General features: G+C 61.4%; 4 protein-coding genes across 4 annotated transcripts; 1 reads left to right on the top strand and 3 right to left on the bottom strand.

Moving 5' to 3' along the window:
* Nucleotides 1-229: 229 nt before the first annotated feature.
* FCHSD1 (FCH and double SH3 domains 1) lies at nt 230-5,541 on the bottom strand. The gene is made up of 18 exons (XM_059825595.1): nt 5,521-5,541; nt 5,104-5,201; nt 4,802-4,847; nt 3,866-3,939; nt 3,472-3,616; nt 3,259-3,395; nt 3,121-3,184; nt 2,884-3,012; nt 2,565-2,687; nt 2,388-2,483; nt 2,201-2,308; nt 1,993-2,097; nt 1,553-1,783; nt 1,375-1,458; nt 1,101-1,257; nt 811-1,016; nt 443-688; nt 230-301 (listed from the first exon to the last, which is right to left on the bottom strand). The coding sequence occupies exons 1-18, from the start codon at nt 5,539-5,541 to the stop codon at nt 230-232; spliced, it is 2,142 nt and encodes a 713-aa protein (XP_059681578.1).
* Nucleotides 5,542-7,526: 1,985 nt separating this feature from the next.
* On the top strand, nt 7,527-9,720 carry LOC104253623 (proteinase-activated receptor 3). Its single transcript, XM_009807138.2, has 2 exons — nt 7,527-7,623; nt 8,687-9,720. The coding sequence occupies exons 1-2, from the start codon at nt 7,527-7,529 to the stop codon at nt 9,718-9,720; spliced, it is 1,131 nt and encodes a 376-aa protein (XP_009805440.2).
* Nucleotides 9,721-10,008: 288 nt separating this feature from the next.
* ARAP3 (ArfGAP with RhoGAP domain, ankyrin repeat and PH domain 3) lies at nt 10,009-29,743 on the bottom strand. Its single transcript, XM_059825152.1, has 34 exons — nt 29,583-29,743; nt 28,318-29,433; nt 27,643-27,701; nt 27,235-27,308; nt 26,934-27,004; nt 22,206-22,475; nt 21,880-21,949; nt 20,894-21,014; nt 20,487-20,674; nt 19,487-19,593; nt 19,181-19,380; nt 18,942-19,027; nt 18,586-18,768; nt 18,181-18,343; nt 17,725-17,856; nt 17,498-17,651; nt 17,236-17,338; nt 16,800-16,998; nt 16,648-16,711; nt 16,171-16,334; nt 15,802-16,014; nt 15,534-15,639; nt 14,862-15,009; nt 14,600-14,668; nt 14,249-14,323; nt 14,013-14,127; nt 13,723-13,851; nt 13,419-13,552; nt 13,185-13,267; nt 12,932-12,967; nt 12,514-12,577; nt 12,269-12,406; nt 11,898-11,936; nt 10,009-11,190 (listed from the first exon to the last, which is right to left on the bottom strand). The coding sequence occupies exons 2-34, from the start codon at nt 29,391-29,393 to the stop codon at nt 10,624-10,626; spliced, it is 5,400 nt and encodes a 1,799-aa protein (XP_059681135.1). The 5' UTR covers nt 29,394-29,433; nt 29,583-29,743; the 3' UTR covers nt 10,009-10,623.
* A 7,833-nt stretch (nt 29,744-37,576) lies between these two features.
* On the bottom strand, nt 37,577-42,654 carry LOC104254769 (START domain-containing protein 10). Its single transcript, XM_059825423.1, has 6 exons — nt 42,317-42,654; nt 38,841-38,988; nt 38,619-38,722; nt 38,385-38,502; nt 38,079-38,131; nt 37,577-37,789 (listed from the first exon to the last, which is right to left on the bottom strand). Exons 1-6 carry the CDS (start codon nt 42,479-42,481, stop codon nt 37,577-37,579), a joined length of 801 nt encoding a protein of 266 aa, XP_059681406.1. The 5' UTR covers nt 42,482-42,654.
* Nucleotides 42,655-60,948: the final 18,294 nt, after the last annotated feature.

Below are 60,948 nucleotides of genomic sequence, written 5' to 3'. Positions count from 1 at the left end.
GAGACCTGGCCGTGGCACTGAGCACCCCGATCAAGGGGCTGCCAGGACGCCCTGTGCTGTATAGGGATGCAGGACCACTCCGCAAGCAGTGCTGGGCAGGATGCGGCCCCTGGAGAGACCAGCTCTGGGCACAGGGCAATGCCAGACCCTGCCACTGGGACAGAAGCCTGCGGTGGCTTGCTCAGGCGAAGCTTTTTGGGGAGCAGGGAGGGATGGGGGTCCTGCAGGGTCAGCTGAAGTGCAGCTGGGGGTCGGGGTCAGGCTCGGGGGCTCTGCCAGGAGGCGGGGGGGGTGCACGGAGCTGCGGAGAGAGGAGAGGAGAAGCAGTGCCAAAATGCCCAGGCTGCTTACCCTCCTTCAGACCCCCCCAAAGCACACAGGTGGCACCGTCCCCCGTTATGGGAGGGCTAGGGGCAGGTTTGGGGGGCACAGCATTGCTTACCGGCCGGAGGCGGGTGGCTGCCAGGTCTGGAGAGCTCTGCCCGCTGCCCGTGCCATCCTGCCTGCAAGCTGGAAGGGCCCGGCAGCTCAGCCCAGCTCTCCACATGCCCCCCCAGCCCCTTTCCCAGTCCCCCCCTCCCTGGCACTCACCTCCCAGCAGTGTTTCAGGAGAGGGGCTGGGGGCCAAGCTGGCCCCGGACACCAGGCCAGGAGGGGAGAAGGGTGGTGGGGACGGCGACGGCAGCTCCTGGGAAGACACAGCCAAGAGGGATGGGAAGAGCAGGAAGGGGGTCTTCCCCCCAGCAACCATGGCACAAGATGGGGGGCTGCCCCATGCCGAGGGGATGCAGCAACCCTCCCACCACCGACCTGCCCGGCTGCCCCCCGGGCCCCAGTGAGCTCCTCCACCACCAGGGAGGGGAAGACACCGACACGGCCATCGAAGTCGCCCGTCCAGAAGCCGTCGTCCACCTCGCCAGGGGCACGGGGCAGCACTCGGATGATGGCCCCCTCAGGGAAGCTCAGCTCCTCAGGGCTCTGCCCCTCGTAGTCATACAGGGCTCGTACCAGCCAGGCTGCGGGGAGGATGGGGCAGGGGCTCAGCACCCTCTAGAGACCTGTCCCCCTCTCCGGGGTGGGGGTGATATCCCAGCACCCACCTCCGGGCTCCAGCACCAGCTCTGCCGCCATGATGCTGGAGAGCTGGCGGTGCAACGCAGAGGGTCCTGGGGGGCCAACCCCGGCCCCTGGCTCGCCACCCAGCGACAGCAGGTACTTTTCGGGGACGTAGCCAACCTGGCCCGCCTTGTTCCGAGCCTGGAGGGGCAGAAACCGCGTGATCATCCCAGCTCCTAGGGCAGGGACAGCCCTGGGGAGCTCTGAAATGTGTCCCCCCCTCCAGCTTGGGGCAGGGGCGTCTCAGCCCGCTCGCACCTTCACCCACTCCTCCGCATCACCGTCCTCGATGACCTCCAGCTCCTCGCCCTGGGTGATGGACAGCTCGTCTGCCTGGCAGCCCTGCAGGGGACAGGACGAAGTGACAGAGTGGCAGGGAGGCTGGGAGTGCCGGCCCTGGGCAGGCAGGGTGAGGAGCAGGCAGCCATAGCCATACCTGGTACCCAAAGATCACCCGGCAGGTGTAGGGGTAGGTGCGGGCTGCAGGGCTGGGCTCGTCATTCTCGTCTGGCTCGTCACTGTCCTCGTAGTCGTCGAATTCGGCTGGATCCAGCCCCGTGGGCACCTCCTCGCCCGTCCCCACCATGGCCCCCGCCAGCCAAGTGTCCACGTCCAGCCCTGCTGCCCGCAGCAGCACCAGCCGTGCCTCTGCCTTCACCCGGCTGACCTGGGGAAGCCGGGCGGGGATATTGTCAAGGCCTAAGGGGACACCTATGGGGTGGGGGACAGCCCAGAAAGCCCCCTCGCTCTTGGTCCCCAGCATGGTTGCCATGGCGGCAGAGCATCCCCAGCACAGCATCCCCCCATCCCTGAGTCCCCCGCCCCAGGGGTGACAGACCTCGATGCCACCCCGAGCCTCCTGCCTGGGGAACGCACCTCCGCCTTCCGGATATTTTCCCTCGCTTCTTCCATCTGCCGCTCCACGGCGGCCGCCTCTGCCTCGGGGACCTGCTGCCGCCTGGCCTCCAGCCGCTGCAGCACCTGGTGGGCACCCGCCGGTCAGTGGGGCGGTGGGAGCTGGGGGCAGGCAGGGGAAGCCCCTCCTTGAGCCCCTCCGTGCTCCGTGGGGAAGGACAGCACCCACCTCCTCGCTGTGCGCCTTGTTTTTGCAGTCCCGAGCCACCCGCGTGGCCCAGCGCCGTGTCTCTTTCTCCAGGCTGGCCCCATCGTCCCCCGGCGGCAGCAGGCACACCTGGGCGAGGACAGGGTGGCTGAGAAGGGGCTGGCTGTGCGTACCGTACCCCCTGCCATAATGTCTCCCCCCCACCTACCTCCTCCACCCCGGTGAGCTGGAAGTGCTGCTCTAGGGCCAGGGCGAAGGCAGGGTGGTCCTGCAGGAAGAGGAGGAGGTCCTGCTCCCGGCACACCTGTGGCAGGGGAGCAGCGTGGGGCCAGGGGGCTCGCCTGTCCCCTCCTGCCCCCCCTGCTCCTGGGACGGGTGCCGTTACCCGCGCGGATGCCTCCGCAATGCCCTGGAACCATTCCCGTGTGGCCCGGCAGGTCTCCACCTCTGTCCGGCTGGCCGCTGACAAGTGCTCCCGCAGCCGCTCGTAGAGGTCACCATCCAGCGCCTGGGGGAAAGCGGGTGGGAACCCCCCCCAGCACTGCCTGCATCCCCCCAGGGAGCATCCCTGAACCCCCAGGGCAGCCAGCCCTCACCCTACACCAGCGGGACCCTCCCTCCTGCACCCTCTCGCAGCAGCACAGGGGAGATGCTTCTTGTGGGACCCTGGGGAGGGGACACGGGGGGGTCCAGGCAGCTCCTACCTGCATGGCAGCAGGCAGCTCTACCCGCCGGTAATGCTCCAGGTGGGCGGTGGCAGACACCAGAGCAAAGCCGTACTCGTTCTGCACCCCCGCGAGCTGCCTCGAGTGCTCGGCCAGCCGTGCTGAGAACTGCGAGGATGGGGAGAGCGGGGCTCAGTGACAGGGCGGGGGCCACCACCCGATGTCCCCTCCACATCGCTGTGTTTGGGGACCCCACCAGCTCCCCACGCTGCTGACCTTGGCGCTGAGTTTTTGCAGGCTGGCCTTGGTGTGAAATATCCTCCGGTCGCTCTTCCGGAGCCTGGGGAGGTTGGGGGTGACGTGAGACCACCCTGTGGCCACGGCAGCCCCTCTGCTACTGTCCCCTCCGCTCACCGAGCCTCAACGTCAGCTGCCTTGTCCTTGGCCACCTCGCTGCTCCGCTGGAGGTGGGTGAACTGCTTCTTCGCTTTGTCCAGCTCCTTCACCGTCTCCAGCAGCTCCGCCTGCGCCTTCTGCAGCCGCTCAATGCCCTGCAAGGAGCGTCAGCCGGGGGGGGACAGCTGTCCCCACTGCCCGGGCATGGGGGACATGTCCTCGCCCCGGTACCTTCTTGAGCATCCGCTCCTTGGAGAGGCGGGAGGTCCGGGCGGCCTCCGCGGCGAGGGCACGGTAGCTCTCTGAGGCAGTGAGACGGACCTGCCCGGCATGCGCGGTCCCCTCGATGACGCCTTTCCAGACAGCGACTGCGCTCCTGCAGGCGCAGGGGTTAAGACAGGGCAAGGTAGTCTCCTGTCTCCCTGCCAGCTTTCAGGAAAGCCAGCAGGACAGTCAGCAACCCCAGCCCCTGAAGTCCCCTCCGAGTTCCGTACCACGTCCTTGGGGACATCCCACCCATGGCTGCATCCTTGGAACCCCCAAATCCTGGTTGGCATTAGGCATCTCCCAGCTGGGAGGGCCACGGACGGGTGCAGCGAGCCCCAGCCCCTTGTCCCCAACCCACCTCGAGTCGCCGGCCTCACCGCGGCCCCGCTGCCAGTCTCTCTTCACAAACTGGCTCGCCAGCCTCTGCAGTGCCTGCAGACAGACCCACCATCACCAGCACTCCCCAACCCTGCTGGGCACCACAGCACCCCGCCATCCCACTCCGGGGCTGAAACTGGGCTCCGTGACAGTGGCTGCTCACCCCATTGGTGTCCCCAGAGCAGGGAGGGGACACACCCCACAATGGCTCAGTGTCAGCAGGGACCCCATCGCCCTCCCCACCTTTTTGGGGAGCAGCCACCACCACGAGAGGACCCCCCCACTGTGGCTTTTGGGACAGAGGACCAGCAAGGGGACACCAGCGAGGGACACCGACTGCAGAGGCAGAGTAGAGGAGCCCCCAGCAGAGCCAAGCACAGGATGACCTCAACCCTGAGGGGACGGTCCCCCCCCAGCCTGGGGAGGGGAAAAAGGGAGCAGGGTGGCATGGTGCCTGGCTGCAGGAAGGGGGGACACATCTCTGCTGCAGGGTGTCCCCAAGGGATGCCGCGGGGATGTCTCACGGAGCAAAACCAGGCTCTGACATTTAAGAGCAGAGCCCTGCCATGACCCAGCAGACAGCAGAGCCGGGCGGTTTCCTCTCCCCTCAAGGTTTTCCCTCTGGGTCCCCAAAACACCAGAGGTTTGGGCTATGCTGTGCCCAGCAAAGCACCCCAGCGGGTGCCCTAACGTGGTCAGTCCCCCGCCGGGCCCGGAAAATCCTGAGCCCATCCACCACCAGCCTCTGTGGCCGGCACGGAGCAGCCAAGCCCTGCTTTTCTCGGCTAATTTCCAATGCTGCCCATCGCCTGCGTGGGGCCGTGCCCTACTGCGGAATACCCTGCGTGGGAAGGACGGGGCTTGGTGCTCGTGCCCCCCTGGGCCGTCAGTCTAGAAACCGGCGGCACCTCCTTACCTGCCCGTACTCCCTGTCGATGGTGGCCCTCTGCTTGCTGTAGGACCTGTGGGGAGAAAGCACGCGGGGCAGGCGAGCACCCACGCAGGGGGGTAGGGACGGGCCACCCCTGCCATCGCCCCCCTGCCATCGCCCTGCACCGGCATGTCCCCATCTGGCAACGCCGGCGGGTGATGGAGCCCACGACCTCGACGCGGCAGGCTCAAGGTGAGCCGTGCCTGGCAGGCTGGCTCCCGCCCCACGCGTGAGATGAGCTGGCCAGTCTCAGCTCGTGGCGGGGGGGACACGCGTGGGTACCATACCTGATGTCCTCCAGCAGCTCAGCGTCTCGCTGTTGCTTGCCCTGGAGGCCCGAGAGCTGCTCGAGGAGATGGACCCGCACCTCCTGGGTGAGCTTCACCTGCGGAACAGCACCGCTCAGCGCCCGGGGACCGCTGCGGCTCCGGCCGGGCTGGGATGCGGGGGGCGTGCGCTGCCCCCCCCCGGCCCCGGTCCCGGTCCCCACTGCCCCCCCTCCCCGGGTGCCACTGCAGGTGCCACCGCCCAGCCGCGACCCCGCTTCCCCAGTCCAGGTCCGCCGGGCGCAACTCCCGATCCCCGCTGCAGGACCCGGCCCCGGTCCGCCGGTACCGATGGAGGACCCGGTGCCATTTCCCCGCTCCCGATCGCTCGTCCCGCTGCCGGGACCCGCCCCGGTGCCCCCCGGGCCCCAAGCTCACCTTGCGCGGCGGCGGCTGCATCGCTGCGCTCCCCCCGGCACCGCTCCCGGTCCCCGGTCCCCGCCACCGCCCCGCGTGTGCGACGCCCGGAACTGCCGGTCCCGGCCCCGCCCCACCCTCCGCACGGCCCCGCCCCACCCTCCGCACGGCCCCGCCCCACCCTCCGCACGGCCCCGCCCTCTCCCTGTTGACCCGCCTCCGGCAAGCACCGCCCCCCCGGCAAGCACCGCCCCCTCGACCCGCCCCTTTCCCCAGGCAAGCCACGCCCCGCGTCGGACAAACTCCGCCCACCGCGCGAGGCAAGCCACGCCGCCTAGTGGTCAGTGCTACACGTCCTGCTGGAGCGCTGGGACACGGGCACGGGGGGACGGAGGCGTAGGGACACAGGGACATGGGGACACGGGCAGATGGGGAGATGGGGACACGGCGAGACAGGGACACAGGGATGGGGACATGGGGAGACAGGGAGATGGGGACATGGGGAGATGGGGACATGGGGACATAGGGACACAGGGAGATGATGGGGACATGGGGAGATGGGGACATGGGGAAATGGGGACATGGGCAGATGGGGAGGTGGGGACACAGGGAGACAGGGACACAGGAAGACAGTGAGACAGGGGGACAGGGACATGGGGAGACGGGAACACGGGGAGAGGAGGAGACAGGGACATGGGCACATGGGGACATGAGGAGATGGGGACATGGGGAGCACATGGGACATGGGGAGTGTTGCGGCATGGGGACACCAGAAATGCTGGGGACCAAGTCCTTGTGCGTGAGGACGCACAGGGCACTGGCCCCAGGACATGGTGACACATGGAGCGCCAGACCACTGGTTCTGGGGCACAGGGAGATGTGGGGTGCTGGGGCACTGGTCCTGGGGTGGGGGGGCATGTGGGGTGGTGGGGCCTCAGCCCCCAGGCATGGGGACATATGGGGTCCCACGTCACATGGAGGATGCAGAGCCCCTGGTTTGGCAGGACCCTGCCATGGGTGCTGAGCAGTGGCATTCCGTGGGGGGCAGCTGGAACCACAAGAGCTCCCCAGCCAGCCCTCGCCGTGTCTGTCCCCTGGTCCTCTGTCCCTCTGTCCCCCCGTCCCTCTGTCCCCCTCCCTTCCCCATCCCCTCCCATCCCTTTCAGCTCTCACTTCTCTTCCTGTCCCGCTTTTTCTCTGTCTGTGGTTCCTGCAGAGCTCACGGCTCTCCCCGCTGTCCCTTTTGTCCCCTTCTTGCTCTCTCCTTGACATTTTTGGGGTCAGTTGCACATGTCCTGGTCCCCCTGAAGCGTGTCGATGTGTAAGGCTGGGCTGGGGCTATGTCACCAGGCCTGTTATTCCCCTCCACGGTCCCTCTGCTGCAGGAGGGAGGCGGGAAAATGGACTGGGGACCACCCAGCACCCACTTGGGTGGCAGGAAGGGGATGACGGAGTGGGATTATGCGGGACGGTCCCATCTACAGGGTGACATCAGCTTGTCAGCTCCACCGAAGTGATCAATCCCTGGGGATGTCTGGTCCCTGCAGGGCTGGGCAGGTGAAGTGCCCCATGACTCAGGATGCTGCAATGGGGCAGAGGCACAGGTCGCTGGGTTGGGAGCCGGCTGCCTCCTTCCTGCCCCGTGCCTGGGGCACGTACAGCTCCACCTGCCCACCGCGGTTCACAACTGTCTTTCGACGGCTGTGTTATGTCTGCTTCCTCCTCCCCACAGCCTTGCCATTGCGTGCCGGTAGTTGGAAATCACCCTGGCCTCGGTGACGTCCCCGTGCGGGGAGACATGCTCGGCGGCAGTGACAGCTGGCGGTCATCTTGTGCTCCCCACCTCCTGTCTGGCTGCTTGGATCACGGGGACGCAGGCAAGACGCAGGCACAACGTTGAAGAGAAAGAGGAAGGGTGCCAGCAGGGAGGGGGCTGGTGCCTGTCCCACTGCGGTGACGCGCGGCAGAGCCAGCTCTGCCTGAGGCATTTGTGCGGACCCAGCTTGCGCAGAGGCCACCCTGCAGAGATGTCCCGGCCGGTGCCTTCACTTGGCTCTGCTGCTGCCTGCGTCACCCTCCTCCTCGGCTGCACCGGGCTCGGCTCAGCCACCCAATTGTCCCCAAGTAAGTGCCTTGGTGGGTCTGGGGGGTGATGGGGCAGGGCGGGGAGGCCTTGCTGGGACACCCTGATATTGCGACCCATGACACTTGGAGGGTATAGCTGGGTGTCATGGTGAAAGCTTGCGGCACTGCTCTGCTGCCTTCCCTGGGTGTTCGTGTTGAAAACCCAAGTGAAGACCTGAAACCCTGCCACCCCTTTCCCTTCTGGCAGCAAAGATCAGGTTAGTTACTGCTCTCTTAACCTGAATTTCCCCTGTCCCTCAGATGCAGAGAGGTGACGGAGGCTGCAGGAAACCTGTTGGATGTAAGCGGGGCCCCCCTGGGCCAGGTGTCCTGGGGACGACCTGGATGGAGCTTTTTGAGCTAGGAGTGATGTGCAGGGGAGCAGAACCCAGCCGCATTTTTTGAGCGAGCCAGAAAAGGGGTTTGATCAGGAGTTGTTTGGTGTCCTGGGACCTTCCTGTTCTTCAGTTTTGTTCTATACATGCAGTGAAAAGCCTCCGACCACAGGAAGACAGGCAGGCGTGCGCAGCCCCAGCTGCAGTGGGGGGCTGAGCAGGGAGGGGCTGGTGGGGAGGAGGAGGAGGCAGGAGCCCCGGTGGGAGAATGTAACCCATCCTGGCATGGGTGGCTACATCCTGACCCCATCCTGGCATGGGTTTCCTGCCGGCCCTTTTGAGCTTGTTGGGTTGCGGGGAACCCGTTGTGCTGGGCTCAGTAGGAAAAGGGACGTCGGCAGAGCCACCTGACCCCGCAGCGGTGCGTGGGAGCAGAGCCCATCTAGGCTGTGGGCAGGGCGCCCAGCTGGACCGGCACCGCTGCCGTGGCACCACTGGGAGAACAGCATGGATGGCACAGGATGTGGCACAGCTCCGCGTGGCATGGGAGGCAGGATGTTAAGGTCTCCCATGTACCGAGCTGCCCCTGCCATGGGGCAGGGAGACGCCAGCTCCTGCATTTGCTGGTGGCTCTGCAGGGAGGGGTGACAGCTCCTGCATGGTCCTGAGTGGGAAGGGGCAGTGGGAGGGGGTTCTTGGCCGTGCCTGATGCCTTGTGTCCTCTGCAGTGCGTGGCAAAGGGCGAGTCTTGATCCCCCTCACTCCCCAAGAAGAAGCCACGTGCCCCAGTGCCTCTGTGGAAGTTTTTCTCAACGGCACCCTCACCACTCGCGTCCTCCCTGCCCTCTACTCCGTGGTCCTGCTCGTGGGGCTCCCGGCCAACGCTCTGGCCTGCTGGGTCCTGGTGGCCAACTTCAGGAGATGTTCCAGCAGCCTCTTCCTGCTCAACCTGGCCAGTGCAGACCTGCTCTTTGTCCTCCTGCTGCCCTTCAAGATCTCCTATCACCTCTTGGGCAATCACTGGCTCTTTGGGGACTACCTGTGCCGCACCATGGTGGCCTTGTTTTATGGGAACATGTACAGCTCCATCCTCTTCCTCACCTGCATCGGCCTGGACCGATACATCTCTGTGGTGCACCCGTTCCTGTGGAAGCGCTCCAGTTGCATGTGGGCCAAGGCAGGCGTCTGTATTGGCATCTGGCTGGTGGTGGGGCTGGGTATGAGCCCTCTGCTTTTGCACCCGCAGACAAGGCACATCTCGAGCCTGAAGATCACAACGTGCCACGATGTCCTAGGGAAGGATGAGCATATGTTCCTCGTCTACTATTTCCTCTGCCTGGTGGGGCTGGGCTTTGGCTTGCCCTTCGTGCTCATGACCATCTCCTACAGCTGCATCCTGGTGCGGCTGCTGGCCAAGGGGAGACGCTATGGGCAGGTGGTGCGTGTCCTGGCCCTGGTCCTTGTAGTCTTCATCCTCTGCTTCACCCCCAGCAATGTGCTGCTCTTCATCCACTACATGCTGGAGGCTACAGGGTGCCACAATGTCACCTACATCTGGTACGCCCTGGCCCTGGCACTTGGTGCTTTCAACAACTGCTTCGATCCCTTCATCTACTTCTACATCTCCCAGGATTTTCGGGGCTGGGTCCGCAATGCAGGCAGCTGCTACTTGATGGGGCTCAAGACCTCGTCGGGGAGGGCCTCAGAGAAGGCAGCCCTGCCCCTGAGGTCCAGTGAGCAAAGCAGCTGTAGGCAGGGCTAGGGGGTGCCGGGCTGTGTCCCCCTGCCCGAAGGAGGAGGGATCCTGCAGCTTTATGCCCAGCACAAAGGGCCACGCTGTCCCAGGCTGGAAGCAGGTTTGGGCAGAAAATCCCGCCCTGGATCTGAGGTTCACTAGGACTTTGCCCCAGTTTTGCAGTTCCTCTGATGCCGCTGGCACCGTCCCCATCCCGTGGGTCCCCCGGCTGGGTGCCTGGCCCTGGCACCCCCATCTCCCTGCTTGCCAGACCCCAGCATCCCTCACCGTTCCTCCTGCAGTGACCAAACCCTCCAGAGTACAAATAAATCTTTATTTCTCCCTGCTGGTGGAAGGAACAGGTATAAATACCCCAGCTGAGCAGGAGCCGTCCTCCATCGCCAGGACTACATGCCAGGCACACATGGCCAGCCCTGCTCCTGTTGACCCCCCCTCTCCCCTGGCCAAATATGCTATAGTAGATGCAAGAAGGGGAGTGGGGGGTGGCTTGGGTGTCCTGACCTTGCCCCACGGGCCCAGCGCTGGAGAGGGAACATCATGCTATGTTCCCCCATGCTGGCAGGCACCACATGCCCCCCTGCCTGACACTGTGCCATGCTGCCGAAACATGCAGGCACCATGTTTCTGCTTTTATTTTCCCTTTTACTTGCTTCCCTCAGCGCTGGGCCCAATGACAGACATGCCACCCAGAAGCGAGAGCACATGTGGCAGCCTGCCCAGCCCTCCCACGAGGGGGTACCGCGGCTCAGCATCCTGGTCCCCACTAGTCCCCTGGTCCCCACCAGTCCCGGGGTCAGGCGGAGGAGGAGGGTGCGGGGTCTGTGGTGTGGGAGCGTGGGGTACCCGTCGTCGCTGCTGCTGGGCACGACTTGACCCCCAGGTTGGTGGCTGCCCCTTTGGCACGGTGGGTCACGTCACTGGCTGGCCCGGCCCCGGCGGCTGGCCCTCGTTCTTCCTGAGGATGACGCTGCTGAGCTCCTGGATGAGTTTGTTGTTGATGGGCGAGGGAAGCTGCATGTTCCTCTTCCTGGGGATCTCCAGGGAGGTCTCCGCACTGGGACTGCTCACTGGTGTGGCCCCCTGGTCCCAGTCCCCTGCCAGTGCCAGGGAAGGCTCCACGTTCCTCTCCAGAGAGGCTGTTTTGGTGGGTCTGAGCCCCTGGGCTGGAGCTTTGTCACTCTCCAGGTTCAAGCCCCTTTCGAGGGACAGGGCTTTGGTGATGGAGGGACCTGCCACCCTCCCGGCCGGGCTGGCGGGCAGCGAGGAACGCAGCGCCGTGACTGGGGGCTGCTCGGGGAATGGGGCCGGTTTCTTGGACCTGTCCACTGGGGGCACGGCTGACAGGTCTGCCAGCAGCCCCTGCCCCAGCTCCAGTGCAGCTAGCTCAGGGAAGTTGCCCACCTCCTCGTAGACAGGATCAGCGTCTGCCTCCTTCTCCTGCTGCTCCTCCAGGGAGTCCTGGTGCATCTTCATGGGCTGCGGGAGGGTGGGGTGTTGGGGTGAGTGGCACGGTCCACACCACTCAGCGCTACCCCTCTGTCCCCCCTCACCTTGCCCTCCCTGCACTCGGGCGCTGCCTGGGGAGTCTTGCCCCCTCACCATGGGGCTGATGCCCACAGGGGACCCCACCTCGATCAGGTCTCTTTACTTGGGCACTGTTGCCCTTTCTTTCCCCATCACTGATGGAGGGTGAGTGTTTTGGTCCCTGCCAAGGCATGGTCCATGCCAACACGCTGTGGCACCAGCCCAGCATCCCTTGGCAGAGGTGGTCTGGGATGGGTAGTGCAGATGGGCACCCATGCAAAACCCAAAGCCAGGTGAAGTGAGGTCCAGCCAGGTGGCCCCTGTGGAAATAACCTGATGGCAAGGAGGACCCAAACCTATTTCCTCACATCTCTTCTGTTCATCCGTTCTGGGCAATGCCTGCAAATGGGAGATGTGCTGGGAGCTGGGCTGGACTGTTGTCTTGCTTGCACACACTGGGACTATTCAGGGACCCCCATCTCTGGGCACAGGACACACAGAGCAATGGGCACCCCCTCCCCTGCTATATGGTGTGGGCAGGATGGCCCAGGCATGTCTCCAAGTGCAGGCGGGATGCTGCAGTCAAGCCCTTGCCACCGTAGCCAGGAGGCACGGTGCAAAGCCAGCAACGGACGCGCTCCGTGTGTGCGGGTACTTACAAAGAACATGGACAAAGTCCTTCGTGTGTGCAGGCGGCGCTAGAAACAGAGGAGACGGGCAGAGGTAAGCACACGATAGCACAGAGCAGGGTCACGAATGCCTCGGCAGGCAGAGGAGAGGCAGCGGGGTGCAGCACCCCATGTGCCCACACAGGGCCCTGCACACATGGACAGCTGCCACGGACACGAGCACAGCATGCAGCACACACACACCGCCGAGCACAGGGACGCACACCCAAAGCATCCATCGGTACCAGACAGAGTGCACCCGCCTCCAGGGCCCCAGGGTGGGCGCATGGTCTCAGGATGGGTGCATGGACCAGGGTGGGTGCAGGAGCACCCATGAGTAGGGGTAGCTGTGGGGGCTTTACCAAAGTCTGGTTGGCGGAGAGCATGGTGGCATCAGTGCTGTCCCCATGCAGGGGCACCAGCGGCATGGTGCCAAACTTCTGCTTGGCGAGGTCAGAAGAGGAGCGCCGGCGCATGATCACAGGGCGCAGGTCATCGTGCTGTGTGCAAGGACAGGGCAGGGAGGGGGGGTCATGCCAGGCTGCCCTGTCAGCCCCCTCCCATCCCATCCCAGCGTGGCTGAGTGGCATGGCCAGCCTGCACTCACCTGAGCCTTGAGGATGCTGGTGGTCCAATCCCACAGCTCAGCCTGCCCTGAGCACACGAGGTACCTGCAGAGGATTCAGCTGAGAAGCTTCCAGAGAGCAGGGACAGCAGCACCCAGGTCCCCTTGTCGCCTTGCCTGTGAGGCCAGTGCTGCCACATACAACTATACCCCATGTGTGGCAGCATTCTCAGCCCTCCCACAAGCGCTACCGTGGCTCAGCCCCTGGCGCCTGGCTCCCAACTTGTGCCAGGGAGCATGTGCCCCCACCACTCTGTCCCTCGAGTGTCCCAGCCAGGCACCAGCTCTGCCCTGACCCCCAAGGCCCTGTAGCACTGCCCCTGGATGTCCCAGCCCCGCTAAAACTGGGGACAGGTCTCAACGTCCCCCTGGCCCTAGGACGGCAGGGGCAGATACTCACAGCTGTTGTTTGTCCAAGTTCAGCGTGAAACCCCACCTGGGGAAAGGAAGAGACAGGCTGTGGGGCAGCACCGCCAAGCTCAGACACAGCCCAGGGTCCATGGGCAGTGGGGTGGGGCACTGAGCTTGCCCCTCGGGCCAAGGCTTTTCACGGCTTTGGGTCCCGGTGAGGTTTGGCATGATCCCAGCGGCTGGGTTCATGTGCCGGGTGCAAGGACCGAGGGATGCATGCCCCAGGGGAAGGTCCCACTTACTGCGCTGGTGGCTTCAGCTTCTTCCTAATGCCCATGTAAACCTTGGCTGCGTCCAGGGGCCACTCGCGCTCTGGCTTGGCACTCTGAGGAAGGAGATGCGTTGGGTCAGACCAACTTGGTGCCAGCTGCCAGGACGACAGCCACCACCATGCCACCGCTGTCCCTAGGCTCCCCCTCCCCACCTCTCCTCCCGCCTTTGGGCACAGGTCCATCCTCACTACATCCCCTTGGTACCCTCTTCTCCTTGAGCAGCAGCAACCTCCGGTCCCGGATGACGAAGTAACGTTCCTGAAATTTGTTCCCGAGCAGCTTTGGGGGCTCCTCACGGCATTTCAGCAGCCCACACTTGGGGGTCTCGCGCTTGGCACCTGACCAGTGGGGGAGAGGGTGGTCAGGGGGGCTGGGAGCATGTGAGGGTGGCTGGGGTATTGCAGGGGGATCCCACTATGGGTCTCAGGGACGTGCCCCTGAGGCTGCAGGGCAGCAAGGGGAAGCTGGGGACACCCCTAGAGGCTGGGACCCTCTGTGATTGCCTTACCTGTGAAGAGACAGCTGCCCTCACCGATGGGGACCTTCCTCACCAGCAGGTACGCGGCACTGGGCTCTGGGAGCTTGCACCACTGCAAAGCTTGCTCCAGCACCTTCTCCTTGGGGTGCAGGGGCCGCTCTGGGGAGGCAGGGACACTCTTACTTCTATGTCCCCTTCCCCGTGCCAGTCCCCATCCCCTCTGCCACTGGCAGCAAGCCGCCCCCCTGTACCCCACACCTCCTCCTCACCAGCCCGGCCATGCCGAGAGCATCCCCGCATGCCATTCCCACCACGCTCACCCAGCTCCCCATTCTCCAGGGCCTCAAAGGTCAGCCAGATGTCCAGGCTGGCCGCCACGTTGCGCATCTCCAGCACCTGGTTGGTGAGCTCCTCCGCCGTCATTGTGGGGGACACCTGTGGCCGGACACATGGGGAGCTGTGGTGGGTGATGGCAGGATGGGTCCCAGGGACAGGCTGCGCCAGGAGCCTGTGTCCCTCCTCCCTTCCTCCATTATGGCCCTTGTTTGGGACTCACCTTCAGGGTGACACAGCAGTCGGGCAGCTTCTGCTCCAGGTAAACCTCGATGATGAGGTCCCCTGCCTGTGAGAGCTGGGGGAAGAGCAGGTGGCATTGGTGCCATGCTGGCATGGGTGCTGTGCACATTCCCTCTCCCCAGGGGCTGGTGATGGTGTCCCAGGGAGCTGGGGCTGCTTCTCAGAGTGATAGGCGAAGGGAAGGCAAGTGGGGGAAGGTCCTTCCCCAAATATCTGGTGTGGGACAGTGGGGGCTCAGGATGGGCAGCTGGGAGTGCCTCCACCCTCCAGGCAGTCCCACCAGCCCGGGGGTCCCTGACATGGTGAGGGGCAGAAAGCACATCCCTAGTACCTGGGTGTCCTTCCAGGTGGTGATCAGACTGTTCTCCAGATCCATCTGGGATACCTGGTCCTCATCAATCTGCCGGAGGAAGGGTGCACAGGGTGAGAGGGGAGACACATGGAGTCAATGTGGAGTGGGATATAGCTTGAGGACAGACGGCCAGGATGGAGGGATGCAGGGGGAGGCAGAGGTGGGCAGTACGGGGGGATACAAAGGGAGACAGACAGGGCCAGCATGGAGGGGGCTGGCAATGACCCTGCGGGGAGCTTACGTTGAAGATGCTGACATAGTTGTCAATGAGGTCTTCCATCACCTTGACCTCATGCTCCCCTTTGCCATCAGTCTGGAAGAGGCTGGGTGCAAAGAGCAGTGACAAGTTCTTGGTGCTCATCTGGTTGAGGTCTGCACATTTCTGCACCCTGGGGCAAGGAAGACAAGGTTTCAGCCCCAGGCACCCTTCTCTGCCTTACACAAACTCTTCCTGAAAAACAGCCCATTTTCCCCCTGCTCCCCTGCTCCCCAGCAGGAGGAACTTCAAGCTGGGCAGTTTCTGTTTCCAGGACTTCTAGTGCCCATCAAACCAGACCACAGCAGCACCTCATGCTCTGAGTCAGGGATGGCAATTTGCTTTTTTCCCTATTTTTGGGGCACTCATGAAGTTTTCATCCTATGGGGGGGGCGTCACCTACTCCAAAACATCCTCCCCGTCTCTCCTGCTGCAGGACGACTTTGGAAACATTTGAGATGTCCCAGAGCAGCATGCTCTAGCACACCCCAGCACCGGCCTGGGGGGCTGGTGGGGCAGGGCATGGGCACTGGGCTCTTCCTGGCTTACAGTGATGGGACCCAGTGTTCCCTGGGTGGTGAGGGGACCCCACACTGTTGGCTGGCCTTGAGGACCCTGTCTGGACCAGGGGACCCTGCAGAGAGGTGGACCACTGACCGGTAGAGGTGCCCGATGAGCGCAGCCAGGGTCTTGTGATTGAGGCGAGGCAGGCGATGGATGAGCTCCTTGTACCGCTCCAGGCGCTGGGGCTTCAAGGAGATTTCTGGAGGGAGGAAAATGAGTTGTGGACCATTGCTGAGTCTGGTGGACACAGAGCTGACATGGCACCAGGGCTGGTACCAGAACCCTGTCCTGAGGGACACCAGCCCCAGGGGTCCCTAGCAGGCAGCCCAGTGTAGGAGCAGGGGTTGGGTGAAGGAGGTACCTGCAGCCTCCTTCCACTGTGGGTGCAGCTCCAGTGTGAAGACGGGGTCCTCAAGCTCACGGAAGAACCTCTTCAGCACGTCGGTGACATCCTCGATGAAGTTGTCATTGATGCGCAGCTTGACATTGCGGGCATCCCGCCGAAACTCCTCCATCAGTACCTTGATCCGGGACTTGGCTCCGTTCTTGCGGTAAATCCCCTCATGCCGCAGCCCTGGGGCAGGGACACGGGGTCATGGGGGCCCAATCCTGCCCAGAGAATCCCCAACAGGGCTGGTGTCCCAAGAGTAGTGCCTCCTGCCTGGACCCATTGGCCACCCATTGTGTGTTGGAGGATGCTCTGGCTGTGCTGCCGCTGCACTGTGCTCACCGTACTGCGTGATGAAGGCGATGCAGCTGTCCACGATAATGGGGATGTCCCCCCGGCTCAGCTGCTGGTCCCGCAGTGCATTACCCCGGCCCCCCGCTGACGCCTGGATGTCGGTGTACCATGCCGCTGAGTCCGCCCGTGACAAGCCCTGCAGGTAAAATGTCCTGAGAACGACAAGGGCAGAGAAGAGGGAATGAAGGTTTCTGGGGGGGGGGTGTGGGGGTTACCCACTCCTGCCTGTATGCACAGCCTTGCTCTAGGACAGGGAGCCAGGCACAGTCAGGCTGAGCCGAGAGACACCCTACTCAAGACACCCCGGGCTGGGGTGACCTCTGTAAGCCCCTTTGTCACAGCCCTGCTGTCCCAGCAGCATCCTTGCCATGGGTTTGGAATCAACATTGATCCACACACGGGTGCCTTTGCCCCGGGCTGATCTCGCTTGGCACATTCCCCATCCTTCCCACAGCTAGGACTCACCTTCCCATCTCCACCAGGATCAGCAGCTCCTTCTTCTCTGGGGTCTCCGTGGGGGGAACCAGACCTGTATTGGGGTGGGAAGTAGAGGGGTCAGAGCTGCACATGGCTGCCTGCCACATGGTGCCCGTCCCGGGCTGCGGCACAGCACTCACTGAGCTCCTGCAGCCGCCGGAGGTTGATGCTGTCCTCAGCCCCGTCGTCCTCGGCAGGGCAGATGAAGAGGTGGGCTTTCTGCAGGATGAAGAAGGCCTGCTGCCACCGCTCGGGGTTGAGCATGCACTTGTAGCGCAGCTGGCCCACGCGCTGGAACTCGTAGCCCAGCAGGCAGTGACAGCTCATGGGTGTGAACCACTGCGGGACAGAGCAAGAGACGAGCCGGGTAAAGAGAGGGCTCGGCCCCCGAGTGTGGACTCCCCTGAGGATGAGGGGAGGTCACTAGGGAGGATGGGAGCCCCTACAAAGGGAAGGAGGGTGCCTGCCACAGAGGATGAAGAGTGTGGGGAGCTGGGAGGAATCACACCGGGGAAGTGGGGACAGAGCCCAGGGACCCACCAGCAGCACGGGGTGCTGGGGTTGGGGCTGGCTCACCTTGCCGATGGCGCTGGCCCAGGCTTGCAGCGTCTCAGGCCCATCTGTTCCCAGCTGCTGCACTTTTTCCCCAGTGAGGAAGAGCTCGAGGGTGAAGCGAAACCTGCAGAGGATGAACCAGCCCATCAGGGCAGCCCCCCACCATGAACCTGCACCCAGAGCCAGACCAGACCATCGCACCAAGGAGGGAGCAATGCCTGTCCCTGCCCTCTGTGTGCCCATGGGCTCTCTGGGCAAGCAGTGAGGGCAAGGCTGGGGGTACCTTTCGGTGGGGCCGGGGCTGGCAAGGGCCTGGGCTCTGCTCACGCCCAAGGAGATGAGGTCCCCACTCTCAATGTGTCCCACGGGCTCGGTGCATTTCTCTGTCTCAAAGAAGAGCAGGGCTCTCTCCAGGGAGCACCACGTGCGCTGGAAATCTGCAGGACCAGGGGGTCAGTGGCACTGGGGTGGGTGCCCCACTGGCTGCCCCGCCCCGCTCCCTACGCTTACCCTCTTTGCTCTTCTTGGCACTCGGGAGTTTGGGGGGGGCCGTGGCCCGGTACAGGTACCCGCTATGTGTCACTGGCTGTGTGATCTCATTGTAGACGCCCTCCGGACCCAGTTCCTGTATGTGGGGGCTCCCTGTGGGGAACAGCACTGAGAGCGGGGTGGGACCAGGCACCTACCAAAACATGGGTACCGGGGGGCAGGGAGACCCCACTCATGCAGGTGTAGGCAAGGGGGTGCTCCAGGCGTGGGGTTTCCTGCCAAAGAGGCTCCAGAGGAATCCACTGCATTGCCCCATCCCAAAAGAGGGGTGCAGTGGGGCAGGTGGGTCCCCCAGAGAGCCACAGTGCCTGATGCCCTGGCTGTCCCCAGCCTTGGGGCATGCTGTGGGGAGCAGGGGTAAGGAGGAAGCCCCCCCCCCCCCAACATAGCCAGATGGGGCTTGAGGGTCCCCATTACCTGAATGGTTCCTGGGCCTTTTGCTCTCTGGTCCCCACCAAAGGTCAGCCCCAGGGGCAACCTCGCAGGCAGTGGGGTCAGCCGCCAGCCCAGCCTCCGAGGATGAGAAGAACTGCAGGATGGTCTTGAGCAGGGCTGGTCCTGCCACTGCAGTGCACAGTGCCTGGGATAAGACAGGTGCCTGTAGGCATGATGTCCTGGCTCACAGAGACTCCCAGCCCGCTGCCAGGGGTGCTCAAAGGCAGGCAAAGTGGGGCACAACCTCCCACCCAAGCCCCCCGAACTGCCTGGCACGAGGGTGCAGGCACATGCAGCCAAGCAGGAGGTGTTGACATCTCAGACCCAGAGCTGTGGGATGGTTGCCAGCACCCCAGTGTCCTGCCTGCACCCCGAGGTGACCTCTACCTGAAGCACATCCTCTTGAGTGGCGTAGTAGGGATGGGGCAGACGGTACCGTCCCTCTCGGTACTTCCGGGAAATGAAGTCCCGTCTCTGCTCGGCGCTGGCATCCGGGTGGAGTGCCTCAGCAGCGGGGAGGCGAGCGGCCCAAAAGCGGTTGGCTCGGTCATTTCCCAGCACGATGAAGAGCTGCAGGAGAGTCCCATGGTCATGGCAAGCACCAGGGCCAGCCGGGAGGAGCAGGATGCCCAGCGTTCCTGCAACCCGGGGGAGACCGTGGGGCTGCTGCCCTGCCCCGGGGAAGCAGCCTGGCCCCTGAGCATGCTGTGCCAGCCCCAGCACCTTGCCCTGAGTGCCTCTACCTGTACGATTTCGTTGGACCAGACGCTGGTGTCGAGCTTCAGACTTTGCACCTTGGAAATGTTGGAGCCCAGGCTGCGGTGCTGCCCTGCAGGGAGCAGGCAAGTGAGCACCCCATGACCCTGCCAGGGGAACCAGCACCCATTTTGCACCTGTACCCCAGCCAGCACCCTGCTCACCCAGGCAGGCCCAGCCAGCACCTGCCAGGACCCCCGTGTGTCCCCCAGGGAGATGTACTGGCCTGCACACTGCTTGCAGATGACCACACACAAGTTGATGGATGCCCAGTCGGGACTCTGAGCCCAGCAGTCTGCACAGTATTTGTTGGCTTTGTTGGACCAGATCTTCTCTGCCACCTCGTAGTCGTAGAGCATCTCGGCTATGGCCTCCTGCAGGGCCTCCATCCACTCCCGCTTCTCCCGCTCCGACTCCGCCACGAAGCTACGAGCACCAGCACAGCCAAAACTCAGGGGCCTAGTGCTCCCAGCACCTGGGTCCAGCACCCAGCTGCTCCCTCCACCTTGTCCCACCCGGACGCCTGGCGTACCTGAATGTTTTGAAGGGGGTGATGAGCTCAAAGCTGCGGTTCTTGGCTTCGCGGATGGTGGAGCCCCGCATCTCAATCAAGCAGATGCCAATGCCCATTTTAAAGAACTGCAATTTAGAGTGACACTGGTGTTGACTCTGCAGCACCATGGCCACAGTGGTCACATCACCCTGGACATGTCCATGATGCTGGGGCTGGAGCCAGGGAGCTGTGCCTGGTGCCCCCACTCCCATCACTGCTCTTCTTGGACCAGTCAGACCTGGTACCCTGCCACACCTCTCAGCCATCCCACGTGGGCTGACATAAAGCATTCAGCAAGTATGTTATGCCTTAAAATGAAAGGCACATTCTGCCCACAGCCCCCAGAACCTGGCCTTTCAAGTCCCTCTGTTTTGGGGATTTGAGTCCACATTGAGTCAGACACCCACGTAAAGCAAGTATCAACTTGAGCAAAACCTGCAGAGGTTTGATGCTGCTGAGTGCATGCAGGGCAAACTGGAAATGAGGTGACTGGAAAAAAACTGGGGGTGCTGAAAAAATTCAGCAGGCAGGAGGTGGGGATTTCCATGGGCAGCGGGCAGGGTGTGATGGGTCAGCAGAGACCTGCTGCCTCCCATGGGGCAAGCCCGTGTTGCAGCAGGTATGTTTGCTGGTGATTTTGTGGTCATTGATCCACCTGTCCTGTGATGGATTGGGACACTTTGGTGCAACTAAGACCTAAGTGCCAGGCAGAGATGAAGATAATTTGGTGATAGTGAGGAGACTGGGAGGGGGGTCCACTCCTGGCAGTCCCTGCATCTCCAAGCCCAGGCTCCCACTACAGCTGCCCTGTGCAGTATCTCCAGCTTCCTGTTCCACTCTTCCCTTTCTCCTGCCCATCCTTTTCCTCTCTGCTCTCCCTTCGGCACCGGCCCTGGCTAAGCTCCCTCCATTGCTCTCACCCCCATCCACCATTGCCACAGCCTTCTGCGCCAGCGGGGTGTCTGGTCCGGCCACAAACCTGCTCGCTCTTGTACAGCCACATCTCGGGCAGGGTCAGGGCTGCGAACACCTTGGACTTCTGGCCCTTCAGCTCCAGGGTGCCTGACTTCTGGCAGTGAGCAGTGTTGGCGGGCCGGGGCCGGGACCCCACGAGGCGCTGGTCTGTCACCTTCTTCTGCAGCGTGGAGCACCACTCATTCCTCTGGGCTGTGGACCAGGCATGAGGGAGCGGGTCTGAGCCCTTCCCAACAGCCCTGGCATGGAGCAGAGCACCCAGCAGCATGGCAGGGGAGAGGTCCCCTCGCTCATCGTGGCCGGATGTTTTGGGAATGGGGTGAGAGCTGCCCCCGGGATGCTCTGGCTGGAGGAGGGAGGTAGGGACAGTTCCCTGGGGACTGGTGCGCCCTGGACCAGGCCTTCGCTTACCCTCATTCTCGGCACGGAAGACAAAGATACGGTGGCTGGTGAAGACCTGGAACTTGTTGTCCTTGGTGGAGCGAGCCATCTCGATCACAGACAGCGGGATCACCCCCTTGGGGTAGGGCTCCTGGAACAAACCCCAGGCAGGGTAACCCCCTTTGCCCTTCCTGTGGGGCACCTCCATAACCAAACCACCCCAGCACTTGCCTTGCCAAGCACGCTTAGCACCATAACCATAATAGTAAGGGAATGCGGCAGGGATGCCTACAAGTTCCTGCAATAGTGGCTACTCCGGAGCCACGCATGGTACCTGTTTCTGCATGGGTGCCACTGATGTGGGGCCAGCCCAGCTGGCTGTGCTGCGGGACTGGGCAGCAGTGTCTGTCACTCTAGGTGGCATGGCAGCCACCAGCACCCTGCAGCAGGCCTAATGGGGCGATGCAGAGCCCCCACGGAAGGACGAGAGCTTGTGGGACGGGAAAGGGTTGTTGACTCATCCTACGCTCCTAACCCACAGTGCCAGCGCCCACAGAAAGAAGAGCTTCTCCGTGCAGCATATCCTCCATGCAGCACATCCTCCACATCCCCCAGGTGCTTGGCTGGGTGCTGCCTCATAGCACAGCCTGGGGGACACCAGCACCTGGGCAGGAGCTGAGGATTAAGGTAGGGATGGGTCCATGGCTGGGACCCAGAGAGCCCCAATTTGCAGTCTGTCCCAGGGCTTGTGAGCCAGCAGGACACCCCCTTGCCTGCTCCCTGTTGGCAGAGGGACCTTCGCTACCCTGGATGTCCTATGGCATGAGGCTGTGTTCAGACTCCCCAGGCACAGGGGCCACAGCTGCTCTACCCTGGCAATGGCACAGCACTGCTGGCTCCTTACAGAAGGACAAGGGGAGTCAAAGGGGATATGGCAGCTCACGTGGTGTCAAGGCACCCTGCTTAAGTGGCACGGTGCAGCCTCCCCACCCTGCATGCATCCTGCCCCTTTGTACCTTCTCACTGCTGAAGTACATCAGGTTCTTCCCATCGAAACGGACGTAGCGCCTCTGGAAGACATAGTTCCTGTTGGGATGGCAGAAAAACGGGGTGGTTGGGAAGAGGACGATCCCCCTGAGGACCCCACATCTGCTCACAGACCCCCTCTTCCCCCAAGGATGGCTGCACAGAGACCCTTGCAGCACAGCTGGGGCACCCAAGAGGGTCCTCCTGTGGGGAGGTCTGGCTGCCCCAGTTGCATGGTGACCAGTGTGACCACCTCACCAGCCTTGTGCCCAAGGGGGCTTTACCTATGGGGACTGTCCCACAGGTGGGCACGTACCCCTGTGGGGAGAGCTTGTCCAGCCAGCCGCTGAGCATGGTGGGCCGGGGCTCGGAGAGCGACGTGAAGCTGGCATAAGGGGAGATGGTGAGGTCGTCTAGGACCTCGTCTGGGTAGAGATGGGCTGGCAGGCTGAATGGGGCGCCATCGGCCCGTGGTGCCTCCACGGTGGAGTACCCCTCCGTGTCGTTCTGGACAATGCGGTCGATGAGCCGGGACCGGGTCTCCTCATCCTCGCTCCTTCCCTCGCTGCTGCACTCGCTGCTTGTCCTGTGAGAAATGGGGCTCTGAGGGAGCCTGGCTGCAGCAGCACGGCTGCTCACCGTGCAGGGTCCTGGTCAATGCCATCCCTTTTGGGGATACCTCGCACAGCTCCTGGCCCCATCCCAAGATCCTTGGGGCACCCAGTGACGTGGGTGTTTGCATCTCCATGAGCGGGGTGGGACAAGGGCTCAGCGCTCATGAGCCCCATAGCCACCAGCAGCCCGAGGCTCAACCAGTCCTACATGATGGCAAGGCTGGGGGTAGCTGGCAAAATGGGCTTCCCCAACTTGGGTAATACCGCACAGGCCACCACACATCTCCAAACCCCTGGCATCATCTCCTTCCCCTTTTCATGCCACAGGCAGCAAACCAAAGCCAGGCAGCTCCCCAGTCCCATGTCCCGCTCCCTGCTCTATGCCCACTCCAGCTACCTTCTCACCAGGGGTCTTATCGTGCCCTCTCCCTCTACCCCTCCAGTGTTCATGGCACTGGGAAGGTCGTTCTGCCATGACACCCTCCCACCCGCTCTTGTGTCCAGTCAAAATGTTTTGCAAAAGGATTGGGATGGATAGACGGGCCAGTGGATTTCCTGCATCCATCTCCTTTTCTTGGGAAGCCATGCTAAAACCCCCAGCCAGGCCTGGTGAGACTATCCAGCCATAACAATAAAAGGAAATTATAAAAATAAACTGCTAAACCTGCCCCTTCCCCTCAGCCCTCCCAGCCAGACATTTTTCTTTCCCCGAAAAGGAAATGTGCTGGAAAATGTCTGACAGTCTCAGGAGCTCGCGGGGAGCTGCCCAGGTGCAATGGTGATGGGCAGGAAGAGAGTCACAGCAGCTGGGACACCCCAGCACCAGCTGGAGAGCACCTGTGCCACGGGGTTGCTCGTGGCATCCAATGTCAGGATGAAGAAAAGGCTCCAAGAAAGGCAACTAGGATGGTCCAAGCCCTGTCACAGCTTCTGTCTGAGGAGCACCTGAGCAAGCTGGGCATCCCCAACGGGGAAAGGGTGAGTGATGGGAGCAGGTTTCTGAAGATGTGAGCAGCATGAGGAGGGCAGAAAGGCATCTCCTGGCCACCACTGCTTCAGTCACAGTCACAGGAGCAAGGTGCAGAACCACATGGGAAAGGAGCGGCTGACCTGTGGGACTCCTCGCCATGGGATGTTGTAGAACGAGAAATTTATGGAGGAGAAACCCACAGGGGGGTACTGAATATGAGAAACCACCTCCAGCACAAGTCCATGTGCTGGAAATGCTTTTGGACCAGGAGAATGACCCCAAACACCTCCCCTCATCATAAATTCTCCAAACACCTGGTTTTGAGCACTGCCTCATCGTAGGAGCCAAGGCAGTGCATGGACCTGTGCTTTGACCATGGACAGGCACCTTATGAGGCCATCGGACATCAGATGTCCCTGAACCACATGGGACAGAAGCAAAACCTTAAGTCTACCGGGGAAGGTATTGGGCTGGAGCCACTCAGGCTAGGGATCAGCTCTGGAGAAGTGGGATGGTGTATGGGGCTGAGGAGGTGGGTGGAGAGGGAAAATGTCCTGTTTGGCTCCAGTGTCTGCAAGAAAGACAAGAAATGGCCATGGGCAGCTTGGAAGCTCAGAGCACAATGGAAATTGCTGTTTAATTAGGATAACAGAGCCTTGGCAGGTTGATTCATCTGGCTGGAGCCCCAGCCTGGTGTCCAGCTTCTTCAGGAGGGACTGGCCGGGCAATGGGGTGGCTGAAGGACTCTGTACGTCATAGGCAGACATCAGCCTTGAGTACCAGAGCCAGGTGAGAGACAGACCCACTGAATGGGTCAGGGCAAGAGAAAAAGGGGAAAAATCCATGACAGCCCCTTCCTGAGCCATGATTTACAGGCACTGAAACCATGAAGAGCTGGAGGACAAGCAGCATCTGGCAGGGACAAGCAAAGCCCACGGCCCGGCTGGAGTGGGGTTTCTCAGCATCCCAGGAGCATGCCAAGACTCAGGCCAACTCCCAGCTCTGCCCTTGAGGACAGAGTTGGTGGAGGAGGCCTCCAAGCAACAAGTCTGCAAAGGCCAAGTCATCTCCCTTTTCAGCTGGTGTCAGGCAGTGAAGACAACTAACCTTAGGGCCAAATGAGTCCCCAGGGCAAGTAGAGGGTCTTTCCAGGTCATCTGAGCCTGGAGGGTGATGCCTGAGGTGCACTGAGTTGGGGCAGTCTCAGCCTGTCAGTGCTCATGTGGGAGAGCTGGTGGAGGGTGGAGGATGAAGGATGGGTGATGGAAGAAAGGGATCTGCTGGTGGTGAGGGGACCAGGGAGCTACTGATGCATCCGGTTACTTCAACTGGGGGTCATGGGCCAGACAATCAACCTGCTGGTGGGCACCTGGAGGTAGGTAGGGAGATAAGGATTAAGCTGTCAAGGACACACCATTCCCAGCGTTTCTTTTCCTGCAGGGAAGATGCCTTGAAGTGTGGGAAGAAGCAGTCCAGGTAGGTATCTGCCTGAGGATCATCTCATTGTGGCTCTCGATGCAAACCAGGGCAGCGTCGACCATCCTCACCACGATGCCTGAGGAGCTGCTGTCTGACCCAGTCTCCCGAGCTCCATGGGGTGACACAGGCACTGGTGTGACACTGTGTCTCTCCTGCTGAGACTGATGTCTGAAGTAGAGCAGATGCTGTCCTCCACACCAGCATTTCAGGGAGCTGAGCATCACCAGCGTGGATGAAGGTGTTCAGTGTCAGAGTGGGCGAATCCCACCCTACACTCCAGGCTATGCTGGACCCTCAGAGACCCAGCTCCCAGTTTTAAGGGGAATTTCACATTCCTCTTCCTCTTTGCTGAGGAGGTCTCATTGCTGGCAGAGGCTGCTCTGCCCATCTCTAACACCCACTGCACAGACGCCAAGTCAGAGAGCAGCGTGGTCCAGATGAAACTCCCGCAGAACAGGTTCAGAGGAGGTATCTCAGGTAGGAGGAAGATATTGTGCCAAAGGGGTGGGAGGGCCTCTCTGAAGTTTGGGAGTGGGAAATATTTCCCATAATGAGTGGGTTGGTGGGCTGCAGGAGATGCTCGTGTTGTCCCCAGTGATCAGGTGCCAGTCAGCAGGATGAGTAACGGACTGAACTGGAGAAGGATTGAAGAGGAGGATTGGGAGGTCCCACAGAGGCAGGGGCAGGGGCCAGGGCTGGCCAGCAGTGGCTCAGCAGCTGAGCAGGAGCCCATAGCTCTGCTCCAGGGGGATCGCAGTTGGACCAGTGGGGTTGGTCTGGGGAGGAAAGTGTTGGAGCAGCTGGCCAACGGGGTCTATGAGTACTATGCAAAAGGTCTCCAAAGGCTTTTCTGTCTCTTGTTCAACTCCCCACACCCCAACCACTTAGTGCTCAGGCTGGGAGAAAAAAACGTATGAGCCGCTGCCTCTGACACTCTGCTGACTGTTGCATCCTGTCTCTTCTCAGCAAGATGAGGCTGCAAACTCCCTCGTGGTTCCAGGGCTGTAAGTGCCAGGCCAATGCCTCTGGACCCCAGCTCCCTGGAAGCTGCTGGATGGAGACTGTGACCCATGGACCAGCACACAGCCCTGCTCTGAACTGCTGGTTCAGAGGCTCCATGGCAGATTTCAGTACTTCTGTTTACAAAACTCCTATTCCCAGGTATTTGCAGTTCCCCACCCATGGCCCCTGTTGGCTCTCATCTGGCTGCAGCATCTGGCTGTGACACTGGATCAGGCCACACCACAGGGACTTGCACCCAGAGCAGGAGATGGGCTGGACCGACCAACACGGGGGCCAGAAAGGCAGGAGCATGGGGACGTACTGGCCAGCAAGGCCAGGGGCAGAGCTGAAGGACACAGAGCTGCAGCTCCCCTCCTCCTGTCTAAGCAACACAGGAAAAAGAGCCCTCCCCATCCGAAATGGGAAGAGCAGCTTTCCTTCCTCTTTCTGAGATGCTATCAGGAGTTGTGGAAAGTACATTTCAAAAACATTTTAAAGGTGCCCCTCACAATCTCACGGTCCACCACAGTGTGACAGACCAGCAAATGCTGATCTGATGATGCTGGAGCCTTTGGAGGTCGCACATCCCTTCATCTGGAGCTTGGATCCATCCCATTTTTGAGCAATCCCTCTCCCCCATGGTGTTTCCCTGCTCCCAGCAGCCAAATCCAGGCTCTGCCCAGCGTGCAGCTGCCCAGTGACACTGGCACTGCCCTGGCTGTGCACCCAGAGCATCTGCTGACAAGCACTGTCCCCCCAAGGACCACCCACCAGAACGGCTCCTTCTCACCTCTGAGCCCATAGGCTCTTCTTGAAACTGCTGACCTGATCCCAGATACTCCTGATCGGCTCTATGCTGGGGGAGAAGCCCCCACTGCCTCTCAGACTGTCCCCAGGGGTGTCCCCTGTCCCCCTGGCATGCAAACCCCAGACCCCGAGCCCAGCCCAGCTCCTGCAGCCTGGAGGAGGTGATGCCTACCTGCGTGCTTCTCGCTCCAGGCCCAGCTCAGACACTGCCTCGTAGCTCTGATCGGAGGACATGCCAACACCCTGGGAGGAGAGATTGGTCACACCTCCTCTCCCCTCCGCCCTTTCCCATCCCAGACCGCCTCAACCTGCCTAGCCCACTGAGCAGGGGGCTCAGCCTGTGACCCCCACCCCAGCAGCGATGCTCAGCCAGGCACTGCCATCTCACCGGCTGCAGCTCCCTACTTCGCAGCAGCTGGTGGGATGCAGAACGATGGCAGGGGACAGCCACCATCCCCACAGCCCCCTCTCACCTTCTGCTCCCGGGATGGGGCTCCGTGCCCAAAGATGGTCTCGCTGTAGGGGCTGACGGGCTGCTCCCCGACCTCTGTGGGCAGAGACATGGGAAGGAAAGGCAGTCAGCGGTGCCTGCTGCAGGGCAGTGACCAGCCAGGACTGCCCACCCTGGAGGGGGACCCCCCCACCGAGCCCGCCACAGCACGCCCCAATATCCAAGGTGTCTGGCACAACAGGGATGCCAGCCCAAATACGTGTGGGGCTGGGCCCTGCCTTGGCAAGGGGCCACCCCGGTCCCTTAGCGAGGCAGGAGCAGGGGGAAAGGAGCTGGGGGCAAGGCAGGGGGTGTGGGTGTCCCCCTCACCCCCCTTCACTGGGGACACCGGGAGGTCCCCGCTGTGCACTGATGCCCTGGGGGGTCTCACCTGGTTTGCTGGTGGGTCTCTGCGGGATGGGGGGAAGGCCCCCGCCGGGCCAGCTGGGCCTGCTGGAAAACAGGAGAGGGGTTACTGTGGCTGCAGCTGGGACGAGGTGGGAGCCTGCGGGGTTTTTCCACCTCGGTTTCCCGTCTGGCTTACATGGGTTGGAGGCTGCGCCTGACTGGGGCTGAGCCCGGCTTTGTCCCCCAGGATGTGCAGCATCCCCTCCCTGCTCCCAGCACCCTCCTTGCTCCCTTCTGCTCCCCACCCTGGGACCTGATGGGTTGTGTCTTCTGGGGCTGCCAGGCATTTCTTATCCCAGCTCACCCCCCCTCTAACATCTCCTTCCTTGCTCCCAGCAAGAGCCCTCACTCAGCCACCCCCTCACCATGCCGAGGAGCCCCAGCCCTGCTTCCTGGGGTGAGCAGAGGAGACACAGCAGCTTCTCCCACCAACCAGAACAAATCATCCGGGGGCCCAGGGCCACCCTGTCAGCTCAGAGGGATCCCAGCTGCCTTGCGGGACTGTTCCATGCAGAGCCTGGGGAAGGCGTGGGGAGGGTGGTGAAAGGGGCTTTGTCAGCACCCGGAGGCAGGCAGGGCCAGGCTGGGGATGGGGTCCTGGGCATGGGGGGCTCTCCGGATTCTTGGCTCCCTGGGGCGAGGGAAAGCATCTGCTTACTCAGGCTTGTTGTCCGGCTGGGTCAGCTCCTGCGGGGACAGAGCCGGGGGCTGAGCAAGAGCCTGACCCTGGGGACCATCCTCCTCTCCTGAGTCCTCAGTGGGTGCTGACGGGGGCTCGAGTCCTTCATAGATGACGTTGGACACCATCTCCAGCCTGCCCTGCCCTGAGCCCGGCTGAGAGGCTGCCCTGGGGCACGGCGAGGGATCTCTCCTGGCTGGGGCAGCTGCGGTGGGCAGGGGAGGGTTGGACACAGGGTGACCCTCCAGCACACTCCCAGGGCAGAGCTCAGCTGCTGGGACCCTGTGGCTGTGCCGTGGTGGAGCGGACGGGCGGGATTTCTCTGATGCCTCCAGAGTTTGTCCATGATCCGGAGCTGAGGGCGGCCGTGTATCCTCCCGAGCACTCTCCCGCGCTCGCAGCCGGGATACTCCCATGCCCATGGCCACAGCTGCCCCTGGGCCAGCCGGCGGTGCTGGCCTGGGCTCTGGGCTCTCCAAATCCGTGGAGCTCTCTCCTGGCACAAACCCCTCCAGTACCACAAAGGCTGCAGGCGCACTGTCACTGCCCGGGCTGTGTGCCGGCACTGTGGTGCGTGCTGGCAGCGCGGATGCTAAGCCCTGCTCTGGCTTTGAGCGAGGGAAAACTGTCCTTGGCTTGGGAACTGGCTTCACGAGGGGAGGAGCAGGGTCCTTCTCTAGAGGCGATGCCTGGGCGGGCTCAGTAACACGCTGCCGCGTCCCAAAGGCATCAGTAGCCCCTCCTGGCTCTGTTTTCATGGCATCCTCGCCCGCCTGGGGGGCATCCAGGACCTCGGTGGCTTGGAGATGGGTGTCTCCTGCTGTGGGTCCCCCCTGGGGTTGACTGAGCATCCGTGTCTGCTGCACCAAGTTTAGGATCCTTTTGCGGTGCCCGGTGGCAGTGATGCCAATCTGCTGCAGGTGGTCACCGTCCAGCAAGGCGGCGTCTCTGGCCATGTGGTACCCATGCTGCTTGAAGACATCCCGGTACCTCTCCAAGTGGATGGTGGCCAGCCAGTCTGCAATATCGGAGTCAGGACCGCACAGGGAGCTCATGGCCCTGGTGTGCCTCTGTGACAGATGCTCAGCCCATCATCTGTGGAAGGAGGAAAGAAAGGGAGTGAGGAAGCAGCAGGAAGGGAGGGGGGTGGTTAAGCTGCTGTAAAGGGCATGGATCCCATGGGTGGGAGCACAGGATGCTCCCGAAGGTCCCCCTGCCTCGCCACTCTCCCCCGAGCTGCTCACCTCCCAGCTCAAGAAGCCTGCATCCTGTTGTTCCTCAGCCCCAAGCCTCTCTGCCCCTCCCCGGAGCTGCCGGATCCTGGCTCTGCTTTGTTGGCGAGGCCGTGACCCGAGCCCAGACAGGAACCGAGTGGCCGGGGGCTCACAGGGGAGCGGGTGGGCGAGCAGATGCTGGGCGCTGGGGCATCCCGGGCTCCGCTGTGCGCAGGGCTGGGTGGGAGGAGAACAAGAGCCGGTGCAGCCAGGGGGGTGTCCCAGTGGAGGGGGCTGCCCGAGGCAGATAATGGGGGGAGCATCTGGGCCCCTCCCAGGGGATGAGCTCCTGTGCCGGCCAGCTTGGGGAGGGCTCTGCGGCCGGAAGGGCCAGACCATAATATCTCTCTCTCGCTGCTGGCGAGGGCATGGGAGAGGTCAGCATGACTCACGGGCAGGCGGAGGGGGGGGACAGCCTCCCACCCACCCCCAGGCAGGACGGGCCCCTGTACACCCCACCACCAGCACCCGCGGCTTGAGACGGAGGTGCACAGCCTGGGGCTTGTGCTCAGCACGGTGCCCACCCGCCAGGTCCTGCTGCACTGGGGACCCCCATCCCCAAATTATTTGTTGGCACAGCCCCAGGACAGAGCTGCGGGCTCTCTGTGGAGCGCTGAGGGCCTTTTTCCCATGAATCATGCTGCTCCGCAGTAAACCATCTGTGCTGACTGTGCTGCCACTGGGTCTTTTTCCAGTTCCTCCGTTTCCCTCTATTGTTCGGCGCAGGCTTCCTTCCTGCTGCCTGCACGCTCCCACGCATCCCTTGCTCCCTCCCTCGGGAGCCACAGCCTGACCCGTCGAGGGGCAGCTGGGCCAGGCTCCCCACTGCATGAACCTCCACGCCGCTGCACAGGCATTTGCCTGCTCCCCATTGCTGCCTGCGTGGGCAAGGATTGCACGAGCAGCATGGGGAAGTGCGGGCAGGCTGGTGTGCCGGCAGAGGCAGTGGTGTCCCTGGGAGCATGTGGTGGGGGGATGCTGTCAGCAAGCAAGCGTGAACAGAGGGGGTCCCTGCTCATATGCATGGATGCAGGGTGTGCGTGATGTGTGTGTGCCCAACCCTGTGTGCGTGTGTGCAGGGTGCTCACCATGGGGTGGGCAGCTGTGCACCGGCGTGCATTGAGGAGGGACAGTCACGGCGGGAGCTGGCTGAGAAGCTGGAAGAGCAGGGCATGGGGACCAGGGCGTGGGGACATTGCAGCTGGAAGGCTGCTTGTTGATGTAGGACCTACACAAAGGGATGGGCAGGGGGGGCGTAGAGGGTGATGTCCCATACCGGTGCAGGCTGTGTGTCTCTGCCACAGGGTTAAAGGGCTGTACCCACTTCTGCCCGGCAGCCTGGTGCTGAAATGGGGCAATTTCCCCCTTTCTTGTGCCTGTATAGCCCCGAGGGATCTGTGGCCAGCTCTGCCTGCTGCCTGCCCTGCCTGGGGCTTCAGCAGGCAGCCTCCCTCCGGGGAGCTGGCTCTTGAGACCTCCCCATACCTGGGCAGCGGGTACCAGGGCCGTGCCAGGCACTGGCCTGTGGTGTGGCACTTCGGGGCGGTGTGGCTGTGCCCACAGGCAGTGGCGCTTCACAGGGAGGTGGACACCGTCCCTGTCCCTGCAAACCCATGCAGACCAGCCAGTGCAGTGGGCTGGCAGTGGGCATGGACTGACCTGGTCCTGGCCCTTCCCCCCCATCCCCAAGTCTGTCCCATCCATCCCCTGCCACCCTCGGGGTTCTCCCTCACCTCTTGCCCCGCAGCGTGGTCCACAGCCCCCCAGGGCCAGCTCTGGCAGAGCAGCAAGATGGCAGTGCCGCTGCGGGCTCCATGGCCGCCCCGCTCTGGGCTCCAGGGTGATGCCAAGGCGTCCCCACCGGGCACAGGGCTCAGCCTGCGGGCATGGGCAGGCAGCCCTGCAGGAACTGCTGTGGGTGCAGGCAGGCTTCACAGCACCCAGCCTGCGCCTCCCACTGCCGGTCCCTCCTCCAGACCAACCCTCCGGTCCTCATCCCTGTCCCACCCTCCTGTCCTGCCCCTTCCCAGGCATGACCCTGCCCCGCACTTGGCCCCTGGCCTGGCTGTCCCGTGTCCTGCCCCTTGACCAGGCTCTGCTGTCCTTCAGGGGCTGGCCCCCATCCTCCCTGCTCAACCCCTCATCCTCCTTCTCTCGCCTTCCCAGCAAGGGTCCTGCTCCCCATCACGAGCCCTCGGACATACACTGCCATGGGGGGACAGGCTGCCCCGAGACCTGCACCCCAAGGCTGTGCTGCCAAGGGAGAGCTTTGAAGTTCCTGGGTGCATTCGGCTCTATCTGCTGTTTCTGCCTCTGGCTGCAGGCAAGAGGAGATATTCACTATATCCACCATGGCCTGGGACTGGGCAGGGTGCATGTACTGGGAAGGTGCTGCCAAATTGGAGAAAACAGGTTAAAACTTCCATGCCGACAAGGGGACTTGGGAGGGCTGGCACTGGGGCTGGTTGGGTGAAATGGGAACCCAAAAACCTTCCCTGTGCTGCAGGGATGCTGGGGATGCAGCACCCCATCCAGCTGCCGATGCCCCGGGCTGAGGGGGATGTGGAGTGAGCTGGGGGGCAGGAAGGCAGTGGGGTCTGGCGTGGCAGGGGGATGTCGGGAGGGTTTCTGTCCTGCAAGGGCCCTGTGCTTTCACCACTGGCTGACCTGACTGCCTTTAATGCAACGCTTTTCGCAAGAGCCCCGGTCGGGCTGGCAGTTAGTCTGACTCTGCTGTTACCCAACCTTGCACATGGAGGATGTCCGAGGCTGATATCTCACAACACCCTTCAGCCCTTCTCTGCTCCTGATGGCAAGGCTGATAACTGCTCCCTGCTCTGTGAGGGTCCAGCTCCCTCGGGACCCCCTTGCTCCAACTCAGGCTGGTCCGTCCCTGCCCCAACAATGCCCCCAAAAGCCATTGCGGGATGGCTGGGGGTGGTGGGAGCCCCTGGTGTGGGAGGGCCACCCCATACAAGTCTCTGTGCGTGCAGCTAGGTGTTGAAAGGCAGCTTCTCCTTACCACAGGCTTGCTCCTACAAAGCAGAAGCAGAACTCAGCGCAAGCCCAGCAGAGCTTTCCCCTTCCTCTTCCTCGCCAACTGCTCGGGGGGGGGTGACGCATCCCCAGGGCTGGGGATGGCACGGGTGGCCCCATGGACCACCCTGTGGGTGGGTTGCGGAGACAGGGTGCACGGGGACCCTCAGGGTGTGCAGGGACCCTCTGGACCTGCACTGTGGACCTTGCCTTCCTGCTGGGCTCCTGCCTCTGCCTCTTAGAGGAAGCTGTTTGGCTAAATATAAGCACCACCGCTCATGGGAAGGTTGCTGAGGTCTGTGGTGTGAGCGCCTGCAGGGGCAGAGCAAAGGGTGTCGGTAGCACTGGTGGCAGCCAGTGTGCCATTGTTTCCATCCCGCTGTGTTGGAGGCATTAGCACCAGTGAAGCACACTCCTGCGTGAGGCCAGATCCTGGCTCAACACTGTTTGGCACGCTGCAGCATCTCTATAGACCCCTTATAACCTGCTGCCAGGAGTGGTGCTCCTCCCTGCGTGCCGGGAGGGCAGAGGTGGGGTGCTGGGGAGGGAAACGTTGTCCAAGGGTGTAAGGGACACCCTGGGACATCCCCAGAGTGGCAAGTCACAGTCCCGTCTGGTGGCCCAGTGTGAACAAGAGCAGGGCCCAGTCCCCGCAACCCACATCCTGATGGCTGCTGACAGGCCAGTTTGGTTCATAAAACCTTCTCCCCTGCTCCCTCCTCCCTCCACAGTCACCTAAGTGCCAGGACTGGGGCTCGGTTCCCCTGGCAGGGGGGAAACCCCTGCTCAAGCACCTTTGCTGAGTCCCAGCACCTGGTTCCCGATGGGGGCTGCCCCTTCTCAGAGCCCAGCTGGGAGGACAGCCGGAGCCAGGGCATCTCCCAGCCATGGGACCACCTTGGAGCCAGACAGCTGGCATGGGGCCGTGTTGGAGAGGAGCAGGGCACAGCAGAGCGCTGGGGCAATGGCAGGGCACTGGTAGCTGTGACGTGTATGCTGTGGCTGGGTTGTTTTCTGAGGGTTTCCTGTCAGCCCACTTTCCACAGCACAGGTTTCAAAGCCTCTGCTTGATCTCTTTGGTGTCTGCCAACCTGCTGATGTAATCTATATTTAGACATTAACCTCCTTGGGCAGAGGCAGAAAGCCCTGTCATGTCTATGGGTTCGTACAGCAGGAAGGTGTTGCCTGCTCCCTGGAGGAGGCAGATGGGCAGGATCGGAAAACTCCCCTCGAGCTGGGGGATTGGGCTTCATGAAGATGCTGGCAAGGGCTGGAGGAAGCAAAGATCAAAGTGAAGGTTGGATCCTTCCAGCACATTCGCCTGTGCGGTCCTTCCCCTTTCCGGGCAGCACCCATGATGACACTGTCCCTCAAGGTCCATGTGTCCAGCTGCCCATCCATCCATCCTTCCCTCCATCCCTCTATTCATTTTTCTCTCCCTCCATGCCCGCATTCTTCCCTCCCTCCCTCCTTTCTTCCACCTATCTATCCATCCATCCATCCATCCCTAGCCATCAGCCTTTGCTGCACCCTGGGGCAGCTTTTGGTCTACCTTCAGCTCTACCCACGCTGGGTCATGCTGGGGGATGTGGGTGCATGCATGTGCGGTGATGGTAGGAGCATCTCTTGGGAGCTGGACAGGGTGAGGGATGCCCAGGGCTCTTACCTAGAGGGCAAATGCCATGATGGACATCTGGAAATGTGGGGTTGGGACTGATCCCAGAGGGTTTGCTGGGGCATGGCAGAGAGCTGAGCCCCTGGGGGGGCCTTGGTGGAGGAGTGGGGAGGGGGAAGCTGGAGGCTGTTGTGCTTGGAAACCTGCTGGACTTCTCCAGGCAAGAGCCCTGCTGAAGGCCAGTCCATGAGATAAGATGGGCTGCTGGGGGGCTTCCTGCTGGGCTCAGGGTCCCGGTGTGGGCGGTGGGGGCGAGAGCTGCCCAAGACCTATCCATGAGCTCAGGAGAAGCAAAGCACGAGATCCCGGGGATGGGGTCACATCCTACCCCAGCCGGGGCATGTTTGACACTTGGGGACACTGGAGCGTGCTGCCGAGTTGTGTGCGGGCAGGACAGGGAGCCCACGCCACACTCCCCCTGCCCCCCATCCATCGGGGCGCTGGCTGACATCACTGCCTCCGGGCTAATCTCTCGCCCAGCAGCAGCTTCCCGTTTCCTTTCCAATCTCTGCGCCGTGGGGCGGCTCCTCTCCGCTCTGGGCCAGGCAGGAAAAGTCATCCAGCTGGGCTCTTGTGTGGGCCTGCAGCCCCCGCGTGTCTGGCCCTCGCCCCACTGGGCTGTGGGCCACCCGCTCCCCCAGCAACACGGTGAGGGCACCCGGCAGGCTCCGGTACCCCACACCTTGCTGCCCCCTCCCTCCCTCAGGTGCTCGGGGATGCCGGTGCATGGCCCCCTTCCTGTTTGTGCCACAGGAAACCCAGCAGTGGCCCATCATTCAGTAAGAAATCACCACGCTGGCGGTCCCAGCACCCCACGGGGTCCAGGGCAGCCCCCCTCCTCAGCCCCACAGGTTTCACACTGCTCCCTGGCCAGGGTGATGCTGGGGGCCAGGAGCTCTGCTACAGCCCAGTGCTGGATGGGGACCAGTGTCCCTGCCACCCCAGCGGCCCTTCTCCTCCCCATATACTCAATGCCACCACCATCCTGGCCATTTTGGGCAGCATCCTGGGCTGAGATGTAACCCACCCCGGCACAGCCTTCCCCGGCGCTGGCTGGGGAGCAGGGGACTCCCCGCTGGTCTCTTGGTGCTCAAGCAGCAGCTCCTCACACCTACTTAGGGCTGGCTAAAAATAGCCCCACAGCAGAGCTGCAGCCTGGCTGCAGAGAAACATCCAGCAAATGACAAAAGATGAGGCTGCTTCCCGCAGCACCAAGGCCATGCGGGGTGGTCTTCACCCCAGCACCCTGCGGGCTCGGGGTGCCAGTGGGCTTTGCCCCATCAGGGAAGCACCCAGGGGTATTTCTCCCCTTTGCTTTAGCCACGGTTCCCTGCCCAGCTCTACCACGATTATTGCAAAGTGTTGTTGCGGCAATCTGGGGCTGGGATGTGTAAAATCCTCCCTGCTGTGGGCCTGCTGACATGGTGGGAGCAGCACGGGGCAGGGAGGGACTGCTCCCCTTGCACTGAGTCCCGTGCGCTGGAAGGGGGAAGCCTGCACACTTCCTGCCCTTGTGTTTTCTGCATTTTCCCCGCAGGCGTGACTTCTCGCCCCTGCTCTGCTTGTGCGGCCAGCCCAGCTGCAAACCATGGAAGCCAGCTGCCCTGATGGCCAGGACCTCCTCTCCTCTCCCCAGCACTTTCTGCAGTGAGGTATGTGCATGTGATGTCCCCCCGGAACAGCACAGGGGGCATACGTGACCTAGCGGGGGGTGGCTAGAGGGGGACAGTGAGCATCTGCACCCGGGATGCTGGGGTGGGTGTCCAAATGAACCAGGGAGGAGAAGCGCAAGGTGTGGGGGAAGCAAGCACAGGGCAACAGCACTCACAGCTCAGGGTGGGACCACAGCAGGTCGGGCTGACGAGGGAGCATGAAGCTGCGCAGGTCAGAGGGCCCCAAAAGCCACAGTGGCAGGTGGCTCTGGGCAGGCTGCAAGCCCTGGGTACTGCCAGGGCGTTGTCCCCCACCACTGCCTAGGCTATGAGAGTGGCTGCCAGGTCCTGGCCATGTCCCCTAGTCTTTACCTTGCTAGGACAGGTCTGGTGCTGAGCACCCCAGCACCATCAGCAGTGACAGCCCCGTTTGCATTGGCCTTGCACAGATTAGGCTTAAACTCATCTGGGGCAGGAGCCCAGTAGCCGCAGGCAGCCTTGGAGCGTGGGGGTGAACGGCTGGATGGAAAATCCAGCATTTGTCAGCATATTCCCCCAGCGGTGTCTGTCTAGACCAACTTCCCGTTGTCTGGCGGAAGCTGCCCCGTGCACACGCACGCTCACCCACACGTGTGTGGGTGTGCAGAGCCCAGCATCCACCTCTCCTGCCCCACCGCCGGCCACCTCGCTCCCAGCTAAGGGTCACCTCTGGGTGCTGGGACTGCACAGCTGGACTGGCCCTCCTGTCCAGCTGCACCTGGACAGCCTCAGGGTGGGCTCGGTGCCAGCTTCCTCATCATCCCGTCCCAGCCCAAAGCTCTCTCTCGCACACACCAACCCCTTTATTGTTGTGCCAGAAACCACACCAGCGGCAAACACCAAGAGAATGGGGACAGAGGCTGCCCAAGACCCCCCTGCCAGGACAAGCGCCCCCAAACACCCCTTGGGGAACGGGTCCCCAGAGCCATCTGGGTCAGAGCCGGCCTGCAGAGGTGGGCCTGATGCCCAGGAGAGGACCTGGGAGGGCTCCCGGGGTGTGGGGGGGAGTGTCACACAAAGCCTGGGGCAGCTTGGTGGGCTGGAGTGGGTCCAGCCTGATTGTGGGGCTGGCAGAGCTGGACCTTGGGCCAGAGAGGGTCAGTCCAAGCCCTGTGCTGCTGCAAAGCCTGGGCAGGATCCCCATAGACCCCCCCTCTTCTGGACATTGAAGGGACACCCCTAGAGGGTCTTACAGTGGCAAAGGGATATCCTGGTGCCAGGAAAGCTCCTACCCACTCCATTAAAGGTTCTCCCTCTCTTGCCCTGCCCAGCCTCTCCTTGGGGCACCCGATCCGACTGCCAGCTCTACCTCCTGCTTGGGGACATCTCCATGGCCACCGTGGGGACAGAGGAGACCAGGGTGCCCGTCCTCCCTCTTTACAGCACCCGTGCTGCAGGTTCCCATGGGACAGTACTCTGCTGCCTGGGTAGGGGGGTCTATGATGGAGTTGAAGAGCAGGTGTGACTATTGGGGTGCAGGGGGCCAAATTCCCACCCATGCCCTCTGGCTTCCAAGCCCTGGTCACAAGGGTGTCGCCCCATGAGAGGGCTGCAGCAAGGGCTCATGCCTCATGGTCGCTGGTGCTCAGGTGGTCCTCGGGTAGCCCCGTCTCGTCAATGTTCTCCAGCGAGTCGGCATGCTGCACTGAGAGCTCGGCCAGGCTGACACTGGGCAGCGTGTTCTGCTCCGGGTACACCCAGGGCTTGTATCCGGGGTCGTGCTTGCGTTTCCACTCCGGATACTTCAGCCCAGCCTTGTAGATCTTCTTCATTGCCTGTGGGCAGAGTGGCTCCAGCCCATCATGGTGCCCCAAGTCCCCAGTGGGGATGAAGCCACCCCGATCTGTGGGCACAGTTCCCCGCTCCCCCATTGCTTGCTTTTTGGGGGTGCTGGGAGAGGATGGGGGCCTGGCTCGGACCACACAGCACCAGCAGCATGCCCAGTGCATGCCCTGCAAGCCCTGGGTCACCCAGCACCTGCCCTGCCCCTATCTAGGGGGCTACTTCGGGGAAGTTCATGCCTGATGCCTGTGCATCCCACCACTGGCCATGCACCCTGCTTACCTTTGGTGCCACAAACTGGGAGACGCGGTTCACCACCCACTTTGGCAGCGACCCTGCAAGAGCCCAAAGACCCATCACTCGACCAATCTGGGCCAGCCCCAGAGGAGGCACCAGGAGCCTGCAGCGCCCCGTACCAGATTGAGCCCCCCCAGGGCTGATGGCACCTGACCCACGCTGTGCCCTGGGAGGGGACAGTACCCTTTGGACCTCTGGGTGATGGAGAGCCATGGTGGGTGACCTCTGGGGATACAATGGGACCCATTCCCGAGGAGGCATGCTGCATCTTCCCCTCCTGCTGGCACTCACCTCGAGGGTCCACCTGGGTGAGATAATAGAGGACGCAGGCACCAGCACCATTCGCCTTGATCAGGTAACCTGTCTGCAGGGACACAGCCCTCACAAAATCCTTCCGGGGTGGGTATTTCTGCAGAGAGATGCTGTGCACCTCAGAGCCTGCCTGAGCCGCTGCCCAGCCCTGCCTGTGCCTGCTGGTCCATGGGGCCAGCACCCTGCCAGGGCCAGGGCCAGCCGGAGGCTCACCGGGTGCTTGACGCTGTAGTTGATGATCATGTAGTCATTGCCCAGGGGAAGCCAGGAGCGCAGTGTGACGAAATCCCGGTTCTTCAGGGGGCTCGGGCACTTCCCTGCAGACAGACCCTGTTACACCCCAACCCATTGCCCCCATGGCCCCACACCCATGCACGGGGCTGTGGGGTTGGGGAGGGGGGTCCTGGGGGTCCCCAGGGGCTAGGGGCTACTCACAGGAGTAGTATCCCACGTCAGCGTTAACGGTCAGGCGCCCTATGTCGTAGGTCTCGATCATGTTTGAGTCCCATTTCTTGCGGTAGCGGGTGTCATGCAGCACGTCATAGAGCGTCTCGGCAGGGACGTCCTTGCAGGAGATGCGAGTCTGTGGGGAGACGGGCAGTTGGGCAGGGGGGCAGCACCCATCTCCAGAGCATGGAACTGTGCCCATCTGGGGACGAGGACTTTAGGCTGTTCCTGCGTGTGGTGGCGTGCCCCCGTGCTGCTATAAAGCCACGTGCACGTGTGCCATGGGGGATGCTCTGCAGACACAGTGCAGGGCACGTCCCTGCTTCAGGACAGCCTGAGCAGAGCCACTGGCCCCACTGCTGGTATGCAGCACAGTGCAAAGGCAGCGGGGGTAGAAGGACCCTCTGACCTCAAATGGAGCTGCCTGGTGGTCCAGGTTCTGGTGCCTGGGTACCCCTGGGTACCCCTCACCCCATGTTCCTGCAGGGCAAGCAAAGGGATGCTCTTGCCCTGGCACACTGCTTTCAGGCACAGTGTCCAGTCTGGGGGAGGTCGATGGGGCCCCGGCTGTAACCGGAGCCATGGAGCTGCCCAACCGTGTCAGCTAGTGCATTATTGATGAAGCATTGATGATGCTCCTCTCAATGCCAGGAGGAAGGAGATGTCACCTGCTCCTCTTTAGAGGCCTTGCATCTTTGATGAGGTGTTCGGCAGTGCCGTGTAATTGGAGATGGCCCTCTGAACGTGGCAGGGCCCATCAATCTCGGGCAAGCTTTCCCTGATGGTCTGGGTGATGGTTTCTGCCCAGAGTGCTGGACTTGTGCCCAGGACAGGCTTGGAGATGTGCTGCACTCCCTAGGGCACCGTGGAGGGGAATGTGGGAGCACCCAGCCCCCTCCTCCTGCTCCCTCTCCCCAGCCACCCCCTCCCAGCTGGCTCTGGAGGTGCTGCTGCTGCAGGCTGAAGGATGCCTCCAGCCAGAGGTGGAGCTTATGGTCCTGTGCTCCTGGAAGCTCTGGTTATCACATCAGGACCATCGCAGCCTTGCACCCCCCAAAATCCCCCACTAAAGCCTGTCCACCACCCCTCTCCAGCCACAGATGAACAGAGGCTGTGCAACAGCCGCACCAGCCTCAGCAGGCGGTCAGCTGGGATGGGGAAAGCACAGAGCCCCAAACCAGACCATTCACAGTGAATTCAGGTGGAAAAAATCCAGAGTTCCAACTGCTCAGGGACTCTCCAGGTTATGCTTGCATTCATGGAAAGACTGGGGCTCTTCTGACCCCCAAGCCACAGCCTGTGCAGCTCAGCTCTCCCACACAGACTGGGTGGCATCTTCCATCCTACATTTTGGGAAGGGTCCCTGGGCAGTGCTGCACCATGCCCAGGCCCTCTCCAGAGCATGGAAAAACCACATCAAGCAGGTATTACTTGTAATGAACCGGGCTGGGCGATGGTGCTCAGACCTCCCTGAACCTGCTGCGGTCCCCTCTCTACGGGGCGTGGTGGTGGCACAGGGGGATATACCTGCATCCCCTCTGCCGGACTGCACTTGTTTGAACTTGGCTGGACTTCATGAGGTTCCTGCCAGCCTGTCCCTCAGCCTGTTCAGGTCACGCCAAGCAGCAGCCTTGTCTCCAACACTTAAAATATTCTCCAAACTTCAGTGCTGCCTGCAGACTCGCTGAGAAGGTGCTCGATCCCAACATCCCGGTAACAGGGTGGGACCCAGCAACTGGACACCATCTGGACTCTGCGCTGCTGACCACCATGCCATGAGCCTGGTGGTGAGCTGGTTTTCCACCCACCTTATCATCCACTTCTCCAGTCCAGATCTTGCCAATCTGGCAATGAGGGGACTATGGGAAACCCTGTCAAAGGCTTTACTAAAGTCAAGGTATGCTGCTTTTGCTGTTCTCCCCATACACACACAGCCAGTCATCTCATTGCAAGAGGCAACCGGGCTGGTGAAGCATGATTTGCCCTTGGTAAGTCCCTGCTACTGTTTCCACTGCCCTTGTCCTTCAGGATGTGGCTTCCAGGAGGATGTTCTCCATCACCTTCCCAGGGATGGAGGTGACACAGCAGCCCATAGTGCCCTGGAGCATACTTCTTGCCCTTCTGAAAGATGGATGTGACATTTGCCTCTTCCCAGTTATCAGGGACCTCCTTCAGTCACTGAGACTTTTCAAAGAGACATTGGCCAGCCCCTCAGCACCCCCAGGTGCATCCTGCCTGTGGATTTGTGTATGCCTACCTGGCTTAAGTGCTCCCTGATTCTAGTCCAGAAGCTCTTCCCTGGCTCCCCGCAGCAAGGCAGCGTGTATTGCAGCTACACCTCTGAAGAGAGTGCTGCTTCTCCTCCCCACCTTGGCCCTGAAGGCCTCCATCCATGGCAGCACTGCAATCACTGTGTGTCCAGCTCCTCCTTGTGTCTCCTCAGCTGTATGTGCTGGTGTGCAGGCACCCGAGACGGGCTGCTGGTTACTCTGTGTTCAAGAGAGCAGTGCAAGAGCCTCCTCCACTGTACTGCACTCCAGGTGCCTCCTCACCACCTCCCCACACCTCTCCTGCTCTTCAGGTCGTAGTAACCCTTCCCCGACACTCCTAGTTGAAAACCCTTCTTACCAGGTCGGCCAGCCTGTTGGTAAGATGCTCTGGCTCTGCTTGCTCGGGTGGATGCCTCGCTGCCCAGCAATCCCGATCCTTGGTGGCCAGAAAAGCCAAAGCCCTGCCTGCAACACCAGCCCTGAAGCCAGGCATTGTCCCACAAGATGCTCTCATGCAGGGCTTACCCCATGACAGGGCTCCCATGCCCCTCACCCCCAGCACCTCATAACCACTCTTGATGTACTCAGGGTCACCTGGAAGTGCCATGCGGATGAGCAACAAGGTGTAATGGTTGAGCCTTGCTAGTCCCTTTGCAGCATCCCAGATCCAGCCCCTGGCAATCAACAAACCTCCTGAGACAGCACATGGGGGCTCTTAAACTCTCCGGGATGCTCATCCAGTGCAGAACGAGAAGCGATGTGCCCCAGGATGGTGTGGCCAAGGGAGAGGCACCAGGGAGGTATCCCGCCAGCCTTTCTCACGGCCGGGGGCTCCCGGCAAGGCCATCTTCATAACGTAATTGAGCCCAGGGCCTTCCCGTCTGTGTCTGGATCAAGGGCAGCCGCAACGTGAGCCCACATGCGTGCGTGTATGGCAGGACGCTGCAGCGGACATCCTGGCAGGTCGAGAGGCTAAAGTGGCAGGGCAGGCAGGGAGAGCCTGCAGAGCAGTTTGCCCGCTGGGGAAGCACCTCTGGGGAAGTAAACCCTGCCAGCATTCAGAGCAGAAACACCCCCAGGCAGGCTTGACCTGGGTGCTGTGCACCTCCAGGATGGGCCAGCACCCCAGGGACCCTCAGGAGCAGCTGGGCACGCAGCTGGGGCAGGGAAGGGCAGCCGCCGGCGCCTGCTTACCTTGATTTTTTGCACAGCGCAGCTTTCCTCCTGGCCCTGACTCCATACGGTCACGCCAGCCTTGTTATATCGACAGTGCCAGCCCTCCAGGCTCTCGCACTGATCCCTGAAGGAGCTGAAGTCGGAGTCATCCGGGATATAAACCATCTCCCCTCCTCTGGACATGGGGCTGAGCTGCCGGACCGAGGTCGCGGGCACCGGCTGCAGGCAGGCTCCTTCTGCCTCACCTCCCGGGAAACCTGGCTCTGCCCTTGAGCTCTGCCTTGCTGGGTGCCTGCTGCAGCTCACATCATCCTCCGAGACCCGAGCCCGTGCCCCCGAAGTGGGCACCGGCCACCCAGGCACACCGGGATGGGCAGAGACCTCCAGCCACACAAAGCAGCCGGGAGGAAGGGTCCTTCCCTGCAGTTGCTATCGCAGCTGCTGGGAGCTCAGATGTCTTCCCCGGCTGGCTAACCAGGATCACATTTCTCTCCGGCTGGCTGTCAGCTCCTCTATTATTCAGCAGGTAGCAGCGTGCAGGTGGCTCGTCTTTCAGGGCAGAGCTGCCCCTGGCTCCCTGAGCCCCCCGGCCCTGACAGCCCTGCTCTCCCCTCGGCGGCACGCTGGCAATCTCTGTGCTTGACTTTGCAGCACCAGCTCGCTGGCGGGATCAGCTGATCACCTGCCAGGAGCAGCGGCCAGGCCTCCCAGCAGCGCGGCGGAAGCCATGGGCTTCAGCATCGGTGGGATACGGGCCAACGTGGGTCCTGGCGTGCCTGGGATGGGGCCGCGGTCCAGTGCACAGGACCTTGGCTGTCAAGGTGTCCTGGGGCTGTGGGGTGGGCTGCTGGCTTGGGGAGGGAAAAGATTTACAGGTGTGGAGGCTGCTCCTCACCAGGCTCGCAGGATCCTGATAGTGTTGGTGGGAAGGGACTCCTGGGGGTCTCCAGCCCACCCTCCTGCTTGGAGCAGAATCACCACCAGCACAGGGTAAGGTCATCCACGGCTTTACCCAGCTGTGTCTTGAAGGATGGACTTGCCCCACCTCCCTGGTGGCATGTCCCACAGCTGCACCACCTCCCCAGGAAAAAAAATAGTAATTCCTACTGTCCAGCCTGAAGCTGCAACTAATGCCCGTTGTCCTTTGTTACATCTCATGCCCTACTGAGAGAGCGGTTGCCTTTGCACCTGCCCTCCAGGTAGCTGCATGGTGCTGGTACATCCCAATCCACCCCTCTTGTAGCCCCAGGCCCCAGCCCTGCCAGCAGCTTCTGCTGGTCCCTCTCCAGCTCCTCCACCTTTCCCTGAACTGAGGGACCAGTCTGGGCACAGCACCCATCTGGGGGTCCCCTGGTGCTGTGCAGAGGCGACAACCCCTTCTCTCAGGCTGCTGGCCACACTCCTCCTCATGTCGCGCAGGATGCAGCTTGCCCCATTTGTTCAGCTTCTTCTGGGACCTTGTCCCAGCTCTTTTTCAGTGGGACCCTGCTTAGCCCCTCGGTCCCCAGCCTGGGTGAAACCTGGGGTTACATGGCCCATCTTGTTGATGTCCACAGGGTTTCTGTTGACCCAAATTTTGAGTTTCTTGGGGTCCACCTGGACTGAGGCTCTGCCATTTGCTCCGCACCAGTTCCCCCTAGTTTAGCCTCACTTGCAAGGCAAGGGTGCAATTTTCTCCTCATCTGACCTTCTGGTGAGGATGGGGAACATGGTCCCAGTACTGACTGTGGGGTACTGCTCTTGAAACCAGCTTCCAGCTTGGCATCAAGGCACAGGCAAAAACTCATGGAAGGGAGATTAGGGAGAAAGCTGGAGAGCTGCAGCCGCTTTCAAAGACTTGCCTGGGGAGGAAGGCTGCCTGCAGCTGTCTGCAGCTGCCCCTGCTGTAGCATGGTGGGCTGAGCAACTGCTTCTCCATGCAGACTGGCTTGTCGTGGAGCTGTGTGTTTCACAGCTTGGGCTGCTCTGGGTGCCGTGGCCGTCTGCCGGTGAGGCAGAGCTGCCAAACGCCATGCTTGGTTAAAGAGCTGCTGCAGTGGGCATGGAGTGGCAGATCCCGAGTTGGGGACGATGCAGAGGAAAGACCTTGGGGTGGCCTTGGGGCTGCGGAGCAGGGAGCAAACAAAGCCGGATGGATTTATGGTCTAGAGCTATCCAACACCATTGCTGTAGTGTCCCTTGGGGTGCACAGGAACGTGTGTGTGAGCATGTGGACACATGTGTGTACACATGTGTGTGCAGTCACCCCAGTCCCTGCAAGAGCCAGACACAGCCTGGAGAGCCCACATGTGGGTGTGTGTGGGAAGGCGGGACCTGACCCTGGGGGCTTTGTGGCTCTGAAGAGTGTCCATGGAGTGAAGGAAGGGATGACACTGCAGTCCTGGGGATGGAGGACCTCGACCAGCTGCGTGGGAAGGAACAGACTGGCTGCCCAGCATTGCTGAAGCAGGAACCAGCCCTGCCTGGCCACATTTCTCTCTGCACCTGAGGGACGGAAGCATTTCCCTGCCCAGGGGGTCAGGCTGGAAACTTGAACAGAAAGTGCTTTCTTCTCTTCTGAAGTAGCCATTGGGGTCAGTGTTCAAGCTGGACAACAGTGTGGCCACCCAAAAGCTCGCTGGTCACCATCACATGTCCCCTGCAAGCCAGCAGCTGAGCTGAGCTGGGTTGCCATGACCCATTGCTCTTGCAAGCACTCTGTCCTCCGTGTCTGTGCCCTCCCAAGTGAGAAATACAGCATCAGGAGACAGGCTTGTCCTCCCACAAGGTTGTCCCATCTCTGAGACGCTCTCCCAGGGCACTGCTGAGATGGGTCCGTCTGCTGCAAGCATGAAGAGTCCTGCTCTTGGCTGCGCTTTGTCACTGTGCATGGGCAGCGAGGGATGACACAGGGGACCATCATGCCAGCTTCCCCTGGGATCCCTGCATGCTCCATGGCCACCAGCTTCATGAGCAGGGGCCTTTCCAGAGTCTGGTGGGGCCAGGGCATGCAAGGGGTCCTGGTTAGGGTATGGCGAGAAGGACCCAGCTCCCAACCCAGCTGTGTCCAAACAAGGACTTTCTGGTCCCTTCCTCCTCCTCCTTTAATTCTCCAGGTCAAATTTCTAAACTCTCCAAGTGTCTTTACAGACTCTAGAGCCGGGATGTGGGATTTACAAGCCGGGAGTGGGGTTGCACGGCTTTGTGTGTGGATGTTCACAGCTCCATTAACAAGTTTGGATGCCTCAGCAGGATGAGCTTCCAGCCTCTTCAGAGCTGGAGAAGAGCATCCAATCTCCTCTGCAGTGACCGCTCCTGCTCCTCCAAGAGTCGGCTTTGAAAGGCTTTGCAAATTGAAATGAAAAATGTTTTTCCTACAGAAAATGGTTGTGTTTTGGCTTTATGTGAACCGCAGCACTGGCTCGCCTCAGATCCTCATGGGAGATATACCTCCACCAGGGTTTATCTCCTGGGGAATGAACAAAAGAGTTAAGAGGAAAAGCTAAAGATGGGCTGAGAGTTTCCTGGCCTGGAGGAACCCAGCTGGAGCAGCATGGTGGCTAGGAGGTGAAGATCATCCCAGGATGGAAGCAGGAAGGTGTTAAGCCCCTGAGAGACATCAGGTCACGCTAGGTGTGGCCAGGCTGCCTCCCCTTTGAGGGACACGGTGAGAAGCAGGGAAAAGCAAGATCCTGACCCTGGCACGGTGCAAGGCATGAAATATCCTGGGGCTGCAGGGACCCCTGGATGCTAAGTGTGGTCCCAGAGTCCCAAGACTTCAGGTACTGCCCTAGAGTCCCAGGGCTGCAGGGGACCCTGGGACCCCAGAGACACCCCAGAGCCCCAGTGACACCAGAGACCTGGGGCTGTGGGGAGCCCTGGCGCCCCGATGACACCCCAAAACCCCAGAGCTGCAGGGACCCCCAGCGTCCTGGTGAGGCCTCAGAGCCCCAGTGAGCCCCAGAGTCCCAGGACTGCAGGGACCCCCGGGTGCCTGGAGAGACCCCAGAGCCCCAGGGCTGCAGGGACCCCCCCAGCCATGTGCCCATGCAACCCAACTAAGTTAAAACCCAGCTGCAACTCCCTTGGGCCGTGCCACTCTGTCCCTCGAAGGAGGGCAATGTCCCCCACATCGGTGACTTCCCCGGGCCAGGGCCACCGTGCCCGGGGACCCCCGCTCCGGGCTGTGCCGTTCGCCTGGCGTGTGCAGTCTGGTGCTCGCCCACTGGGTGTCACGCATGCTCCACCGACGACAGCGACAGCGACAGGGACACGGTCAGCACCAGGGAGAGGCCAGGGAAAGGGACAAGCCGAGGGACAGAGAGGAGCCGGGCCATGCCTCCGGAGGGTTCAGCCGCAGCTCCCCTGCAGCCACCAGCCGCAGAGGCGATGTGTCCCCCTGCTCCACGCCGATGCCACCAGCTCGCCCACGGAGGTGGAGGTGATGGCTGGGGCTGTTTCTAACCTGGGTCCCCCACCCCGGTGCCTGGAGGGTGCTGGCTGCTCCCCCACATGCCCTCCCAGGGTGGCATCAGTGGCGGCTTTGCCCCCACTGTGCTTGGTGTCCTCCGCTGCTCTGAGCTGTTTTGTGGCACCCTGAGAACAGTTCAGTCTTGTCAGCTCGAAGCTGAGGATTTGGGGTGATTTGCAGCTCAGTTTCAGGCTCTTGGCCCACTTGGTATTACTGGACCCACTTAAAGGGCACCAAGACAGTGGGTGTGCTGGGGGCACGATCCTCTCAGTGCCAGGGAGCCCAGAGAGGGGACCCCCCCATAAATTTTGTCATTAAGTAGAGGACGGGATGAAGCCCCAGAAACTCTCCTCTTCCTCCTTGCTCCTACCCTATGCTGCCATTGCATCCTTCCTGCTCCTGGTAGGGTCCAAAAAGCTGAGCCCACCCACAGTGGCCTCCTTAGCCACCCAGAGCCCTCCCACAGAGTGGGACAGGGCAGGTACAGCATTGGCACCCTGCACCTGGGGACCAGCAGCTCCTATATGCTTCAGTGCAGAGCTTTTCCTGCCACTTTGGGAGCTTGTGGTGTCAGGGAGAAGTGCGGGGGGGGGCATGCTCTCCCCACACCCCTTTGAAGACTGCGATGCAGCAGAGCCGGGGTTTCCAGCCCTGCTGTGTCCCTTCCCAGTCCCCAGTGTAGGGACATGGTCTCATCTCTGGCACCATTTCACAGGGAGGTGGGCAGAGGGCAGCACCATCTCCCTCAGGCAAAGACAGGGCAGGGGGTTCAGAGCATCCACACTGGCAAAATCAGGTGGCACTGATGGCAAAGCCTGGGTGGGTGGGGGGAAGGCTGCCCGGCATGTTCCTTGGGGCTGACACAGTGAACGGGGCCATGGAGGGGTGGGGGTTCCCTGCCTACCCATGCCATGAGTTTTGGCCTCAGCTCTGCCCTCAAGAAACCCGGTGGAGGGCAATGCATAGAGTGTGCTCCCTGAGGTGCAGAGACTAGGGAAGCAGGTCCCACAGCAGGTCTGCCCCATTACAGATAGGTCAGAAGGTCCCTTGGGTGATGTGACTCCTTATATCTCCTGCGTACCTCTGCCACTCCTCAGTGTCCTCTTACAACTGGGGTCATGCCAGGGCAGGGTCCTGCCCCAGGATGCGCCTCCAGCTACGTGCATCCCGCTTATCCATGTAACACGTCTACACAGGACACTGAGCAGTGACACGCATCTGCGTGACACACGGCACAGAAATGGCAGCACACTGCACGTGTGACGCAGAGTCATGTGTGGCAAGCGTGTGCGTGGACACAGCTGGAGAGCTGTGATGTGCCCATGGGATCCTGCTACACCCCTGGACATCCAGCAGGCACCTGTGACTCCTCCACCCAGCTGGTGGCTGGTCAGCTGTTACTGACACAGAGACCACGCACAATGACATGTGTGGACACATGTGTCAGCCACCCACACGTGCCCAGCTGGGCAGCACATGTGGATGTTGAGACATGCACCCCACAGCCCAGCAGCACACCAGCCAGGGACCTGGAGCAGTCCACAGGCGCTGAGCACCCACGCACCCATGCACGTACATGTGCATGCACATACAGAGTGTTGCAAATGCTTTCTATATGTGTGCAGACACATGCGTGCACAGTGCAGCTGCTTCAGTGTATATCTTGATGCTCCTCAAAGGCCTCTCCTCAAGCCCCTGCTCCCACCTCCCTAAACCTCCTAGTTGCATCCTGCTCCCCATTTGCCTCCTGCCACCGTCCCTGTACTGTGTCCCTGTGTTCCCTCTTCCCCAGCCCTCCCACCGCCCCATGCTGCTCATTTTAGCTTAACCCTTCTGCTCAGGGCTGCTTGGGTGGCAGCCAGCCTTGTGTCACCCCTGCCTTGTTTGCCCTGGAGCACCCCTCCCTCCCTGTGCTGCCCACTGCCAGCCCAGGACCCTGTGCCAGCTGGGGACCCTGTGCCAGACCCCGGCTGCCCAAACCCTAGCTCTGCTCTACCACCCTTTTCCCAGCCTGGCAGACAGGGCTGTGGTGCCCACAGCCGCACGGCTGCCAGGCCAGGGCTTGTTTGCACAGTGCCCTGGATGGGCATCAGGATGATTTAAAAGGACTGTGAAAAATGTATTTATTTTTCCCCCTTTCAGCTGCAAGTCAATACTTGGGGAAGGATGTTTAATTATCTTCGTCACCCTCCTAAATCTCTTTATGAGAGGGCTTGGCTGCAAATCTCCACATCATTTCAAAGTTATTGGCTAGCATGGTGCACAGCGGCACAGTAAATTAGCCAGTTGGAGCAGGCATGGGTGTCCCCCCCCATGCTGCCCACGCTGTGCATGGCTGGTCCCCCCCCCCCGGGGCTGTGCCAGGGCTGGTGGCAGCAGGGAAGCACCCTGCTAGCTTGGGGGTTAGGGCTGGTGTCCCCTCCAGGCGTGGGCACCGCCTGGTCATCATGCCCCGGTACATGCTCCATCCATCCCTGGGGGCCTGGCTGCAGTGGGTAATGCCACAGGCTGGCAGGTCCTGTGGGGTCCAGGACCAGGCAGGATCCAGGGGACACAGGATGGCCAGGTCCACCCCAGGGTGACCTCCTGTACCATGAGCTCCATCCTCCTCCCTGTGGCATGGTACCCCCAGCAAAGCCTTGCTGCCCCCCCTTCCAGATGCTCTCCCCAGCCCTGGAGACATCGTCCCTGGAGCTGGGGCTGTGGTTACAAGCTGCCTGGCACCCCCACCCTGGCTGGCAGGATGCCCCTGGGGTGACCCAGCCTCACCCCTAGCTGAGGGGTGGACACAGGGACCAGGATGGGGCTGAGGCATCTGTGCACCAAAGATGTTGAGTCCACCCAGCTGTTCTCAGCCCCCCAGCCCTCGACCTCACACCTCCTCAAAGGCAGACGGGAGAGTGGGTGGGTATGCTGAGATCCAGTGAGGTCAGTGCCAGGTGCTGCTGCCATCCCCGGGGCAGGAGATGCCCAGCCCATGGGCGCAGGGCTGGGTGCTGCAGGGAGGGTGGCTGTGGGCCAGCGAAGGCGCAGGGTGGAGTGCGGGCACCGCCATGCTCCCCAACCCTTCCTCTGCTATGGGGTACAGAGATTGGGGCGCAGCCCCCCCCACCCAGCAGCATCCCTGGCAGGCAGCACCCAGCACCCACCGTGACCTAAGCCTCCTGTTCTCATGCAAAGCCAGCAGAGCCGGGGCTGGGCTGGAGGCCTGAGATATGCCAGAACAAAATACCACCTTCCTGATAATGCCTTTTATTGGACTAGGTGACACGGAGGCTTTAGGGGATAGCAGAAGAATCCTCTCGGCTCATCCGCAGAAAGGATTTCCACAGCCCTCCCGGCGGCTTGTCAGCGCTCGGCTGCGAGTCCCTGAAGAGTTATTACCTCCCGACGCATGGCTCTGTCTGCTGGGAGCTGAATGGCGTCCCTGCCCCCTGTTTGCTGCTTAGAAAGATTACGCCGCCTTTGAATAAGCTCCGTGGAGCGCTGCTGCCGACGCGTCAGACAGGGGCTAATCAGAAAATTAGCAGGGAAAGAAAACTTTGTGGCAGGAACTTATCTCCGGCGCTGGTGTGTGCCACTCCAGCTGCCGCTGCTCCCGCTGCTCCCGCGCCTGGCCCCAGCCCTCACCAGGGCTTGAGCAAAACTTCCCTGTGATTGCAGTGACAAAACCTGCTACAAATGCGTGGTGTTGAGGTGGTGTGCACACACATGCAGACACACAAGTGTGTGCGCTTGAGCACATAGATGCAGTTTGTGCAAACACACCTGCATGCACAAGCAAATGCACGCTGCCTTATACATACGTAAATCCATCTGTGCATCCTTGGCACAGACATTTCTGTAAGTGCATGATCATACACATGCACACCCACAGAGAGGCATGCCTACACGCATGCACATGAACACACATGCAGGCATGTGCGCATATATATGCACATATATATATGCACATGTGCACACACATCTCTGTGTAGACAGACACATGATTACACACTTGCATGTGTGCTCACACACCCGCACTTACAAGCATGGACCTGCACATGCATATTCCTACACATGTCAACACACATGTGTATGTGCATACATGCACATGTGGCCACATATGGGTGTCTTGGGACCTCTCCCATCTCTGGGCTCAGCAGAGAGTGGGGAACGGATGCTGTACCAAACCCACGTTGCACCACCGATGCCGTGCCCACTCAGGACAGAGGTGTGTCCCACTCCTGCACTGGTGTGACATTAGTCCCTGTGCTGCAGTCCCATCCTGGCGACAGCCCCCAGGAGCATTGCTGGACACCTTTGGGTGGCCCATCCTGTCCTGTGCCCTGGGGAAGGGTGCGGGACGGGACCCATGGGGCGCAGTGAGCTGTGCGGGGTGCAGGGAGGAACACATGGGAGTGGCGTGTGGGAGTGATTAAAATACGCTGTTTGTTTTATTTAAGCACAACCGTCAGGGAGAGTTACAGGGCACTGAGCTAGAAAATAGCATTTACAGAAACTGCGTCCTGACACCCAGAGCCCTGACCTTTGCAAACTTCATTAGTGCCACGTAGATGTGTCCACGTCCAGCCCCGGGGACAGGCGGAGGAGGAGGGCAGGGATCCCTCCCCACCTCCCCCAGCCCTGCCAGCCCGCTGCCAGCTCAGCCCCTCGGTGGGTCCCCAAATGCAGCCATGTCCCAGTGCGGGGGCTCTCCGTGGGATGCCTGAGCCCCACGCGACTCAGCACCGTGGCACAGCAGTGCTAATGGCACCCAGGGCAGCAGGACATGGACTGTGCTGGGACCCCCGTGCCCCGTGTGCTACTGTCCCTAGGGCTGTGGCCGGTGCCGGACAATGCTGCTGGCCCCGCTTGGTCACGGCCATGGCCAGAGCCACATTTTGGGAACAGGTGGTCCAGCCATAGCAACAGTTGCTACGATTCCCTTTTCCCATTCCCTTTTCCCGACTCCAGTGACTTCCCATGGCAGCTCTGGCACTGCCGGGGATATGTTTACAGGCAATTAAAGCTCATTAATTGCATAGAAGAAACAGAGGCCCCGCGGCAATGTGTGGGGGTGAGTCCCGCAGGGGAGAGAGCCAGACCCAGCTGTCCCTGGCACATCCAGGGCAGCGTGGGGGGCAAGCGGGGTTCTGCACCCACCCTGGGCCATGTGGGGTTGAGCTTGGCCTGGAGGGATCCCGGAGCTGGCAGCAAAGCCTGGAGGATAGGGAACATGCGTGGGCATTGCGACGGGTCTCTGGCACCCACTCAGCAGCCCCACGTGGATGTCCACCTGGGCTGCGAGCGCTGCAGACACCGACCTCCAGGCATCGGAACGGGGGTTGAGCCCCCAGCTGCCACCTCCCTCGGGGCGGGTACCAGCCCCATCTTCCCCCCTACAGCCCAGCGCTTTGCCGTGGGGATGAAATCAGCTCTGCTCTCAGCAGGCAGGAGCTGAGCAGGGGCTTGCTCGAGGATCTTGCCCACACGTGTCTGAGCAGAGCTGGCGCAGGCAGGTGCTGAGCTGCTGCTCCCGAGCTGCTGCGCCTCGGAAAAACAATAGCATTTGGTAGCAGGGGGAGAAAAACCTTCTCCCAAACGGATTGAAATGATGCTTTGATTTGGAACAGATGCAAGAGATAAGGGGGGGAAGCAGGTACTCGCGCGGTTACGGCACAGGGCCAGCCGCCAGCCTGCTCACGGTTCCTTGCTGCAGGGAAGGGAAGAGTCCCCGGAGGTGGCTGGTGATCGGCTTTCTGCTGCCCTGCCTGCTCCAGGGCTGCCAGGATGCATGCGGGCCTGCCCGGGCAGGCAGCGGTGCCAGTGCTGGGCACATGATGGGGTGGAGCATGCACTGGTGCATGGGATGAGTCTGGCTGCTGGATGCAGGATGCTAGGTGCAGTCCTGGGGGGACTGGGTCCTGCTGTGACAGGGTGTGGGCAGGGGACCCTGCATTGCTCCTGGGATGATACACTGTCCCCCGGCTGGGTGGGGGTCACCAGCAGCAGGAATTCATGGGCAGGGTGGGTGCTGCAGCATCCTCACAGCACTGCTGGGGAGCTGCAAGCCTGGGACTTACCCTTCCAGGGAGGGTGTGGGGCTGCAATTGTAGGGCTGAGCACCCTGCCCCATGCATTGCTGCCCACGCATCCTGTGGGGCCAGCATGGGACTTGCTGCGGGGAGCATAGCGTGGCCTCCCCCTCTTCTTCCTCTTCTTCCTCCTCCTCCAGCACTGGCAGCAGGGCCCAGCAAGACAAGCCACAGCTCTGCCAGGCTGAGGCCAAGGGCATAGCTGAAAATAAAGACTAATCACGCTGCTGCTGAAATTTGGTGCTCCCTGCCCTCCTACTCGCGCAGAGACTGGCGTGTGTGGGGCCAGGTCCTGGGGTGCTGGCAGTGATGCTCGGGGGCGTGCTGCTGTCAGCAGGAGATGGAGAGTGGCTCGGCAGGGCCTGACCCCTGCCCCAGCTCTCCCTCCATCCCCTCCAGCTCTCACGTGGGGCCGTGTCCTGCTGGTGTCCCTCCCTGCCCGATCGAGGCTGGCGCAGGGACCAGGAGGGTGTAGGAGGGGTGTGGAGCTGCCCACAGCTGGGTCTGGGCTTGAATGGGGAAGGACATCCTGCCACACGGTGGGGGAGAAGACGGGACCCACCTGCCCTTTGGAGATCCCCAAATTCCCCCGGCAAGGCTTGCAGAGGGTCATCACCCATATCCGAGGAGGCACAAGCCTTTTCCCTCCTAAAAAGCCAGCTCCCAAGGCTAGGAGGCGGCTGTGCCTCATACCTGGGAAGGGATGCAGCACAGTGGGAAAGGATGCAGAGCTCACTCAGCTTCCCTGCAAGGCTGCAGGCACCCGCCCAGCCCCACATTGCCCCACATCACCCCACTGCCCCAGGGTGGGGCAAGACAGGGCTGATATAGGGCTGCTCGCTGACCCCCAGGACTCAGGCTGGGAGATGGCAGGAGCAGCCAGTGTGAGCCAGAGCATCGGGGTGCCCGGCACCCTGGGGGGCTGGGAAAGGGTCCATCCTGCCTCTAGCCCCGGCTGGGCTCATGCCTGGGTGGCAGGCTGTACCAGCAATAGTGGAAGATGCTTGGCCCATTTTAACCCTTTCTGTGGCACCGCTGCCTCTGCCACATGATTGCCACCGGGCTGGGTCCCCGCGCCCCCCGTCATCTGCAGAAGATCCAGCGGGAGGCAATCGGCAGGCACACGCTGCGGAGCGGTGCTTTTCTTCTCTAATCTTCTTATTTCATTTTAGCATTTACAATACACCCAGCCGGTAATCCTGACATCAAACACGCCACGCGCACTTTCAAGCTGCACCGACGTCAGGCTGCGTGAGCGCTGGCAGGAGCTGGCAGCTCCGACGTCTTGAGATAACACGCAGAAGAAAGACAAGGAAAGCTGCTCTGCCAGCGCGACGAGCAGGCACCGGGCGCCGTGTCCTCCAGAGCCTTTCCCCAGGGGCCACCCACAAGGTGCCCCCTCGGGGCCGTGGGGTCTCTTCCGTCAGGGTGCCCTGGGTGCAGGACCCATGCGGTGCCTCCGTAGCTGGCATGGCTGGGCTGGAGTGGGTGCCTGTGCTGGTCAGGGCAGGTTTTGTCGCTAGTGAGAGGTTGGAGTCAAAGTCATCCAAGTTGGCAGCCCAGGGGGCAGGGGCAGAGCTGGGTGACCCCGCTGGTGCCCACTTGGCCGCCTTCCTCCCCCCTGTGCTGCACACACCTCTGGGGCAATCACAGCACGAAAACACCGCAATGCCAAAATATGCTTGAGGCTTTTCTCAGCCTTCACCTCACCCGAGCGTCATTTGATGCCCGGGCACTGCAGCTGGACCTTGGCTGGGCCACTTGCAGCAGAGTGGGGATGGAGGGGGCCCATCCCCAATGTAGGGACATGCCCCCTCCCCAATGGGAGGGGCTGGCGGGGGGGCAGCTGTATGCTTCAAGTGGGGGGGAGAGTGTCTGATACCTGCTCTCTGTAAGCACCAACGGCGATGGGGCTGTGTACCGTCCCCCACGTGGGGCTGCACCAGGGCTGGCTGCAAAAACCCAAGGGCCAGGCAGCTGGCGATGCTCATGAGTCCCTTTCTCTGCTCCCCTGTCACCAGCTCTTCTCTGTCAGATACCAGCTGCCAGGACAGAAATTTAGGTGGCAAACACTGCCAGGGAAACACTTCCCTGCTCCTACTGGGTGCAGTGCAACACCCGTCTCACCACAGTGAGACAGATCCACCAGCATTTGCTGAGTTCTCTGGAGTGGCTTTTTTTCCCCAGCTTGGTGTCCAGCACTGAGTTTCCAGCTGCCTGGAAATTCCTGAAAATTTCTGAGAGCTGAAAGTCTCAGCAGGGCTGGATGAGGGGATGAAGGTCTGAGAGAGGCAGAAAAGCCTGAGAAATCATTTAATCCACCCTCAGGTCCCGGCGAGGATGGAACCCCTGCTCGGCTCCCTCTCATGGGTGGTTTCAGGGGACACCCTGAGTCTCTGCAAGGCTTCACCGTGGCGGAGCAAACTAACGCCCGTGCCCAGGTGGTTCCCTGTGCCCCTGCAGCTTCACCAGCCTCTTCCTAACCCACACAGGAGGAATGAGCCCAGCTAAGTGCTCTGCCCGGTGCTGGCAGTGCCAGGGGACGTGAGGAACGACAGCCCGTCGAGGATGGCAATGGCTCGTGTCCCTGTGCAAGCCTTGGTCCTGCCAGCCCTTTCCTCAGTGTGCCTGCATGCTGCCAGGCAGGCACTCGCTGGGAGCAGCCCTGGCCCCGCTCCGCATGGTGGGGGGGCACCCCCCGAGGAATAGTATCAGCTCTAATCCTTGTCTCGATATTTGGGATTTAATCAGTACTGAAGTAAGTAGCTTTTTTTTTTTCTTCTAAGGCAGAGAAGAGCTGCGACTCAGTAGGAATTAATTTGCCTAATTAGCGTCTTTGGGAAGGTCTCCCTCCTGCGCATGCCCCTGTGGGGGGATTTCGGGGCTTGGGGACCCGCTGTGAAGGCTGTGTCTGGAGGGGTGCTGCCTAGCATGCTGCCCGTACCCCGCCTGCCTGCCTGGCCCACTCAGAGCTGCCCCCGTGCCCCTGCAGGATCCCACCCGGGATGCAGCTGTAGAGCATCAGCTGGATGCCCATCGTCGCGGCGGCACCCAACAGCCCCACACGGTGCCAAGCCTGGCCGGCTGCGGCGGGCACAGGCGGCACAGGGCGGGGGGCCGGCTGGGGGGGTGCAGAAGCGGGCGACTGACAGGGAAGATGAATGGTTTTAATCACACCGCTTACAGGGCACCATCTGAAGTTTCGTGTAAGTTATGATAGCGACAGTTTGCACGAAAATTGTATTTCCAGGCTTCATTGACTGGCTTAATGAGAATCTTTACGTGTCAGATATTAAATTAAGAAATTAAAGAGGTGCTTCGGTGTGTATAGACTCCTTCCCTCGCACTGAGCTGCTTCTTCCAGATCAATCAGGAACGCGCCTCTAGAAAAGATGGGAGAAGCCTTTGATTTTCTGTCACCGGGGAAGTGAATCTAATACGCGTTGGCACCTAATTCATGTTTTATTAAAAGGCATGAGGTGGATGCTGCCGGCCCCCGCCTCTGCCCGCTGCCCTCTCTCTGCCCGTGTTGCTTCGGGAGGAGGGAACATCCCCAGCTCCGCCATCCTTGGGTCTCCGTGCCACCTGGCTGTCACACTGTGTCCCAAATGCCAGCATCCTGGGGCTTGGGTGATGCTGAGCACTGAGAGGGTGCAGGGCACTGGTGGGCCCTGGATGGTGGGTTTTGCTCTGCTAGCCAGAGATTAAGGTCAGTTTGGAAAAACCCATGTTGGAATCACTAGGTTGGAAAATATTGCTGCTCGCCTGCATTGCATCCCTGCTTTCATTTCTTTACTGGCCGAGTCTGACCTGAATTCATTGATCATTTTGGTCTTCCCTCAAATTTTGCTGGAAATGTGTACTTGGCCAACAATTCACCAGCTGGTGGGGAATGGGGAAGATGTCATGGCCATGGGGAGGGACTTGAATGGCCGGAGGATGTGGAGCATGCCCTGGTCACTAGCAGGCTCTTGGGCATGGTGAGCAGGAGTCATGAACCAGAGCAAGATGGGGGCAGTGAATCACTTAATGCCATGGACGCTGGAGATAAACACCCAGCACAGGGATGCTGGAGAGTAACACCTGGGGCAGGGACCCCAGCGATAAATGTCCCAGGGCAGGGGCATCCAGGGACAGCAGGGATAAATGCCCCCATTCAGAGGCACTCAGGTACACTGGAGATAACCATTGGGGCGGGGACATGCTGGGACAATGCAGATAAGCTGGGGACACCAGTCAGCTCAGTGTGGTTGGAGAGGGAGTCCAACTGGGATGTCTCCCTGTTTCCTGATTCAACTTGTTCCTGCAACATGTCACGGAGGAGCCTGCAGCCACCTTGGCTCCTGCCACCATTTCAGGTGTCCCCAGGAGGGGGACAGGGGCATAGGGCTCGCTCTGGCCAGGAGGATACTCAGGTGAGCCCCAAGCCCCAATGGTCAGCATGCCTGGATGGAGTCCCGCTGCCCAGGTGCTCTCTGAGTCCCCTCGCCGCATCTCCACCTTCCAAAGTTGAAGGCAAGGAGAGGAAGGCTGTTGTCGTTGCAAACTGTCTGTCATGGCAAGAAAAATCACACCTCCAGGCCCCTGAACATACCATCCATCTTCGGCTCCCCATGCTGGCCCTGGCTTCTCCTTGTGCGGGGAAAGTTTGAGTAAACAGCTTAATTTGGCGCTAATATGAGCGGAGACATCGTTCGCGGTGTCAACTATTGATTTGCGTCCTTATGGCCCCATCAGTCATTCAAGCTTTTTCATTTTTTGATATTACAATCGGAAGGGATAAACCTCCCAGCAGCCCTGGGCTGGGCTCGCTGTGCCCATCCCCAAGCTCCATGGCCGGGGACCTTCTGTCCCTGCAGGATGCTGGTCCTGGTGCCGTTAGCCCTCGCAGCACACTGCTCTTGCAGCGTCACTCCCATGGGACACATGTGGGTGCAAAGGGGGACATGGGGGGAGCTGGAGCCACAGTGAGCCCTGCAACGAGGACTGGCTACTGGGATGCCTGTGGGGCCGGTGCCCCAAGGACACTTGCCCAGCAGGACAGGGGTGGGGTCAGGACTGGGATCCATTGGTGCCGTTGTCCCCAAGTGATGGCCAGGCTGGCTGAGGTGCCGTCACCTCCCACGCCAGCCCACCCCGGCAGTAGGGCACCCCGCTGGCCCTGCCTAAGTGTCTCATTAAAGGGATTTGCGGGGCTGCCGAGCCGGGCTGTAATCTGGCGCTTACCGTTCATTTGTTCCAGCGTCTCAGGCAGCCAGCAAAGGTCGTTGGATCTTTAATTATGCCGAGGCAAGCGGCGGGCGCAGCAGGGAGGAGGAACGGCTGCGGGCATCGGGCAGGCAGCCCGAGAGCAGCAAGCGCATCCCAGCTAACAAGGGAAATGCTTTCTGCCCTCGGGGCCCTGGCAGACCCAACAAGCCTTCCCTGTGCAGTGTTGTTGAGACCAGCCAACCCATCCCCTGGCTGCGCAGTGACCGCAACCTTGGCTGGCATTGCCACCTTCCTCCTTCTCGTCAGTGGTGCATCGCCTACCCCATAACGCCAGCCCAACCCCACTCACCTCCTTCCCGTACCTCCTGTGCTGTGGGATATGATGGGAGCCCAGCTCTGGGTGCATGGAGGTGGCTGGGCACACACCGGTGCACACTTATGCACGCTCAGCCCATGCGGTGTGCACGTTTGGGGGCACCCCACTCCCCCCCAAGCAGGTTTCGGGGTCACAGCTGTGCCTGTGCCAGGCTGAGCGGGGTGGCTGGAGCTCAGCTAGGACAAGCCAGAGTCCCCGACCGGCAAAAACACCGGGTCATGCTGGTACCTCGCGTGCCCAGGCAAGGGCACACATGTGTGCCCTGCCTGCAAACACATGTAGGACAGAGGTGATGGGTGTGGGAGCACTGTACGGATGTGTTTGTGTGCCTCGGTGCTGAATATGGGCTGTGTATGCATGTACATACATCACCCAGGGCTAAATATGCACATATGTGTGTGCATGTGCACGCTGAACAGGCAGTGTGTTCGAGCCTGTGCGTGTGTTGAATGTCCCTGGAATAAAGGATGTGTGTGTATGTGTTATGTATGTGCATGCAGTGACTTGCAGGCAGGATATAGGCTGCGTTTGCACATGTACGTGCACGTACCTCACTGCTGCATGCATACAGGCTAAGGGGTGTGTGCGCACACCGCGTGTGCATACATGTACATGAGCTCCCGTGTGTGACCCTCACCACTTGCAGGATACAGTGCATGCGTGTGTGTGTCGAGCCGTGCGCTGCTTGTTTGTGCTGCGGGAGGGGGCTGGAGGATGCTGCATGGTTGACAGGGCTCCAAAGAGCAAGTGACAGCAGGACGGGAAGTAAAGGAAGTCAAGCAATTATCCCTCCCCTGCGCGCAGAGCCATCCTGCTCCGCAACGGTCATTAATGGACTGTCATATCCCTCGCTGATGGGTGAGGATCAGCACCTGACACAGATTGGCAGGGAATGAGGCGCTCCAGGGCTGCGGTCTTGGGGTGACAGGCAGGGACCGTGGCAGGCGCCACTGCCTCCCCCTGCTCACGCGCTCTGCCTGGCTGCAGCCCCCCTGGGCCCCCACAACCTGCAGGGTGACGCTGCGCCCGGGTGCCCGGGGAGGCTTGGTGGTGGCTGCAGCCCTCCCCACTGTCCCCATGGGCTGCAAAGCGTGCTGGAGGGATGCAAAGCCTCTGCCATCTGCCCTATGCTGGTGAGGGTCCCTCCAGCCCCAGGTGTGCCCCCAGGGCTGGTGACAGCCTGTCACGTTAATGAGCCCTGATACCAGGCGGGATGGCTGACACCCACAGCCGCCTCCTCGGGCCATCCCTGGGGGCTCGCCACCACCAGGCACCTCTGGAAGAGGTCCGGGGTCGAGCAGGGGCTGACACTGATGCCATCGTTTCTCCTGAATACCAATGGAAAGCTGCATGGGTTTACCTAACCCCAGCAGTTTTGGGGCACCGATTGTCCTAGAAAACACGAGGGCTCTGGGAGATGCAGCTGCACTGCCCATGCTCCCCAGCGTGCAGGGTCACGCTGCCTGCTGCCTGCCCAGATCCATGGGCAAGAGGACCGGTGGCACCCCGGAGCCTCCCCTGACTGGTCCCAGTCGTCACGGGCAGGGCAGAAGGGGATGGAGAAAGGATGAGCCCGGCCAGGGCTGCAGACCATGGTGGGCACTGGGCACTCAGCACTGCTTCTGGACCATCCTTGTCATGCCACAGCATCATCCTCCTGCCATAGCGCCATTTCTGGACCATCCTCCTGCCTCAGCACCAGTATTTCTGGAGCATCCTTCTGCCTCAGTCCCACCATTTCTGGAGCATCCTCCTGCCTTAGCCCATCACTTTTGGAGCGTCGTCTGACTCAGTACCACCGTTTCTGGAGCATCCTCTGCACAGTGCCTCTGCATCACTGCAGCTGTGCCCCCAGTGCCAGCTCCAGCTCCTGCCTCCAGCCTTTGCAATAGCAAGAGGCCCTTATTATGCGTTTGCCTATCTCCTATCTCTCTTCCTTCCTCCCACGTCTCAGCTCACTCACTCCCTTGAAGACACACACGCCTAATCCGCTTGTTAGCCTATCCCTTCATCTAAAACCAATATGCAGCTGAATGCCGGAGATAATTAATTGATCAATTAGATAGAGAACTGCCTGTGCTCGTGGCACCGCACACACGTGGAGGGGGAGGCTGGGCCAGCACACCTGCCAGCGTGATTCCCCAGCACACATCCTGTGCCTGTGCAAGCGGGTGCTGCGATTCACATCTAGCTGTGCACACCCAGCTGCATTGAGCGTGCACACCCAACCATGCACACACAGCTGCATTCAGCTTGCACACCCAGCCGTGCACACCCAGCCGCGCACACCCAGCCGCACACACTATATGCCTGCACACTGCTGTTTGGAGGGTGCTGAGCACTGGTGCTGAGCTCGAGGTGGCACACACCACTCCTGCACCCCCTCCCATCTCCTGCACCCCACTTCCTGCCCCGATTTGCTCACCAGCTGCAGGGACGTGTCTGCAGGGGTCCCACTGGAGGGGACAGGCCACCAGCAAAGGTGACCACAGGGAACCGGCAGCTCACGGGGCTGGGGCCAGCCCGCCTGCCCCAG

The sequence above is a fragment of the Gavia stellata genome, chromosome 16, assembly GCF_030936135.1.
Source record: "Gavia stellata isolate bGavSte3 chromosome 16, bGavSte3.hap2, whole genome shotgun sequence".
Lineage (NCBI taxonomy): Eukaryota > Metazoa > Chordata > Aves > Gaviiformes > Gaviidae > Gavia > Gavia stellata.
The sequence above is the reverse complement of the archived record's forward strand: the minus strand, read 5'-3'. Positions and strand labels throughout refer to the sequence as shown.

What these genes read in the sequence shown, in the direction of transcription:
- FCHSD1 (XM_059825595.1), bottom strand. Translation starts at nt 5,541, where the DNA reads ATGCAGCCGCCGCCGCGCAAG. An exon ending in GGTGAGGCCGGCGACTCGAG is followed by an intron (nt 3,617 to 3,865) that starts GTGGGTTGGGGA and finishes CTGCGCCTGCAG; the next exon opens with GAGCGCAGTCGCTGTCTGGA. An exon ending in AGCTCACCGGGGTGGAGGAG is followed by an intron (nt 2,309 to 2,387) that starts GTAGGTGGGGGG and finishes GTCCTCGCCCAG; the next exon opens with GTGTGCCTGCTGCCGCCGGG.
- LOC104253623 (XM_009807138.2), top strand. Translation starts at nt 7,527, where the DNA reads ATGTCCCGGCCGGTGCCTTCACTTGGCTCTGCTGCTGCCTGCGTCACC. An exon ending in AGCCACCCAATTGTCCCCAA is followed by an intron (nt 7,624 to 8,686) that starts GTAAGTGCCTTG and finishes TGTCCTCTGCAG; the next exon opens with TGCGTGGCAAAGGGCGAGTC.
- ARAP3 (XM_059825152.1), bottom strand. Translation starts at nt 29,393, where the DNA reads ATGAGCTCCCTGTGCGGTCCTGACTCCGATATTGCAGACTGGCTGGCC. An exon ending in ACTATGTCAGCATCTTCAAC is followed by an intron (nt 14,669 to 14,861) that starts GTAAGCTCCCCG and finishes TTCCTCCGGCAG; the next exon opens with ATTGATGAGGACCAGGTATC. An exon ending in ACTGCTGTGTCACCCTGAAG is followed by an intron (nt 14,128 to 14,248) that starts GTGAGTCCCAAA and finishes GTCCGGCCACAG; the next exon opens with GTGTCCCCCACAATGACGGC.
- LOC104254769 (XM_059825423.1), bottom strand. Translation starts at nt 42,481, where the DNA reads ATGTCCAGAGGAGGGGAGATGGTTTATATCCCGGATGACTCCGACTTC. An exon ending in CACCCAGGTGGACCCTCGAG is followed by an intron (nt 38,132 to 38,384) that starts GTGAGTGCCAGC and finishes GGGCTCTTGCAG; the next exon opens with GGTCGCTGCCAAAGTGGGTG. An exon ending in CCCAGTTTGTGGCACCAAAG is followed by an intron (nt 37,790 to 38,078) that starts GTAAGCAGGGTG and finishes CTCTGCCCACAG; the next exon opens with GCAATGAAGAAGATCTACAA.